Source organism: Ixodes scapularis, unplaced genomic scaffold, assembly GCF_016920785.2.
Source record: "Ixodes scapularis isolate PalLabHiFi unplaced genomic scaffold, ASM1692078v2 PGA_scaffold5__190_contigs__length_132052651, whole genome shotgun sequence".
In the NCBI taxonomy this organism is placed as follows: domain Eukaryota; kingdom Metazoa; phylum Arthropoda; class Arachnida; order Ixodida; family Ixodidae; genus Ixodes; species Ixodes scapularis.
In genome coordinates, this window is record NW_024609880.1 from 101256737 (window position 1) to 101328669 (window position 71933).

Below are 71933 nucleotides of genomic sequence, written 5' to 3' on the forward strand. Positions count from 1 at the left end.
AAGATGAAACAAAGCTTGGTACAGTGTGTCTTTCTGAGAAGTGAAAGCACGCAAACGAGCAGGTTAGGAAGCATCATAATCTAGCACCTTCAGATGGGAAAGTTGGCCTGTTGTGGTAGTCTTGATCAGGACCAACTATACGAGTTGGTCCTGGTCTTCACGGAGATTATTTTCGCAAGTGCTTGATGACGGATGCTCGTTGTCGGGAGCGTGTCTAATGTTGTAGGGATTTAACCTGTCAAGCCACGTCTGGTCAAAACTTCGGGACGTCATGTCCTGCGTTCGTAACTTTTTTTTTTTTAGATTGTTTAAATTTAGTTGTTCCTACAACTTTTAATTGTCCTTTTTTTCTTTTTTCTTCTTAGACCCATGATTTTAAGACTTTCTGTAGCTCAGCCATAGAGCAGCACCATGTACACCTTTTCGCTTCTATAGAATATTTCTCTGGAGCCGACGTCGTGCGGCGATGCTCCAATCACGAAGACAAGCCAGCTCAGTTTGAGCGAAGGTTAAAAAAAAGTAAAAGATGGAGTTTTTTTTTTTTTTTTTTTTTAATATTGACGTGCAATGTTGCTTGTTTCAGAGAAATGACTTCCGTTTCTGAAATAACAAAACTACAATGATGGCTTAGCAAATACGTTTTATTTATTCGTAAGCTGCATTTAAAGAGGCACATTTTGATATATTTTGCGACGTTTTGCATAAAGTTGTTTGTTAGTAAATAATTAGTTAAAGTGCCTCTAAAACCTGTTTTTTTACGTGTTTCATATTTTATTTTATAATTATATAATTATTTTTTTGTAAAAAATCCGAGACTGAGGTATTGACAGACGACGACAAGGAAGAGGTCACCTTCTCTTCCTTCTCGTCGCCTGTCAATACCTCAGTCTCGGGTTTTTCACTAAAATGTTTGATATACACCAGCTCACTTGCGCCTTTACGTTCTGCTCATAATATTATATTTTTTTATATATATTTGGTGTGCATGTTGTAAATTGTCTATAAAATGAAAGGCAAACATTTTAACCACGTGCCTGCTTTGGTGTGACATTGACTGCTGGGCGAGTTACCATTGCGAAATCTCGGTAGCGTCCATGCCGTGCGACGCGACCGGCGCGCCGTCGCGCGGCCGTACCGAAGGTAGGCAGTGGAAACCCCAGCGAAACGCAACCACGCCGCGTCGCATTGAAGTCGAAACGGTGCGGTTGCGCTGGGTGGACAGCAGCGGTACTTGAACAACTTAGCTGGGAAACTGCCATAGAGCCTGCTTTGAAAAGGTGGCTTCGATCCGCACTCAAGAACCGAACTAATGGTGACCGCAACGCCGCCATTTCTCCCTCAGCGGCCACACCTGGAACTGCACGTCTGCGCATCTATCGGATCAGCTCAGTTCAGGTCAACGTTACTGGATTACCTCAGTTGTGGAACTCCCGCGGAAGGGGCTATTCCCCTCACTCACCTCAGTCCGCACCCGTCGTTTGAAGGGCCATTCAGATTTTCCTTTCATAACTGTGTGCTCCATAGAGCCACTGATCTCAATGACAATTGCTGGATCGCGCTTCCCCGCTTGTTCGTTGCAGCGCGAGTGAAGCCACCGAACGGCCATCTTGCTCGGAGATGATTTTCGGTTTTACTAGTCTTTTGCTGCGGTTTGCCAGCGTGCTATAGACACGTTTTCTAATCGTTCGTCGTCATTCGCCGAAGAAGTTTTTTTAAGACTCTGTGTACCGTTGAGACTTGCCGTAGTGAACACGTGGAAAATTTTACGAAAGCGCAGTGTCGCAGGAAAAAGGCACAACTGGTCGAAAGCAAGTTTCGCCGGTCTCGCGGCGGGGTCGAAGCTCGCTTGGCACGACGAGTACTGTGTCTGTGTCTTCGCACGCTTGGATACCGACCAAGAATCGACGCCGTGTGAATGTGTTTTGCGAGTGCAATGTGCGTGAAACCATATGTGCCTCTGGATCAGCGTCTTACTTTACTCTGACGACTGTAAACTTGCGGCCCTCGCGGTCCAGAAACGAGCTTAATCCAGCGTCCACTAGCGACGGAAGAGGGGGGGAGGTACGTCTTTTTTTCGTCCTTAGACGATTTACACAATACCGTGCACAACAGCTCCTCGTCACTGATCAGTGCTGGCTTATTATCAACCTACTTAATTGCACTTGACGTTTGAGCACGGCTCGCCTAATTGTAATTGGTCAACAGATTGCACACGACCATATCGGCCGCGCTTCAAAGATTTTCATTCTCGCCGTCTTGTACTTTTGCCTTCGAAAACCCTCCTTAATTTGCTCTACAGCGTTGCTCTATTTGTGCTCCCACGTAATCCATTAAAGTAGATTTGGAACATAGCCATGGTTAATCGTACATAAAAGCACGTACAGATCACCCCCCCCCCCCTTTTTTCTTTTTTTTTTTTTTGATAGCAATTTATTGAAACAGCAGCTGGACGATCCAAAACTCCGTGGCCGATATATATATATATATATATATATATATATATATATATATATATATATATATATATATATATATGACCTACAGACATCTACGCGCAACATGCCTTCAGCACTTCGGTGCGGCGTCGATTCTTGATCGGTATCCAAGCGTGCGAAGGCACAAGGATGCAGCACCCGGCGTGCCAAGGAAGCTTTGATTACGCCGCCAGACCGGCGACACGTGCTTTCGACGAGTTGTACCTTTAAATACGGCTTCACACACATTGCACTCACAATACACATCCACACGGCGTCGATTCTTGATCGGTATCCAAGCGTGCGAAGGCAGAGAGACGCAGTACTTCGGCGTGCCAAGGAATCTTTAATCCCGCCGCGAGACCGGTGAAACTTGCTTTCGACGAGTTGTGGCTTTTTCCTGCTGCACTGCGCATTCGTAAAAATGTCCACGTGTTCACAATGGCAAGTCTCACAGTTACACAGTCTTAAGAAACTTCTTCGGCGAATGACGACGAACGAGTAGAAAACGTGTCTACAGCACGCTGGAAAACCACAGCGAAACGCTAGCAAAACCGCAAATCGTCTACGAGAAAGATGGCCGTCCGGTGGCTTCATTTGCGGGAGAGGGAAGCGCGATCCAGCAATTGTCATTGAGATCAGTGCATCTTGAACCCCGTCTAGACACTGTGCTTCGAAACGTATGTATTCCCATAGACTACACTGCAGTTACCATAGCTGCAGCCATCCGGCGCGTCGAGCGACGGGAGGAGTAGTGGTAAGTGAGGGGGGGTACAGCTTGTGCAAGCAGCGTCAATGAGCAGTTACGTAATTGAGCTAATCTGAGAACGTTCGTTCAGGTCAAGTCGCGCAAGGGCCGCTGGGACCACTGATTTATATGACAATTGCTGGATCGCGCATCTCCGCTTGGTCGCTGCAGCGCGAGTGAAGCCACCGGACGGCCATCTCGCATGCCGGAAAATCGCGTTTTTTGAGCGTTGCGGAAGCTGGCGGCACCGTGGTGAAGACACGTTTTCTACTCGTTCATCGTCATTCGCCGAATAAGCTCTTTAAAACCTTGTGTAAGCCGTGAAACTTGCCGTTGACAACACGTGGACATTTTTACGGAAGCGCAGTGCCGCAGGAAAAATGCACAACTCTTCGAAAGCAAGTTCCGCCGGTCTCGCGGCGTGATCAAAGCTTCTTTGGCACGCCGAAGCGCTGCGTCTCTGTGTCTTCGCACTCTTGGATACCGATCAAGAATCGACACCGTGTGGATGTGTTTTGCGAGTGCAATCTGCGTGAAGCCGTATGTGCCTCTGGAGCAGGGTTGCCAACCCAAGGAAAATTTCCCAGATTAAGGTAATATTCAGGTCTATGTGGTAATAAGGGAAATCTAGCTAGTTTGAGGGAAATTTTGGTCACCTTATAGATCTGGAATTTTATACGTCAATTATGATTTTTTTCCCGAGATAACATCCAATTTCAACGACTTAGGCTACATTTGGGTTATTTCCTCCAGCCGTTTGGCGGTTTGTGGTGCGACCATCTGGCAACACTGAGGAGTACTAGGCTAGGTGGCGCAAGATACTGCCCGTTATAAAGCGTACAGCCGTTAGATTCATCTATCCATCCAATATTTTTCATCTTTATCGCCCCCTGAAAACTATTGAAGAAGGTACCAGCCAAGTCGAAAATTCTGAGTGCGCCGCTGTGCCTTCTCGAAAGAACAAAAGCTTGAGTACAAGAAGAAACACTGCAATGTCTGGAGGTACAGACTTACCATGATTAACAATATTTCGTAAACTGCCGTCGTGTCCCGTGAGTTCGAGTTCGAGAACTCTCGCTTGTGTTACACTTTTTTGTTTTGGACTGACTATTATGAAAAGTGCCAATGAAGTTATTAAAGCAGTATCATGTTCTGATGACATGCATAACATGCAAGGCAGAGGTAGGGTTTTATTCGTCCGTTTGTATTTCCCGGTGACACTTCTCCTCGCCAGATTTGCTTTGAACACGGTTTTGGCCCGATAAACGAATTTATTGCAAAACGTATGCGAGGCGTAAAGGCTACGCGTAGAGCAAGACGTCTGCTTCTTGCACAGAAATTGCGGTGACGTCAGAACGACGCCGAGCTCTGATTGACTTTGGTTGAAAGGAAAGTGGGTAGACCTCATATGCTAGATGCCTTGAGGTCTACCCTCTATTTTTTTTTCAATCAGCCAATAACAGCTCGGCTTTCTGACATCATCGCAACCCTTGAGCAAAAAGGAGATGAACTTGCGCTCGCATATAATATATTTCTCGTAGTATAAATGGAAGTGATGCAGAAAACAAGGGATATTTAGTATTATATGATTATTTGGGCATATAAAAGAAATTTCGGCAAAAAATAGGGAATTTCAGGCGTCCGCTAGGGAATTTTTAACTTTCCGTGTTGGCAGCCCCGCTCTGGAGCAGCGTTTTACTTTACTCTGACGACTGTATTTGTAACTTGCGGCACTCGCGGTCCAGAAACAAGCTTGATCCAGAGTCCAGTGGCGACGGAAGAGGGAGGAGGGGGGGGGGGGGGGGGGGGAGAGAGAATATGTAAACTGTCGTTAGGCGGTTTACAGAATACCGCGCACAACAGCTTCTCATCACTGATCAGTGCTGGCTCATTATCAACCTACTTAATTGCACTTGACGTTTGAGCACAGCTCACCTAATTGTGATTGGTTAACAGGTTGCACACGACCATATGGGCCGTGCTACCAAGTTTCGTGCCTCCTTGCTCCACAGCGTTGCTCTATTTGTGCTGTCATGTGATCCATTAGAGTAGATTCTGGACATAGCCATGGTTAACAGTGCATAAGAGTAACCTTATATATCGTTTTTCCCCCTTTATTGATAACAAATCGCAGGAACCGTTGGACGATCCAGGACTCTCCGTGGTCGATATATGATACAAAGACATCTACGCGCTACAGACCTTCAAAACTTTGCCGCGGCGCCGATTCTTGAACGGTATCCAAGCGTGCGAAGACACAGAGACGCAGCGCTTCGGTGTGCCAAGAAAGGACAAAGTTTCATAGTTGTTCAACTCGCCGATGTTTTGTGGGACAGCGACAACGACAGACCTGCGCCGTACGACGCGAGAAATTTGGTCTCCCGATCGTGTCTGCGGCTGTGCCGGTACGGCTGGCATATTCTACAATGCTACGTTGCGCTCTACGTTTTGGTTTTTGTACCAGTAACGCTTACATATGTTGGTGCCGATGGGACGAACTGAAATACCATCCCACACTCGCGTGTAAGCAGTGACAATATCGTTGGAGGTACGCCCTCCAAAGACGTTTGGTTCCCATCGTACGTGTCGATGATATTTCCGGACCAGTATGGCATGCACTCTGTACTTCATGAAGATTCGGACGGTACAAAAAGTGACAAATATGAATGTAAGGAAAACTATAAAGAAACTTGAAATTATTGGACAATCGAGGTTTGAGCATGGCAGTTGTGGTGTGCTTCCTTTTTTGATCAGCCTTCTTCAGACATTGAAATCGCTTTTCTTCACATATGAGGTTGCCGGTAGGCAGTAGGTGACTGCAAAACAAAACGCCGAATTGTTTGGATCAAATCAATGCAAGATGACTGGTACATCTCAAGAAAAAAATTAAAATTGTATTTTTAAAAAGTCATGTAAATCAGTTTTGTCTTCTTAACTTTAAACCAAATATAAGTCAGGTATTCAATATATTATTTAAATTACTTTACCTTAAAAAAACTCACATTTGTTTTCACTACTCTTATTGAGCACTGTAAATGAATTCTTCAATCTGCCCAATCGCTGAAAACAGTATAATAGAAATATTCGCTGCAAATTTAGCTATATCGTAAAGTGCAGACTAATTCAAAACTTATTTTATTAATATAAACCATGTCATACTAGAACAAAAAGAGCTTGATTCGTTTGGTTATTGAGAAAGTTTTATTTGCTACTGTACTTCAGAAAAACAAAACAAGAATGTCTTAGAGTTTCTATGAAAATGCCCAGGAAACAGTTCCCGCCAGATTGTTTTCTCAGCTTCGTGCATTTGGTGCCACTGTTACCATTGCTTCCGAGGCTGGTTCCAAACAAAGTACTAAAGGTCTCTCAATCGTACCAAAAGTGACGGAAAAAATGTATATGTACAACGACGTAAAATTGACCTTTGAACTCGATCAGTTTGCGATTTGTGGGTGTATGGTAGGGTAAATGGTCCATGTTAGTTTTAACGTAATATTTCAGAGACGGGTGCATGTATTGACATCGAATGTTATGTGTTCAGAAAGAATGCCACTGGGTTTAAAATGACACCCATTTTTGTAGCTACTGGGTGATTCAAACAGCGGCCAGGCTCTTTAAATCGACCGCAAAATTCGGTTTCAATCGCGCTACGACTTTGTGCAGCGTTGCCCACAGACGATGCATTTTTTTCGTAAAATTTGCAAAGAGCAAACTTACCCGAGGAAACAGTAAAGAAAGAAAAAGGCTTAGCTCCTATGGAAACGCAGCGAAGCCACCGGTATTTAAACAACACGGCGCCGTTTCTCACGGGAGACAACAGATGGCGCAAGCGGTCGCGACGCACACTGCCGCCAACGAACGAGCATACGGCGCCGAGAGCCGGCGTCTTTAGCAGACGATCGTTTCGACTCAAAAGCGGCGCGCGTTCCGCAGGCGGCGACATTCGCAGAACCAAAGACAGACGCGGTAACAAAAAGGAACTGCAAAGCAGACGACATAAGTACCACGAAAGAAACAGTCAAAATAACCCGACAAACCATTTTTTAATCGATTATGTGTCCATTCAATATGCTTTATTAGTAAGGATGATAAAATAATGTATTGCCAACTGATATCACAAAAGCTCGCGGTGCTTTTGAGTCGAAAAGACCGTCTGCTAAAGACCCCTGCTCTCGGCGCAATATGCTCATTCGTTGACGGCAGTGTGCGTCGCGACCGCTTGCAAATTTTACTAAAAAAATGCACCATCTGAGGGCAACGCTGCACAAAGTCGTAGCACGATAGGTTAAGAAACCGAATTTTGTGGTCGATTTAAAGAGCCTGGCCGCTGCTTGAATCACCCATTAGTTGACTTACCTTCCCTGTGGCCCACTGCCGAAATTTCAGGTATGTGTAAATATTCAATGTACTACCTTTTCTCGGCAGCAACAAAGAGGAACGTGATGATATTGGGCAGTGTTATTATGAACACCCATAGATTATACCTAAGGTTCGGAGTTTTCGGTTTAAACGGATAAAAAACGATAAACGTACGCCGAATCCATTTTCGGAAATTCGGTTTTAACCGGAAAAGGTCAGTTTGAAGGTTCGGCGTTTTCAGTTTAAACTCATAAAAAACGATAAAAATACGTCTAATCCGTTTTCTAAAATTTGGTTTTAACCGAAAAAGGCCAGTTTGTTGAGGGCAGCGTCGAGTTTGGTGGGGGCGGGAGGGGAGAAAGAGAGAGGGCTTTGCAAGGTTCGACATTGTGTGACGTCTTCGTGATTGCCCTCTTCCAAGGTTCAACATACAACAAAAGAGGTCTTAGATTGGCATTTGCGGGACATCTGTGTCCTTTCTGTGATCGCGCTAAATCTGTCAAGTTCCTGGTCCAAAAAAAAAAAAAGTTTGGATGCGGGCTAGTGTAAGGTTTTTCGCTTCGTGCACTTCAGAGGACATTAAGGAAAGCCGTTGATACCTTTCTTAACACCCTCTTTCTCAAAAAAAAAATGTTTGTCATTCGGTTGCGTTTTGTACGGTTATCACCTCAGACGGTCACGTCGTCAGAATGGGAAGGAAAAAGAAGCGCGCTGAAGATTATGCCCGCGAATTCCGCTATTTTGAGGTGTCTCCTGACGGAAGTTGCAGCGAAGACCACGCATGTATATGTGCCGTTATCCTCTGAGTGATCACAAATATCACAGCTGCAAGGATCATCTAATCCGGTGTCCGATTGTGTTTCTTTCATATTCACCGAAAAAAACCGGTACACTTTTTGGGGACTAAATATACACCAAAAAAAAAACGAAAATTGAATTTTAAAATAAACACCGAAAAAAGTACGCCGAATTTTGAAAAAATAAAAACCGGAAACGCGGAACCCTAATTATACCCAGGGTTAGGATTTTTCGGTTTAAACCGATAAAAACCGATAAAGGTACGCCGAATCCATTTTCGGAAATTCGGTTTTAACCAAGAAAGGTCAGTTTTTAGGTTCGGCATTTTTGATTTAAACCCATAAAAACCGATAAAAGTACGTCCAATCCATTTTCTAAAATTGTTTTAAACGAAAAAGGTCACTTTGACCTTCCAGTCGTACCGCAGAGCCGTGGCAAAAAAGTGGAACGACAGTGTTTATCGAAACGTGTCACGGGTGGCATCACGACGTTTTGGTTCAATGTGCGCATCATCGATCGAAACGTGAAGTCCAAAATGCCTCATGACTTCGCCATATACGTGCGTGTTTTCAAACTCGTTCTTAGGAAGACTGAATTGATGCAAGCTCTGCACGTTGTGTTGTGCTTCAAAACGTCGCACCGTGTCTCTTTTGGCGCTCACAATTGGTTGATGGTCAATTTTGGCGCAGGCAGCGCTTCATCTCCTCAGACTGCCAGCGTCCAGCGTTGGCGTTGAGAGGGCATTCTCGAAGCTCAGTGTCATATAAACAGGAAAGAAAGAGCGCGGATCCACGAGGAGAACCTGGGAAAGCACAAGTGTGTGTGTACTATAATAAGATCATGTAATCCTGATATACAGAAGGTGAAGTTCCCTGATTTTGGGCATCTAAGCTTCATATCTGACTTGTTTGTACTTGTATTCTTTTTTTCTTTTACAGTTGCACGCATTTGCCAGATGAAGTGTCCATTTCTTTTTCAGTGTATCTGTGCCGTTATTCTTTGAGTAATCACAAATATCAGAGTTACAAGGATAATCTGATCCGGTGTCCGTTGGTGTTTATTTTATAGTCACCAAAAAAGCCGATAAACTTTCCTGGGCATAAATATACGCCGAAAGAAACCGAAAATTGAATTTTAAAATAAACACCGATAAAAGTACGTCGAATTTTGAAAATATAGAAACCGAAAAATCCGAACCCTAATTATATCTGAACGACAGATTTCATATCCCCCTTGGAGTTTGTGTACAAAAACAAAAGTAAAATCATTTCATGCATTCAGCCACAAGGGGAATTTTTTTCAATTATCATTTCATGTCATCAGTAACTTTTTTTTTTTCAGAAAATTTATGAGTGGTGGTAGCACATGTCTGCAAAGTTTCATTAGATTCGGATCAATGCTTTCAAATGAAAGGTGCATTGAATTTAAGAAATAAAAAAAAAAACAATTTGAGAAAGGTGAAGTTTTATGCTCGCATACTGCTTATGGATGCTCAAAATGCCCCAGGAGAATGCATTTCGCTTCTGGGTTTCTTGCTGGTGTCTCTAAAAGTTTTCTTAGTGTTCCTTTCTTTTTTCTTTTTTTTTTTTGCCGTTTTTCTTTGCTCTTGGAAAAATTGTAAAATTCTGCCCTTTTAACACGCTCGTTGTCCATCCTCTTTAGGGCAATGTCACAAAATACATCTGGAACAATTTCAAGGGCCTCCAAGACACCTTTTCGTGCAAAACTAGCGTCATTGTAGCAGGTCACAGCATCGTTAGTAACTGTCTTCAATGTGTCGGCACTGACAAATGTGGTCTTGGGGTAGCGGCACCAGATGAGTTGGTTCAGCGATTCATGGGTGTTCTGTGTTCGTCCATGAAGACATTTGGTCAGAAGACCTGAATCTGGCCACGCCTTGAACACTGGCTTGATGACTTCCATCACAGCCTCAGGAATGTAGTTTTTGTGGGAGTATGTCTCAAGGTTTCCCTCAAGCCTCAACAGTGCTGCGGTTAGACCCATACCATGAAGATGGCCCCTTTTGCCAGAGTCCTTGGTTGGGCTTGGTATCTGTTGATAACTTATGAAAGTATATCGCCCATATAGCTAGTCTCATATTCTCCAGACTGTCTGCATTTCACCGAATAGCCTTGCCATAGTAAACCTGAAGGGAGTCTGTCCTTTTCTGTGAGGCGTTCTTTCCCGGAGAGTGGCAGACCCTCTGCCAGCTTTTTCCTCTTCGTTCTTCTTTATGCTCCTTAGCCTGGTGCCCATACGCTTCTGGAGATCTCTCAACACATTCATGTTTTCCTATTACCTTTTCGTAGGGCTGTGAGTCTCTGACAGCAATGTACGCCTTGCTGTCTTCATCACCGATGTAAGTTGTGTACATTATTTGGTGTTTTTCAACGGAGCGTCCAAAGATTTTTACAGCTCCTGCAGATTACATTCCACCAGATGGCCCATCGTAGGTTATTTCACATTCACTCAAGTTGTCATCTGTGTGAAAAATGCGGGCACACATGTGCCAAAACTTGAATTCTACTTCGAAGTCGAGGACTTTTCCCATATCAGCTGATATTGCCGCTACGACGCCGTGTAGTGAGGAATAACTCCGCTTCATCCATGTGCCGTCCTCTGTGACAGCAGATTCCAGCTCCCCATCAGAGGCGGAGGCCTTTTTCTTCAGTTCTTCGGCAACTTTTGCCATTCTATTGCTCACAACCGTCGTGGTTGCGTCGAGAAGCCTCGCGTTGTACGATGCAAACTTCGTTGGCAGTGGCGGTAGATTCAGCACAGCGCATATGCGACCAGTTGTAAATCCTTTTCCGCAGATGCGAAGGGCATAAACGAACCTTTGATTTACTTCACAGACGGATGTCTCGAGCATATTGAGAGCACCGCACTCATTGCAGGTGTCAAACCGCTTCGCCTTTCAATAACTCCTTCCAAAATTATTTTTCCCCTGTCGCACTTTTTACACACAGCAACATCTTGCAAGAAGCTGCGGAGAAGATCAAAGTCGTTTAGACAAAAGCCAGTCGTACTCGTCCCGTCTACATGGAAGGATTCACCACCGATAATCTCACAAAGTTTCGTGAAGCTTGCACTTCGTCTTGCCAGTTTATCACGGCTTTTCTTGCAAGTGAACCGATTACTTTCGGAAGTTCTTTTTCTGGTCCATTTGCTGTGCGATCGTGGCATCTTCTGGCCAAGTAATACACTTGAAAAGCGAAACAGAGGTGATAAAAAGTCCTTAGGCGACCACAACAAAAATGGCGGAAGAAATCGCAGTTGGAGCAATAACAAAGATAGATGGAACTAGGGGTGTCGCGAACCGGTCGAGGTTCGAGTTTGACCAGGTTCGACTTTTTCGAAATTCTTGTGCAAAGTTTGACAAAGGTTCGACTTAAGTTCGACTGTTGTGCCCATGCGCGACAGGCTGGCCAGTTGGCTTCGGATTGGATGGTGACGGCTAAGGGATGAATTAAGGGCAGCACTGATTGGTTATTTCAGTTAATACAGTACAAAAAATTGAGTTAACTTCTTCAGTGATTAGAATTAGTTTCGTTTAATTGCAACCGTGAATAAAATTAAAATAACCCTTTGCATGAAAAAAAGATCTTCAATCTTAGACATGCTTGTATCAAGGTCTGGCCACACTGTCCACCATAGGCGTAGACTTCGGGGGGGGGGGGGGGGGGGGGGGGGGGGGGGCATCGGGGCCTGTGTCCCCCCCCCCCCCCCCCCCCCCCCGGACCCGGGCCATTATTCTTACCGAGACGATGTTTACATGCCATGTAACGAGCTTCTAGTAGTGGAATGTAAACAAAATAACGCCCACGTTGCCTTTATTGACAAAATACATGGGAAGTGGAATCCCAGCGTGCTTTCGTTAGCTTCAATCTCCAGTTCTGGCAAAAAAATAACGCGCAGCACCCCCGGAGAACTTCTCAGCCAGCACACCCCGGGAGAACGGAAAGTCTGCCCCGTTGCTGTCCACAAAGTCGAACCCGTCGAATCTCGTTAAAAGGTCGAAGGTTCGTCAAACCGGTTCGAACATATCGAACCTCGAAAGTTCGACCTAAAAATCCGGTTCGACAGAAGTTCGGGACACCCCTAGATGGAACCAGATGGAACTAGGGAGGCTCTAGAGAGGGTGGGCGTAACTGCTAGATTGGGGGTCACGGGACATGGACACTATTTAATTGCTAAATTTGGCTGGGAGTCTGCGGGGAAAAGGGTCGCTTTATTTCCTAACTCAGGTCACAAGAGCCCATTAGTGTGCTTGAATAATTTATGGAAGGTATAAATGATTACTTTTCTATAGCCACCAGTTTTGTTCCGAAAGGTTAAGTATTTGTTTAACGCGAAAAATGGTAAATTCCGCCATCTTGGGCGCTGCTGCGTGTCTGGAAGCCCTGTTGAGCGAGAAGGAAGCGAGAAAGGCTACGTCAAGGCGTTCGTTGCTTGCAATAAGAGGCGAGAGGAGGAAAGGCGCATGGGGAAACAGAGTTGCAACAGAGCGGGCGTCTACTCTCGTGCAGGCAACATTGGCGTATATTCTTTCCCAATCCTCTTCCTCAGGCGCCGCCATTAAATTGCAAACGCTCTCCAGGATTTGAGTTGCGCCCACCCTTACTACAAGAGCCTCCCTAGATGAAACAAGCTACAAGAGCACCACAAGCGGCATCTGCGATATAAATAAATACTTTGAACAATAAATGATATTTCAGTACACATCATTTACTAGTTATACATACACAAGAAGAAGAAAAAACAGTACAAAAATTAATAAAACAGCGAAAGACAAAGATAGGCAAACAGGCCTCCGATCTCCCTCCGGCATTTTAACGCCAGGGAGTGCAACACACTTCGGCGCGACATTTAAACCGCATTGAGCGGGCGCTCGAGGTCGCGCTTCCGAGGGTTTGTTTTTCGTGGTGCGGCCGATTTTTCTGTGTGCGAACTGGAAGTTCACCTTTTTGGTGGTTTACCCTACCATACCCCCTTAAGACCTTTTATTTTGGTTTTAAAGTGCGCAAAGTGGAGGTATAATTTCATGAAAAAGCAGGCAAGCTTGTTTAAGACAAAGCCTATACATACTGACCGATGTAAGATTAACCTTTTATGCACAATAGATCTGTATGTGCCCGTTTCTCTGAGTCACACCCTTTGTCGGTCTGTGTGCAGGTGCGCGCACGCATACAAGTTCTGTTTGTTTCCTTCGCATTATGATATGCTTGCATGAGATGCCACGTAATTAACGAAAGGAAAGGAAGATAGATACAAAGCTCACGTCCCCGATCAGCGCAGAAGAGCACCGTAGTTTGCTCGTGTTCAAGTGCTATACAATTTTATTTGCCTTGTTTTGTTTTATTAAAAACAATAAATTTACATGGGCGGCATCAAACTACAGACAAACAATAATAAAAACGTATTTATGGTATAAGTGTTGCCGGAAATGCTTTTTTTTTAGAAAAAATGTATTCCTGTGGAAAATGGTCGCAGTGATATTGGTGTGGCTTAAATCGCGCTTTAAATCACCTTGGTTTTTATTCTCCACCCTGAACTCAATGGATTTGTGGTAGATGAATTTCAGGATATAAATGTCTCGTTGATTATGTAACTAAGTGCAGTGGTTGCACTCTCTAAAATACGGGAAGCTTTCTCGTCGGAAGCCAGTACGCAGTGTGATTGACAGATTATGTAAATGTTGTTTTCTGGGATATGTAAGAAGCAGAAAACAGCTAGATGTCCTTCTTAGGTCTGAACCAGCCCTCATACAACGCCACCTTCAACGTATCGGCCCAAAAAGCCGAAGTTCTGACCGTGCGCGCTTCCGCCGCCACAGCTAAGCACGCGAAAAGGCGCCGCAGGCTGCTGAACGCGTCTCACTGTCGAACGCCATCACATCCGCTAGAGGCACTACGCGCGTTTTCCAAATTGATACAGTGTGCACTGCTTGTGGAGAGGAGGACGAGACGGCTGAGCACTTGATACTCTACTGTAAAGGGCTTCACCCTATGCCTACCGAAGACAACATAGATTTAATAAAGTCATTGGGTTTTAGAGACAGCGAAGGGAGAGTGGATTTCAAGACTGTAGAGATTACCAAGCAAAGATTAAGTGAATGGTGGCAGAAATCGAGAGAAAACTAGGTATTTTCTTAATCACTGATGGCAAGGGGGTTTCATAGCCTCACTTTCTTTGCACTGCGGAGTGAATATAGATTTCACATTTAAATATTCTAAGCTTAAATGGTAAAACAAAATGGCTAGGTGGCGTAAGCTACCGCCCGATCCAAAGGGCTCAGCCGTATTCATCCATCCATCCATCCATCCAGAGCGCCTCCCATAGTTCCCGCAAGGATTCTCCCAATAACATGGCTTTCACATATATATATATATATATATATACACCTATATTACACGAATATCAAAAATATGACCCGGACAGTCATTGTACGAACTGACGTGGAAACACACAGCTACATCCACACCGGATGGGACGGAGATGCGTGAATGGAGCAGCTTCTCCTCCCGACTCGGCTACGTCTGCCACCGACAAAACAACTAAAAATAAAACTTCGTTGTTATGCCCCCCCCCCCCCCTTTGTTTTCGATTTACCAAGGATGGTCACCAACAAATGTTTACAATAATTTTGAGAAATTCACTAACAAGTTGAGCAACTCACTTTTATGCTTTCCTGAAATCAACATTGCTCTGCAGACTTTGCCGTTAAAGGGATACTTCAACGAAATTTGAAATATTCCCGTCGTGTTCAAAAATAGGTTGAATGTGATCCACAATATCCGTAAATGACAATCGCACGTTTGTATTTTGAGCCTGGTGGCTGTATTTTTCGTTATAAACGGCCCACTCTGGCAAGCGCTCGGAGAAGGCCCAGCGGAGACCACGTGACATCCAACGCAATCGTGACGTAGGTCGTCTCAAGACGAGCAAAGCTACGGCGAGGCTGACGTCGAGAGGATGGCCTAGTCGCTCCAGCCACCGAAGCGGCTGCTTTTGTACAAATTTTGAGTGACGGGTTAATCTTCTATAATCTTTTAGGGGGACTATTCGCGACTCCAGCGACCTATAGGGGGCGCCACCACCAAACAAACATGGCGGCTGAGTCCAGGTCGCGTCGGCTCGGCCGGGCCGCCTGAACAGGTGGCGCGTTCAATTTAACAGATTTTCTTTTGTTTAATGCCCAATTTTATAGGTATTTGAACTGAGACAGTTAAGTGTAGCCAGTGCAGATAAACTTGCAAAGCATAGTTTTGTTTTGCCGGTGTTTTTCGTTCTTTTCATGTCAAACTTTCGTTTCGGAGATTTCGCTCAAAACCGAAACTATGAGCTCCGGAGAGACGTCAATATACTAATCAGTTTTGATCATCTAAGGAAAGCGGCGATGGCTACAGAATTGTTCCACAGAGAGTAACTTTTCAGCTAACTCGCTTGCCTCGACCATGCGACTTATCTGTCCGCGAAATCGAGCTTTTGCGCGTATCCGCGTTTAAGAAACAGCTCCAGTCGTCTGCTCGGTCAACAACACAGGCTGCACGAAAATTACGAAAATTAAGCAAGCGCTTCTTGAGCCAAGGACCATGTTAACCCGCCGGCGCCCCACTAAGCAGCTGATACTCGTATTTTAATTCAGGTTTTAGTAGCAATCGAGAAGTCATTTTGACGAGCGTGTCATGTATTATATTACGTACTATGTCCCACTAAATCGATATTAGTATACTCTTCGGGTTGAAATATGAGCTTAGTTGACTAGCTATTAGGTGAGCTGCTGAATAAAAGTATATTCGACAGACAGAGAGATACTACTTAAACTTAGCCAAATGGTTCTATAGCCGGCAGCACGGAGACAAACTGAAGCGTCTTCATCGAAGATTCACGCAGAACCTTTCTGCATTGAACTTTGCTTCGAATCCTGAACGGAGAAAATGAGTATTTTTTTTTTTTGGCCGGTCAACCTGGCCAATGTAGACTTATATTGTTGCTGGCTTCGACGTCCTCGTAATATAAATGGAGGCGCGAGAGGTCAAAATGCCGTCACAGCATCTAGACTCGTCCCCCACCTTTTGAAAACAGATAATTTCCCTCGTTCATTATTTGCAGCGAGCAGGTTTTCCTGAATCAAGTAATTGCGAAATCAGCCCAACTCCTTCAGTGTGGTCCAGAGGCTTTTTCGGCTAAAAGCAGTCAAGATGAATAGCCAACGCACCGACCGGCGTGGGTGGCTCAAACTTGAAGCTAACCGAACACAACCAAACTCAAGAAAAGCAGCTATCGAACCTTCCCATTCACTTTACTGCAACATTCGTGTTCCCTCCAGTGAAAGGCCTCGTCTGTCGTCCTCAGTCCACTGTCCTACATCCTTATAAAGAAACCACTTATCAGTTACCAAGTAGTCGTAACTTTGAATGTGATTCGAGACAGACAAGAAATCAAAACGTTTTTCCGCGATTCCTCCCCATCCAAGAAATCGAAAGCACGCGACCGTGTGTTGTCGAGTAAACGGGCTTTCAAGCACGTAATAGAAGAAAACAATCTACTGAGGCTTCACCACACTAATTATCACTCAGGCAAACTTAAGAAATATTCGGACCTTCGTCAAATTACATTGTTCGCCACCGCGCCGACAACACGTCTCCGCGAAAGCCACCAGAGACGCGGAGGGGCGCGGAGCGACCTGGACCGGCTGGTTCCCGGTTTCCCCGCTTGGTGGCGTCCGTTTTGCTGGAGCCGCGAATAGCGACTTCTGGGAGACACAAAAGGCATTCTCGGGAAGAGGGGAGTTCCTCCTACCCCTCTTCTCTCGTCGCGGCCGGAGGCGAGACAACCTCCGTCACTAGCTGCCAAGGTTGCTAGACGGGAATTACAAGCGAGGCGTTAGCGACATCCACCAGGTGCTCTTTGCTAATCGTTTAATTCGTTTTAAAATTCCTTTTCGTGACTTTTTTAACAAGATATTGGTATGTTCGATTTGATGGTGCTTTTTTGAACACATATAGACCAAAAAATGAGCGCCGAAATTTCATTGTAGTATCCCTTTAAGATATGAACTGAAAAAAAAACATTTTTAGATGTACTCTAAGAACTTCATGCACTATCATCTTGTCGAGCTAATAATCATGCCCCTCATTTGATGGTATAACCCACACAAGAGCTTTACAATCCGTTAAAAAGGACTTCAAATTTACTTACAACTAACTTGGCAGGATATTCAACTTTCAGTTATTTTATCAGCCACAGCCAAAAACGGTTCTCCCTTGGTTTTCTGAACGTTTAATTTCATCAAACATGACGCGAGCAAGCCGGCCGTGTCGCGGTGGTCGCCTATTGTTCACCGCGACCTGGCGGTAGCTAGAGCACTATATAGCTCCTTCGGAGCAGAGTAGCACTAGAGCACTATATCGCTCCTTCGTAGCAGAGTAGCGCAATCTAGAACGCCGCCTCTCCGCGACTAGCGGCGAACGCCCGGAGGTTCCAACTGCGGTCAGAAATGCATGGAGAACGTGAGACAATCGCTGTTTCTTCAGTATTGTGGGGGTGTACGGAGTGGCAATTGTTTTTGACATAATAATGGAACATTTTAGAATAATTTGCGCTAAGTTTTGTGCCCCGCAAGGACCTGACTTTTTTAAAAAAATTGCTTGAGCGGCATCATGCAGCAGACGACACGGGGACGTCACACCCTTCACGTGACCCGCTCCGGCCAACCCGAAAGGCCAATCTCCGCTGCGAGCAAAAATCGTCTGCTTCAAACGCCATTGCCTTGGAAATTGCCTTCTCAAAATTTGCACACGCATCCGTTATTATTAAAACTTTGATAAAGTGTTTAGTGCTTTACTAACTTCACGGCAGACTAGTTTTGAAAAGTGTGAACTCGCCGTTCATTTTTTAATTAGCCGTGTTGTATCGATCTCCATGTATTCTCCCATAGGGCGGGCCGCCCCCTGGAACCCTGAGTACCACGTGACTGGCGCCGAGCCGCTCTGTCGGCCATGTTGTCGGCAAAACACGAGGTTCAAAGGATTGCGCTACTCTGCTCCGTAGGAGCTATATAGTGCTCGGTAGCCGCCGCAGGAGCATCGGGCAGCAATGGCGACGAACAGCACGGCGGGCAGTGTCCCCGTCGCGATTACGACGGAATTTAAGGCAGTTACGAGTTCGGAAAGTTCCTTCGGAAGCCGGTGCCGCCGGCTCAGAATCATCGCGAAGTAAAGCGCGAGACACATGGACGGCAGAATCGTCCGATCCGACGTCCGATCCGACGTCCGATCCGACAGTCTGAACGCCGCTCCGAATCGCCGCACGCGACAGTTCGAGACACATGCTCCCGACCTTGCATGCGACACGACGATCCGTTCGGCTCCGCCCAGGAGATCCAAGCACTCCAGCAGAGGTCCGCGTTCACAGATCTCTGGTCCCAGATTGACGGTTTAGCTAGGGTGGACAGAGTTTAGCTCACACGAGCGAAGTTAGAAGCTCGTTCTCGTTAGCGCGTGCATTCTTTGCCGGGGCCATCTTTTTCGAATGGGTCAGCGGGATCCACGCGTCCGGCTTCCCGGCACCCGTCCCGTTTTCTTGTTCGTCCTGCCAGACCCAGTGCGTCATCATGACGTTCGCGCTAGCTGTGCTGTCATTGGCTGGACGCATCCGACAATCCGGCCGCCGTGCGAAAGGATCGCCGATCCGACGTAGCGACCAAATTTTTCGGATCAGGCAGTCGTACTGCCGGATCGGACGTCGGATCGGATGGATTTTTCGCGCATGTGTCTCGCGCTTTATTAATACATACAAATTTCGGGGAAAAAAAAAAAGCACTTTCATCGTCTTAATACGACAACGCAAGCTGCATTTCTTTTTAATTTAATTTTTTTTTTTTTTTTTTACGTTTTTTTACCGAACGTGAACAGATGCTGTGAAGCACGCTTGCATGATCGACAAGGAGGATAGAAGGGTAGGAGCGGGCATGACGCCAGCCGCGTAGCCTCCACAAGTTATGCACCCATGACGCCTCGCCTCTTTCTCATTTTCCTCCTCACTCTCCTCACTTACCAGGCCAACGTGACCACATCACGTGACCGTAGCTATATGTAGACAGTCTTCGTCTAACTATGGAGTACTAGAATACACCACAGTCTCGCCTTCGATCTGATAAAACCTATCGGACGGAGCGCGCGCAAGCCTGCAGGAAATCCTTCTAGAATTAACCATCCATCTCACACGTGACATGTCACGCGCACCAATTGCCAGAGAGCTCTACAGTCACGTTGGCCACAACATCGTTTAATCTTTTTATGACTAGGTTTCCCTCCTTGATGATCGAGCTGTGGTGGCGCTTTGTGATTGACGCAACCGTTACATGAGCGCGTCTTACGGGGTGCTCCATGCACTCACTCCAACTGGCCCAGAGATACACTGGTGCACCCTGCGTGAAAGCATACATATGCAGCGTGCGCGTGAACGTGGCTTTGACAACGAATGTCCATGGTTATACTCGCAGTCGCAACGCGGTACAGCTTGGTACAACGCTCTCAAACCACCAAGCGGTGCTACAGCTCACCGTGCCGTCTGCGCTCGTGATCAATAAATTCTACCGAAACCGACGGTTCACTGTTGGTGTCACCACCGCTTTAAAAGAAGTGGTATGGTGGAAAAGCTGAACGTCAGTTTAGGTTTTGTTGATTTATTTTATAGGAAATAATAAGTTTCATGGGAAGGTATAGAAGAACGATTGAGCGTATTCTCTGGTCCCTAAAAAATAGAAAAACAACCTTTTCAAAAAAAAAAGTTTGAAATTGTTTTTAATGGTTTCTTTAAAGCGTTTCTGGTTCAAACACGAGCTGGAGCTAGAGCCACTCGATATGGCAGCGTAGCTGCCAGAGTAGCGCCACGCTTTTCCTTGTGCCGCCTCTCACCGCGATTGGTCACACACGGTACCATAGCAACGAGCTGAGCTGGCTCGGTTACCGTAGCAACCGAGTGACGACTAGTCACGTGACCTCTCAAGAGCCGTGATGTCATCGGTAATATGGCAGCGCCCAGAGCTGGTGGATGCGAGTTTGTTCGGTGCCCTTAGTCGTGATGTGCCTCAGCTTGCCGACAATTTAGGGCTTCTTCGTGCTTTCTGACGTAGGTTTAACGTGAAGATCTGAAAGAATTATACTTTATACCCTTTCTGTGCAAGATCGCTCTGGATATTAGCGCCTGTGCGACAGCATCATTAATATCGCCTTAACGGTGCTCGGGTTTCCGGATGTGTTTGAGGATCGATAAGACAATTAGCATGCAATTATCACTGTCTCTTAGCTTTATTTGAACGTTGGAGTGTCTGAGAATCGATGCGATGTCTATGCGTCGCATGTTGGGCCTTGGGGAATTTGTTTTTGCCCCAGGTAACCGCATAATCACAAACTTTTGCCGAGGAAGCTCCTGCGATGTTTACGTTTTGTACTAATCAACCGGGGAACCTGGGTTCAATCCCCACCCCTGCCCGTTTCGATCTGGACGAGCATCGTACCGGCCTGCGGTTGTGTATCACTACTGCGTGGTGCACGTTAAAGACCTATAGACCCCAGGCTAGCGGTTATACTCCATTGGCTAAATTGCTCATCTACAGCGAGTGACTCGTCGCAACTTTGAAATGGTTGACCAGCTACACGCTGTATAAATGTTCACACAACTTCCAAGTATACTAATCAACGATTTTACGATATGCGCAGCGCAAGTTTGTCTGCTTCTTTTAGCAGGAGTTGGGGTGACGTCAGAACGCAGAGCTCTGATTGGTTCTGAATTAAGAATAGTGCGTAGGCCTCAAGGCAGCTTGCTTTGAGGTCTACCCACTCTCCTTCCATCGGAGCCACTCAGATCTCGGCGTTCTGACGTCACCACAACCCCTGCAAAAAGAAGCAGACGAACTAGCGCTCCACATAGCTCTTAGGATAAAATTTTCGCATTTTTCTAGCTTCCTTTGAAAGTCTGAATTTCTGAGAATCATAACGAAAGGTGTACGGCGCGTGTAGGGCCTCGGGGAAATTGTTTCAGCCCTGGGGCACGGAATAATCACAGCATTTTTCAGCGAGGAAGCTCCTGAGATCTTTAATATTTTTTACTAATCGACAATTTTACGAATTGGCAGTTCTGGAGATTTTAATATAACTTGCTTTCGTTGCAATGGCTTGCATTTGATTGCAGTGTTTTTTGGTTAGTTTTTCAAGTGAAAAACTGGCGTTTGCTCAACTGACGTATATGAAATGTCCTGCTATAGACGCTTTACAGCAGGTGTGCATGGGCGCCGCCATAACTGACCTTCAGTTTTTGTTCCCTCCTATTCCGTTCGCTTCACTTCGTCATTACCACAGCAGGACAGGTTATTGCCATTTTAGATGCTACTGTGTTCTTGTGCCCAGCATAGGCCCTTGTGAAGACCCGTCAACGCCTGGTTCAGTGGCTCGGCATCTCGGTAAGACAAGAGAAGGGCGGCTATGGCGGCTCAATCTGGCGCGTGTGTAAAGCGTCTATATAACAACGCATCAACACATACTATTAAACTTAGATGCTCAGAGGTGTGTTCGTCTTTGTAATTTACAAGTTACAAACGTATTTATTTTTACGAGCATAATATTTATTTTCTGTGGCTGGGCCCGTTTTGTGTTCCTTAATGTCAGTGTGCTATGACGTTATCATCAGGTGTGTATGGTTCTAAATATCCTTTTTACAATGCCTACAAAGGCCAAAATGACGTAAGCCGATCCCAACTGACGCATTGGACATGAAAACTGCGTCGCTCGGATGTATGCGCTCGTCAGCAATCAATTCGTCCATGGATATTTGAATTCGAGTTCCTGGCCAATGTGTGTCCTGAAAAACATCATCACTTGCGAATGCCAAGTTCTACAGTGCGCTCAAAAAGCACGGTGAAAGCTTGGGGTCATCGCACTGTTATGATCATTTGCGAATGCCAAGTTCTACGGTGCGCTTAAAAAGCACGGTGAAAGCTGGGGTCATCGCACCGGTGCCCTAGCATGTCACGACTGCGTGATTTCACAGTTCTCTTTTGAGTTGAAGATTACAGGTAAGGAAGAAGAAGTTTAAAAATAATTTCGTGGCACCTTTAACATGGATATGTGTGCTACACCAGATAAAAATATTGACTTTTTAAATGCCGGTAAACTTCCGAACAACCAGTTGGCCTGTCGGCAAGAACACCTCATATTCGGCGTCCGTCTCTTTTGATGGCGTCGACGATTCCCTAGAGACCACCATGCCGTCCCTCTTGGTTGAACCCCGTCGACGTCGCTCCTCACCAGTCGGTGAGAAAATCTCGTCTTCAAGGGATGATCGGGTCTTGAAGAAGTATGATGCTAAATATATACTCGCTCACTATGGGGCAGTCGAGCAGCAGTCATGTCCCGAGCCAATCGTCCTGTCGTGGCCGGCGTAGTCGGATTTTGTTCCATCGGAGCGAAGTCCGAAAGTACTAGGACGGTACGTTCGTCCCAGGAAGCGGCCGCCATCCCGGCGGCGCTAAAAACCTCTCGCCTTGTCCGTGCACGTACGATACCATTGCAGCTCTCGTCGCCCGACAGTCCCCGGGCTGCAAATCGTCTCACTTTCCAGAAAAAACAGGCACCGTTCCTCCAGACGTTCTTGCCGTACTGCGATGCCAAGCGTCTTATACCACTTTTCAATGAACGAATGGAGATATCAACTAGACTACAAAGGCTGCCGCCTGGCGTCGCTAGAAGCACGGTTACCATGGCAACCTCCCAGGCCCAAAATGGAGATTACTATGAGCGCATCTGACGTCGTGCATCTAGATAATTTTGCGTCGTGTCGCTACTCTGGCAGCTACGCTGCCATATAGAGTGGCTCTAGCTGGAGCTCGAGAATTAGATTCCAGTCTCTGAACTATTTGACAGATCGAGTGATAATGGGGATCCTGAAGACCGCCGTCATAGCAAAAGTGCATATGGAGTGCTATATCACCATAGAGAGGCTATCACTCAAATTGGGCTTGAGTATAATCTCGCGGTAGAGGGACAGCCTAGCCAGAGGATACCACTACAAGCCTGACCATCAACGTGAGCCCTGCAGAACTTATTTTCGTTACTTTGTTTACAATGAAACTAAACTGGAAAGGTAAATTCTCGATGTAATTTATGCATGCCTACATAACGCTCCGGACATGCGACTCATCCTGAATGTTCTTCTTGACAAACTTCGAAACAGTGGCAAAAGTACCCACTTCCTCTATGTTATATACTTCGGGTGCCTCCAGGTCATCCTTTCTCTGCTAGTCATCCTACGCACAAACGAATAAACCAAACGCCGTTTTTGACATCCATCGAATCAGTTCCAAAGGACACGGTTTATTCTTTCACTCGGTCAGTCACTATATAAGTTAAACCTACCCCGACACCTAGCGCTAGAGGTCGCTCTCGTGGACATCCGGAAAACACATCTCAACAAGCATGCTTTGTACGGAATCCGAGAGGCCGGATTCTCGCTCATTGCTGCAGACGACGGAAGATGGCGGCGTCAGTTCTTGAACCGCTGAGTCGAGGGCCATCTGAAGCAGGTCGGCGGCTTCTGGCCTGGGCTCCGGCGGCGCAGTGGGCATTCCCGCTGCCGGGGTCAGAGTGACGGAGGCCTGGTCAGACGCGTGTGTCCGAAAGGCGGAGGAAGCCAAGCTTGAAGCATCGTTCGGAAGCTCCACGGGTGGGCCTTCGCTCGAATCCGCGTAGGTTTCGCCCGTGTAGCTGTCTGCAAAGAACAGTACTCACGGTTGATTTTACCACCGTTCAATAAAAGCCGTATAGTCACAATGCCCACGCGTCCTACAGAAGACACGCTGAGCAGAGGGGGGGGGGGGGGGGGGGGGGGAGGGGGGGGGGTTGCGGTTACCGAGTGGGCTGCGTAATGCACGTTAAAGACCTCAGGCTACCGGTTGTACTGCACTGGCTAAATTTCACATCTGCAGCTGAGGGACTCGTCGCCAGTTAAGGCAGACCAGGTTCTATACTGTATAAACATACACACAACCCAATCTTTTTCCTCTGGGTTTTGCAGCGCGAGCTTTCGCTCCCCGTCTTCCGAGGTGGTGCACGCTAGCCCACTCGGCCACTGACCCCCTCATTGCGCGTTCACTGCGCTCTCTCTATGATGCCCTTTGATTGGAGTTCCTTGCCTTCCGATGCGCCAAAGACGCATTTTAGAACATTTGCTCGCCGTATTTACTTAAAATAATTGTTGTGCACTATTTTTTTTTCTTGCACTTTTGTCTTAACTAGGACCACTTTCATACGCACCGCGAAACCAGCGGATACAGTTGTTTGTTGCAGACACCACGAAAACGACATCTGCGCCGCAACAAAAAAGAGAACTAGTACATGCGCATTCTCTCTTTCGTTTAACCTCCGCTGTAGTAGTAGTACAGAAGGAGCATTGAAAATAGAAACGTATGGGAGCGATAACCGCGCCAGTAGCATACAACACCTAACAATTTTTTTTTTTTTTCGTTTATTACGCGTGCACACATTAGTGGTCGGGAGGCGCGCTTTGCTGCCTGGCGCAGATCTGACGTCACGCTGCTGCGGTGGCGCTGCTGTCGGCACAGCGCATTAGAGAGCTTGTATCTCAGAGAGCGTCCAACCACTCGACCGCGGTCACGTGGTTTATAGGCCGCGTTTGCAATACGAGCTGCGAGGAGGTGCCGAAAGCGTTGATCGTCTGCAAACGTCTCCGCCTTTACACCCGTTTTTCCTCCTCGCCACCCCACAACACAACGCATGCGCGCTTGCGATCAACCTCAGCAGGAGGAGTGAACTATTGAATTGCCAACGGTCCCCCATGATCTGAGATGAACCCTCTCTACAATCTATCTAGAGACCTTTGCAATATCGCCTTCTGCGCGCTGCCATCTTTGTGTTCTGGGCTGTGGAACGCCTTCTGAGCATGCGCTGTTGCTCTGCTGTGTAGTAGATTAGACCTTGCGCATGCGTCCACAGCTCAGTGACTCAGCATTCTTCACCCGGGCGATAGGCGATGCGAAGGTCTATAAGCTCTCTGCAGCGCATTAGTGTGCTTAGATATGAAAGTGTTTCTAACTGCTCCATTGGGGTCACGCGGTTTGATGGGTCGCGTTAGGCAATGAGGGTAGAAACCGAGGGTGAGGGGGAGACAAGAGTGCGCGGGGATGCCAGGGCTCCAAACTCCGGATGGAATGATGGGTAGAGGCAAATCTAGCTGCCCTTACCTCTACCATAGCCTCCGCTGTACTCACAAGTCCTGGCAGTTCGACGACGGAGCCATAGAGTGTTCCGTCGCAGATTTGGAGCGCGAGGATTTGGTGGCACAGGGCATTTCTCGGGGAACCTGGACGTCAGCACCCAGCTTTTTGCAGCGGCGAGTACCCGAAACATGGTTTTCAAACCTGACGAGAAAAGAAGCGGTAGCGCGAGGAACGCGAGCTGCACGAGCGGACATTCCATCGCTCGGGACAAGTGTGTTTCGGCGTCTCGCCGCAGCGGGGCTCCCGTCACGTGGCTCTCCTTTCATTCGTTGTCTGCCACTCTACGTTTTCAACTTCGGCGGCTGCTTCTCGAGGCGATCTGCCAGGCTTTGTCAGTATAGAGGAGGCTATGCCTCTACGCACTTTTCGAACGCATTCAAACACCGAACGCCGGCGGCCAGCGTCCGGCGTTGGCATTCGAACGCGTCTGTACAGTGAGTAGAGACAGCACTGCTCTGAGTAGAGACAAAGGCATCTAGCTACTAACTAATGAATCCATCTATACTTCGTCTCACCCTAGCATGGACTAACCGCGAAGGCTGTGCTAGCGCGAGCGGCCAGCCCTGACTGCCTTCAGTAGATCACTTGCTGCACGAGCGCTCGTGCAGCCGCCGCGGCTTCATTCAAAGCGACTAGCTCGCGCTTTTAGCACGCGCGGCTAACAATAGTCCATACTAAGGTGAGACGAAGTATAGACGCTTTACACACGCGCCAGAATACAGCCGCCATTACTGACCTTCTCTTGTTTTACCGAGATACCGAGCCACTGAAATTGGTGTGGACGAGCCTCCACAAAGGCCAATGCTGGGGAGCAAGACAGAATAAAATCTAAGATGTCAATAACCTGGCCTGCTATGGCAATAATGGAGTGAAGTGAACGTAATAAGGGGGAACAAAAACTGAAGGTCAGTTATGGCGGCGCCCATGCACAGCTGCTGCAAAGCGTCTATAGAGCTCGGTCCTATGGCGTCCTCGCCCGCGCTCGTCTCCTCTCCCCGCCGGTATTGTCGACGTGCGCGATCGAAAGCGTCGCTGTGATCGGTCTTCCACGATTGGCCAAATGCTGACTATGACGTCAGCAAAAAAAAATTCTTTTCGAAGGAAATAAGAGGAATGGAAGAACTTCAATTTTTGCGGTGTTGGCAACCTTGGTTTCAGAGTGCAATGATTTCAAGCTTCCACCATGCTCATCACAAACACCACCAAACTTGTTGCTCGCGAGGTAATGACGACACGAGAGGAAATCATAGGAGGCCGCCACCGACACATCTCGCCGCAAATCCCAAGTAAAATTTCGACACCCTCCTGGTTTTGTTCCGAAGCCTCTCCCTTTTTCCACCGTGCCCGCGACCATATACTTGAAATCTAGGAACACGCTTTATATGGTGTCTCCACCAATCTCAAAGAAAGCGAGGTGTCAACAACTATGCCACGCGTAGTAAACCTTGCCAGCTGACAGTCATACTTAGGAATCCCTTGAGCACGTCCATCCCAAGACTTCCTATTGCCTCCAGGGACCCGGCGTCAGCGCTGCCTTCCCCGAGAAAATTGGCTTCGGCCAGGAGACTTGAGAGTCGCTTGGCGTCGTGGCGTTCCTGCTTGCGGTGCTTGGCTCTCCGATTCTGGAACCACACCTGCCCGAGAAGGAAACGCAAAACGCCGACGAACTGAGTCTTAATCTTGAAATTGAGAGTTTAAGAAACACTTTTTTAGCGTCGGGATTCGTTCTTTTCTGTTGTTGTCGGCTACTTGAGTGATGTGATTGGTCTCAGTCATTATGGAGCAGCGCCTTTTGGATCACAAAAAGGAACGCTTGCAGCAGAAGCACACATTTAATTTTCATTCATACCGAAAACAGCGACCATGATTGGAATATCCAGCACCATTTTCCGCCGCTCTTGCTGTAAGCTTGAAATTTTATGCTATTCTGCTCAATTTGGCTACCTCAACATTTGCTTTAGTCGCAGAACCCTACAGAGCTCTTACCGGCACAACCCTGCCGCATAAACAGGGACCAACTGCGACAGCGTTGCCCCGCTTCAGTGAACCGATCTACCAGACCTTGACCTCGGACGCTGAAAGAGATACCGCCGCGACTACGAGCCACATTTCGGCAGCGGAGACGCGTCAACCACTACAAGGACTGCAATTGACGGCTAACGACCTCATCCTCAATGATGACGTTCCATGGAAGAAACAATGCGTGAATCTCTTCCCGGAACAAATGTACGAGGAGAGAACAACCAACTTATCGTTTTATAACGGCAATCTTGGAGACGAAGACGACTTCGCTCAAGTCACAGTGCGGAAAATCGTCCCGCTGGAATCCCACTGATCGTCAAGCCAAAACAAACTGGAACCTAATTTTGGAAAACCAACCGTAACAGAACAGCAAAGGAAATCGTGACGGTGTCACAAGAGAAGTTATTAGCACCACGCATAAGGAAAAATGGCACACTAACGGTAAACACGGCGACGTTGAACTCAACGAACGGACTTCTTATGATGAAATCTCTTGTTGGAACCGACCTGACAGTGACCGTGCCCGAGTCATACACACGCAATGTTTGCAAAGTCAACAACATTCCTGTCTAACACTCAGGCTACGAACTGCTAGACTACCTCAAAGACGCTGGTGGCATTGCAGTCCAGCGAAAAATTGCATATTCAAGTAAAGAAGACGGCAGCATGGGGGCTACAGCCAACAGAAAGTGTCCTGCTTCACTTTCCACGGAATCAACCGATGCGTGCACGGGTCCTACTCGCCTTCACCAGTCATCCTGTGATGGAGTACTTTGAGACCCCGGTACTGTGCTGTCGATGCCAACGACATCCATGGGCACCTCGCAAGACAATGTCACGACCAACAGAGATGCAAGGTGTGCGCTGGACCACACAGCTAGAAGGACTGCATGGACAAAACTAATCCAAAGTGTGCAAATTGTGGAGGCAATCACTGCTCTTCGTTTTCACGCTGTCCTCACAAAGGTAGCAGCTGCAGCCAGAAAGCATGCAATCCTGAACGGACCAATACAAAATAATCGTTCTTCTTTCCTAGAGGTCACCTGCCCCCCTCCCTCCCTGCCTCCTCCACCACCTTTTCCCCCACCTCCACTTCCCCCTCGTCCCTCTACATCAACATAGAAGACACAAGTATCTCAACAGCCTCAACGGTCGCAGTATTCTGACGTGCTAAAACGCCAACTAAACGCCCAGATCAAGTTCAGGACTCCATCGCACCTAAACTCTACGATTCCTAGTCAAACGAACCCAATAGACCAAACATCAAACCTCTCCGTTATACCAGCACTCCGCACACAAAAGCGTTATATGAGCCGACGCGATAATCATGAGGATTACTTTGAGACACGGAAATCGATCGACGCCACGCATTTGCTGGTATACCGATGCTTTTTCACGGCTCTAAGGGCCATACTCAGCACCGTGCCCGCGGCCAACTATCTTCCGGAGGTAACAGCACTATTCGCCATGGAAAGATTACTTAAGTCATCACAAACACCGATGAATGAAGAGTATTCTAATGCCTAATTTCTACAGTCACATAGGAGTGTTTAAGTGTTTCGATATGTTTCAATATTGATTTTGATAGTCTAATTTTCAAGGACCTGCGCTTATATTTTTGTGCGTGATTTTTTATTTTCATTTTATGTTCTACACTTGAGTGAACCTTGGTTTGTAGAAATGTGTTCAACCGTAGATGTGCAACGGTTTCACTGTATACTTTGCCTTTTCTGTATTTTATCCCCATTCTTGCTGCTGACCTGTGTCAGGGGCCCGAGGACCAGTCAAGTTGCATACTGCAGCTTTTTTTCCCTTTGGGGCCTCCATCATTAGATGGATGGAAAATAAAGTTATTATTATTATTCTATTATTGAATGCCAACGGATTACGGCAAATATCTGGTGATTTTCGTAAATTTCTTAAACAGAACACTATACCGATACTTGCATTAACCGAAGCTCGCGTGGACGATTACTTTTGCCTCTTAAACTACTTGCACTACCAATCATCTCGTCAAAAAGGTAGTTGGTAGATCTGGTATCAGTGCATCTACTCTCATCGACAAAAGAGATCTCAGAATTTGTCGCCTGCAAGGTTTGGTGTGGTAATTGCCTGCACTTACTGTTGTGAGCGTGTACATTGAACCTCAAACTCCAATAACTTCATTTGGATTCTCTGGAATATTTCGTCGCGTATATGCTGCTTTTAAAATATGTGGAGACTTCAATAGACACCACACAATGCGGGGAAGTGACCACTGCGATTGACGTGGAATTGTCATTGCCGAGTATTTGGACAAGTACAACATTTGCGTCCTTAACGACGGATCACCAACCTTTGTTCGTGGCCCTACCTATTGCAGCTGTTTAGACCTGACCCTATGTTTTCCAGACATTTCACCTCAAGTGACATGTATGCCAGGGAGGAAAGCACGATGTCGCCACCATTTTCCCATTCTCGTGCAACACCCTCTTCTTAATATTCGTGGCCGGCAACATCGAGCGCGCGTAACAAATTGCCAGATGTTCAGACATTTAAACACTTTGAATCTTGGGGATTTGAAAGAGCCCGATGAATTTGAAAACTCGATTTTGCTTAGTTACGAACGAGCAACGCGTTTTGTACCTGTCCCCGACGGACATGTTGGTGTTAATAAAATAATACGAAAAGCTACGTGCAGAAAGACGAAGAGCAGAACGCCCTAGAAGATCAGGTAAGATTGAAGACTATAACCATGCCCAACATATTCACAAGGTTATGTGTCGAGAGCTTCAAATTCTTTCAGTCCGCCGATGGAGGCAGTTTTAGCGGTAATCTGACCTTCTTCACACCGATTCCTATAGATATAAAAAATACTTCGTTTTCTTTGCACGCCTGATATGACAAAACAACTTTTCCGCGCGTTAGCTCTTCTGAATTAAGGGTACATCGAAAGCGACAACCGCGGATGAATTTTGCGCTCTGTTAGCGCAACAATGCGACTTGTTAACAACTTTCCATACACTGTTAGCAAAAATAACACGCCCAGACGTGTAAACCGTTGTCCCATAGCGGACACGTCGAAACGTGTTCGTTCTACACGAGGCCATCTGTGTTTTTCGTCTACACATGAGGTGCTGTGTAAACTTAACACGCTACACCGTGTCTGCCTTCCGCAAAACCGTTTCGAGCGTGTTCCTGAAACATGGCGGCCAGCGGCCGAGAACAGGCGAGACGAGCCCAGCGAGCCGCGCCTTTCAGCCGAATTGAAAGCACACAGGGCGCGTTAGTTCTCGTTCGATGTCTTTTATACACAGTAAAGTCTCCAAGCGGCGGACGTAGCTACTTGCAAAGGTACGTACGTGCGTTGTCGGCGGTCGGCGGCGTCAGTAGCTTCAACAAGCCGCTAAACAAAAAAAAAAAAAAAAACGAATGCCGTACTTACATAGATAAATAGCTTGAGCAAACTATTTAGAATCGGGCGGTAACTTGCGCCACCTATCGAGATTTCTAGCAGCCCGTTTTTAAAAAAAAAAAAAGACGAGTCCGTTAACACTGCGAACGACCACGACTACACAGCAACCCTACATACAACGCAGGCAACACAGCACACAGCTACACAGCACCAACATGTACACAAACACAACAACCGACACTACGCCCGACACTTCCTACTCGATACCTATTCCTCCCCGCGGCGCATATAAGCTTGACATGTGCGGGTGAGCTCTTTGGTCGCTGACCATTACAGATTTATAGAAGAATACGCAAAACACGGCGCAATGGACAGCCGTGTGTTAGTACTGTTTGCATTTAAAAAGTATGGAGGCAAAATCTATAATGTTAGTCCGTTGCAATAAATAACGATATGTTAACAATAAATCTTAAACCGGTCATGAAAAAGTTCAAATTTTTGTTATTTTCTTGCATGACCAGTGTTATGAGCAGTCCGACTAGCTTGAATCAGATAGGAAAACAAATTATTGGGATTTTGTCATTACGTAAACAATAATAAATGAAAATGATCCTTGCGCAAAGCATTTTTTATATATTTTTGTGAAGGACATCCGGACATCCGCCCAACACTTTACTTCCGCTAGTTGCAGCAGTTGCAGTACGGGAGCAGACGCCTTCACTTTTGGGGCGTTTTGATGCAGTTTGTTGTCGTATGTCGTGTCGGTGTTGAGAAGAGCGATGGGGCTCGGGAGTTTGTGACCGGTGTTATTCGTGGACACAGGTGTGGGGCGCTGATGCGTCTTTTTTTTTTTTTATACTGCCACCACCCCGAAAGTTGAAGATACACGGGCCCGTAGCAGTGCATTATGCTGAATCGCGAGCTCCTTCTCTGTTGACGTCGCGTCGCTTTCCTGGTACCACTCGTGGATACTGCAAGCGTTTAAACAGTGTGCACCGTCTCGCCTACATCCCCGGTGACGTACTCGACCTGTTGAAACTTATTGCTTCCGTCATTTTAGAGTACGCAAAGCAGTTATCTCGTTGGTCTGGTTTCGGTTATAAAAGCAAGGCAAAACGCTCGTAGTTCCCGCCCTCAGTACACGTTGGACATCTTCCACACTTTGACACCGGATAACTGAATGAACGAGGATTTACATTCACTTCCGAGGTTACTCTCGCCGCTTCCTCACCGTTGAGCAGCAGGATGAGCTGGCGACAAGCCGCGGATGAAAGGCTTGAGCATCAACAGCCCAAGCGCACTCGTGCCGATGCGGGCGACGCGGGTTTCTGTCAACCGGGAGGCCAGCACAAACCGTGACCATTCCAGCTCTTCGTCATGACACGGTGTTGCAGAGAGCAGGGTAAAATACAGCTACACGGATCATCGAAGCAAACGACTGCTATCTTAAATCTTGGCTTGTGATTGCGCCTTTGTAGTAGATCATCTTATTCGTTTTGCTGGAGAGACGCAAACGACGGGCATAACAAAATCGCTTGCATATTCCGCATATCTCACAAAAGCATTTACCCTGTCACCTTGCCAAAAGCGCGAAACACGGAGTCCGCACCGTCCTAAGCTTTCCGTTTTTTTACCTGCTTTAGAGCAGTTTGTACCTGCTAGTAGATATGCCTAATGAAACTCAAACAGGGCAGTGCCAGAGAGAAAGAGACAAAGTTGAGAAAGCTTGCTCGCTCTCCAATTTCTCAACTCTCAAGTGATTGTACCATAATAAATGCACCAACGCGTCTTGCAAAATAAAAAAAGAGCACTACGTTCACAACATAAAAAAATGGTCTCAGTACATGCATCTGTGGGCAGGTAGGAAACCTTGCCCTAATTTATTCACGCCGCATGATTGGCGCAACAAACTCGTTGCAGGACCGAATCATTTACTCGAGAGGTGTGCGTCGCTATGCAAACGCAGTCCAACACGAAGCATAAAAAACGGCAGATTTAAGACAACAATCCGGAGTCCATTATTCAATTAAAACAACGTAATTTTGTTGAAAACGCCCGCTGCTTCTTACTCACGGCATGTGTCAGGATACTTCCACAGTTTGAAACGGAACGAAGGAAGATTTACTTTTAAAAACGCTCGCTGCGTCCTCCAGGACCAGCTGGACCGGATCAGCTGACGACGACGGGACTGTACCCGTTGAACCTCCACCACGCAACAAACAATTTGCGCTCCGTGTTAAAAGCGTGGTTCAAACAGACCCGGAATACAAAGCACCGCACCACACACGACGAATGTTTCAGCTCTTTTTCGCATCGCCGGGTTGCACCAAACAGAACGAGATCGCCGAAGTTCACGCCGCGCTGTCGTGAACCTTGGCTTGTGGTTGCGAACTCGTGGATCCTGTGACTCCCTTCGCTTTCAAAGCACACACGACAATTACGAATGCTACTTTCCGTCTTCCAGGAACATCACAGGGGCACTTCTCTGGTCACGTCTTCACTGTGTGCTCGCAAACTCCGAAGCTCTATGCGAAGCTTCTCGCGTCCCGTCAAACCAAAACAGTAGCGGCGCCATGCGTACTTGCCAGATTTTCTCCGGTCCAACAAAAACAACGAAAGCCAACCCGCGCTTGCTTCCAGCGTACATCAGCGTTGCGCTTGCGCCGTGGCCAGATCGCTTGCAGTTGAAGGTTGAAGCAAAAACGAAACCAACTGCAATGTCACGTGTTCACATCGAGGACACGCTTTTTATATCGATTTTAACTGTTTGGAACGAATAATTAGACCCATAACTTTATTTGTGGTGTCTAAGAAACTGTTATCAGGACCCCTAAACTAAATACAAACATGAAGGTAAACATCTTCGACAGACGTCTGTCTGGTTGGGAAGTGATAATGGAAAAATATTTGACTCCAACCAAAAATTAAACTCGGACCCAACGTTTCAAAACCAGTTCGGTTTCTTCTTCAGGGGCGATTGATCTCGTGCGTGGGAGCAGCCTCGTCTTCTTTGGTGATACGAATATTTTCTAATCGCGCTTCCGCCTTGCCATCCAGTCTTTTTCTAATCACGTGTCGTAGTCCGCTCACATAAACAGATGGTAAGGTACCCATAGATCTGTTGATGTTTCCTGGTGTATTTTGGATGTGCCATGATTCAAGGTGATGTCTTTTTCGGAGATTGGTTTCAACATCAAGAACGGACGCGTTCGCGAAGTCTATCGGATGGTCAAAGGTGTCACAGTGCTCCGCAAGAGCACTGCGTTCTCGGTCGAATTTGCGTACATCGTTCTTGTGCTGGCGTAACCTTTGTGTGAAGTTCTTTGTTTCGCCGATATAAGATGCGGGACATTTTAAGCAGGGGATCCGGTAAACAATTCCCGGTGCTTTTTCCTTCGGGGGGCGATCTTTTGGTCTTGGCATGAACCGTCCAAGAGTGGATACCGGTTTGTGAGCCACGTGAATGCCTTCTTTTGCAAGCACCCGTGATAGTGCTTCGCTAGTACCCTGGACGTAGGGAACGCTGATGCGCGTGATGGGGCGATGCGGCGCAGCTCCCTTTGGTTGTGGGTTTTGGCGAGCGTGAACCGTACGTTTGGTGACTTGTCGGATGAATCTTGTCGGGTAGCCGTTCTTTCTCAAATCAGCGATCACACTCTTCCCCTCGCTTTTTCTGTCAGTTTCTGAAGAACAGATAACAGCCGCCCTGGACATGAGTGTTGCAACGACTGATGCCTTATGACTCGCTGGATGGTGCGACTTAAAATTAAGGTAGCGTCCGGTGTGAGTGGGCTTCCTGTACACCGAAAACTTCATCTCCTCCCCTTGCCTCTTCACCAGTACATCAAGGAATGGTAAACTGTTGTCCTTTTCCCGTTCCACGGTGAATTGGATGTCGGGCTCGATGGAGTTAAGGTGAGCCAGGAACTTGTCAACTTCTGATGTTTTCAATATACAAAAACAGTCGTCCACATAACGCATGAACACCTCAGGTTTGTTGGCAAAGGACTGTAGCGCTCGTTGTTCGATGCTTTCCATTGTCAAATTTGCAGTGGTGACAGATATGGACGCACCCATCGCAGTTCCGCTGGTTTGTTTGTAGAAGTCCCCTTTGAAGCAAAAGTAGGTGCCGCGGAGGCAAAAATCAAGAAGGCGGCACAGCTCGTCCACGCTGAGGCTGGTTCTGGTGCTGAGTTCGGAATCTGATTCGAGAACCGCTCTGGCTGTGGAGACTGCCAGGGGTACTGGAACGCTGGTAAAGAGGGACACGACATCGAACGACACCATGCTGTGTTCCCTGTTGACCTTCACTTCCGACATGCATTCAACGAAGTCACCGGCATTGCGGACAAAGGTGGAGGTTCTTCCAGTGAGAGGCGAAATTATCCGGTGTAAGTAGTTTAACAAGGCCCGGAGCGGAGAGGTGGTGAAATCTACTATGGGTCGCAGAGGAACGTTGATCTTATGAATCTTGGGCAGCCCATAGAAGCCCGGTGCAGAGCCATTCCTGCATATGAGCTGAAAGTAGAGGCCTTTTGAATCGGGGTGGTTCCTGAAAACATCTGCCAGAGTCTTGTTCAGGCCGTCTTGGACTTGGCGGGTTGGATCTTTCTTTAGCTTTTCATAAGCAGGACTGTCAAGGAGGTCTCCGACCTTACGCTCGTAAGCTTCCCGGTCTAGGACCACAGTCGCATTGCCCTTGTCCGCAGGCAGAATTACGATAGTGGTATCCGCCTGGAGCTCCCGCAGCGCTTTGCTTTCTTCTTTAGGCAGGTTATGATGTGGTTGAGAACGGAGTCTTGACAGAATACCTATTGCCTTAAGTCGAACTCCTTCACGAACGTCGGGATCCAGGTGGGAGATTCCGTCTTCTACGGCTGCGACCATTTTCGCCAGGGGGGGTCTTCCTGAGGTCATGTTGAAGTTGTGACCTTTCGCCAAAACATCCGTCTCGCAGTCAGAAAGTCGTTTAGATGAAAGATTCATTACAAAAGCGGTGGTGTCGCAGCTTTTGTTTGTCGTGCTTGCCTTTGATAGAATCGAAAGCTTCCTCTGCTGGGACGAACGTTGCTTCTTTTCGGCAGTGGCCGCGACGTTCCCAGCAAACAACTGCAGAGATGGTAGTACGTCTGGAATCTGATGTTCGAGCTTCCGACGTAGAAAAAATAGATCCAGTTCCTTTTTCTTTATGGTGGTATGGCATTCATGGATTCGGGCGTTGAGCAAACGATGTTCTGCTTGAGCCACGATCCGGTGTCCCTCTTGAGTGTGGACGAGACGCTTAAGACGTAGGCTTTGCGGAATCACGCTCATGTCTCGGCAGGTTTTTACTCAGCACCAGAACCAGCCTCAGCGTGGACGAGCTGTGCCGCCTTCTTGATTTTTGCCTCCGCGGCACCTACTTTTGCTTCAAAGGGGACTTCTACAAACAAACCAGCGGAACTGCGATGGGTGCGTCCATATCTGTCACCACTGCAAATTTGACAATGGAAAGCATCGAACAACGAGCGCTACAGTCCTTTGCCAACAAACCTGAGGTGTTCATGCGTTATGTGGACGACTGTTTTTGTATATTGAAAACATCAGAAGTTGACAAGTTCCTGGCTCACCTTAACTCCATCGAGCCCGACATCCAATTCACCGTGGAACGGGAAAAGGACAACAGTTTACCATTCCTTGATGTACTGGTGAAGAGGCAAGGGGAGGAGATGAAGTTTTCGGTGTACAGGAAGCCCACTCACACCGGACGCTACCTTAATTTTAAGTCGCACCATCCAGCGAGTCATAAGGCATCAGTCGTTGCAACACTCATGTCCAGGGCGGCTGTTATCTGTTCTTCAGAAACTGACAGAAAAAGCGAGGGGCAGAGTGTGATCGCTGATTTGAGAAAGAACGGCTACCCGACAAGATTCATCCGACAAGTCACCAAACGTACGGTTCACGCTCGCCAAAACCCACAACCAAAGGGAGCTGCGCCGCATCGCCCCATCACGCGCATCAGCGTTCCCTACGTCCAGGGTACTAGCGAAGCACTATCACGGGTGCTTGCAAAAGAAGGCATTCACGTGGCTCACAAACCGGTATCCACTCTTGGACGGTTCATGCCAAGACCAAAAGATCGCCCCCCGAAGGAAAAAGCACCGGGAATTGTTTACCGGATCCCCTGCTTAAAATGTCCCGCATCTTATATCGGCGAAACAAAGAACTTCACACAAAGGTTACGCCAGCACAAGAACGATGTACGCAAATTCGACCGAGAACGCAGTGCTCTTGCGGAGCACTGTGACACCTTTGACCATCCGATAGACTTCGCGAACGCGTCCGTTCTTGATGTTGAAACCAATCTCCGAAAAAGACATCACCTTGAATCATGGCACATCCAAAATACACCAGGAAACATCAACAGATCTATGGGTACCTTACCATCTGTTTATGTGAGCGGACTACGACACGTGATTAGAAAAAGACTGGATGGCAAGGCGGAAGCGCGATTAGAAAATATTCGTATCACCAAAGAAGACGAGGCTGCTCCCACGCACGAGATCAATCGCCCCTGAAGAAGAAACCGAACTGGTTTTGAAACGTTGGGTCCGAGTTTAATTTTTGGTTGGAGTCAAATATTTTTCCATTAAATACAAACATGCGCGACATGAGGGAAGCCGCATTGCCATCGACCAGAAGATGGCGGCGAGCACGGTAAGCGCGGGTTTCGCCAACGTCCTGCGACATGGCGCAATTGCTTTTGGTGCATATCTGTCTCCGAGACATGTTTCTTTCCGCGGCATTTGTCTCGACGGTCCTTTCTAAGTGTGTCCCCAAGCATTCCGGTGCTTCGATACCTGGCTATGCCGCGGTCGTCGCCGGGGGCAATGCGTTTTATCGAAGTCGGCTACACGGTTATGCGTGTATGACCGAACCAAAACAGGTTTTTTACAACCTCGCATGATTTCTGAACGAATTATCCGTTACTCATCGTGTAAATTTATGGTAATTTGTGTAAATAGCGTGTTTTTCACCCCAAATATTCGCCAAATACACGGGACTTGCTAACAGTGTAGAGTCCTCTATGCAACTTCCCAATACCGTTCTTCAAGGACGCAGGCTACTCGTACCCTCGCGAACGAGATACTACGAGTGCATTCAGAGCTAGATTATGAAATCAATATACGTGAAATTGATTGTGCTCTTCACAAAACCCGCAAATCTGTAGCTCTTGGTCCCGATAAGGTCACTTACGATGCACAGCAAATCTCGGCCCCGGGGCCACCAGCACTCGTCCTGAAGTAAACAGAGACGATACCGGAATCGTGGAAGCTGGCTAAAATAGTTCCACTCTTAAAACTTAGGAAATCACCACTGAGCGATTCCTTCCTTTCGGTGAGTTTAACCATGCAGTTGCGTCGGAAAGCTGCTCGAGACGATCATTTATCACCGCCTAGAGTGGTGATTGGAAACCAGTTAAGCGTTTCCCGAAGAGATTAACACTTTATTATTCCAAACGCTATGCACATCGGTAAGTAGACATTGTGTTAGCGACCGGTGCGCCTAAACCTGTGCACAGGGTGTGCGAAGGTAAACAAAAACAAATAATGACCGAATGGCCGGGGAAGTATGTTACTTATGGTTGACTATTGTCTTTGCTTGTTTTTGAGGATCTTCAGCGAGTAGCGCATACTCTAAAAGTCTTACCTCTTCCCCGTCCTAACTACACCTCCTAGATAACCCTAGGTGATGTTGTTCTCAGGGTGTTTTACAACATTTCATGCATTATAAGACTTTGAAAGTAAAGGTCGCTGCTAATTGTTTGACTGTTCAATGCCATCCTCCAGCGCGTATCACCCAGACAAAAAAATGATAAATCAATGTGCTGGGGGCTCATACGCGGCGTCTGGTATTTCCACAGGAGAGAGCTATTGCGCATGCGCAGCCTCGTTCCACAGTCCAAGGGGAAAAGATGGCAGCGCGCACAATGCAATAATTGGAAGTGAACAGGCGGCGCCTCAGTCGGCTGCTAGCCAGCGCGACCTGTGGCCAAAATACGCAACTTTAGGAAGGCCTAACAACAGAACGATTGGATAAGAGCGCTGCATCAGAGTTCGGCAGGCCACTCGGAGATTCGGGCTCGAGATCGGGGCCAATGACTGAGGGCACGCGGACCGTCTCAGTGTTGCAAAAATTGTCTATAAGGAGGCGCCCCCTTTGCCAAACCAAACATCATGGTCGACGGTCGGCGTGCAAGTTCGTCTGCTCTCTGCGTGCCTTGTGTGTTTCTTTGCACCTACGTGCTTGTTTTCTTTCACGGTCTTAACCAATAACAGCGCGCGCTTGGTAGCCTCGTCATCGCGCGTTTCCTGCGCGCCTTTTTGTTGCGTTTTGATTGGCTTGCTGCCTTTCCTTACGTTTCGATGCGCCGGAAACGCGTTCAGGAACACTTGCTCGCCGTATATAGAACGTACAGTGGAGGCTGACGCAGTGTTTACCTGAACCCTGGCTTCCGTGAGCTGTATCTTGCTTGCCAGCTCCTCTCTGGAGAAAACGTCAGGGTAGCGGCTTTGGTGGAAGGCTTTTTCCAGCTCTTCCAACTGGTATCCGGTGAAGGTGGTGCGGTAACGGCGCTGTTTCCGCCGCTCGCGCCGCTCACGCCCCCTGGGATAACCGCCGCGCGTTAGAAGAAAGAAAAATACCCCACGGCGTCCCTTTCCGTGCGGCGTTGTCAAGACTAGCCTAACTCTTTTTCCTTTTCTTTTTTCTCACAACGCTGTTAATTAAAGTAGTAGTTGTGTTTTTAAATTGAAAGGCCGTGTCACCCAAAAATAAAAGAAGCAAAGGTGGTTTATAAAAATTAAAAAAGAAAAAAAAAACACAATGGCAACCTATAAAAAAACACTGCGGAAAGGAATAAAGAGAAAAAAAAAGTATATATATAGGAACAAACTGGGAAAATACATGCATTTTTGTCTCGTTATTGGGGACAGTTCGCATTATGTACGATTTTTTGTGGAAACGAAGGTGTCCATATTAACGAGACATCACTGTATATATAGAGAAAGACAACAGTATGTTATCATCTTGTTATTTACTTAAAGTTGGTTCAAATACAGTTCTGATATACCCAACAAATGAGAAGCAGGATGGGGTCATGTGTTCACGCAGTAATGATGTAAGGTAGCCTTCACAATGTCGCGATAGAAAAGCTGACTGCCACGGAGCAGTTTCGCTCTTTTGCCAATACTTGTGAGTAAACAAACAGTTGTCATGCGTGCAAGTAAAATCTTTTTTACGAAACACAAAACGATGTGTGTATACATTAAGCGAAAAATTCGATTTTGGGTTTAATTGTGCCTTATTATTTCTGAATCTTTATATTTGACGTATAACAATGATTAGTGCCGGTTATGATCGCGAAATTAGCCAAATACGCATTTAGAGCCTCTAGCCAACCCAGAACGGCATAAATTCGAGCTTTTTTTTTTTTCTTTTTCGTGTGATTCTTTGAGTTGTGACGCCTCGCCCGCCATCACATTTACGTTTGACGAGTATAGGCCTAGCGGTCTCCTCTTCATTGCAGTCTTCTGTAGCTTTAATTTCTCACAGAAATTTATAAATAAAATATTATTTTTCGCACCGCGACAGAGATAGGTACACATCTATGTTAACATTCTAACACGTTCTTCATTTTTTTTTAATGTAATTTTGAGAAATTTTTATTGTTTATGCGCCAGGATTTCTGTCCTTCATATAGTTTTATCACTATCTGCTTCCTCATTTATTTCTTAGTAGTCGTGTATGATTAAGACACAAACTTTGCATAATGTGGAAGACAATGAAAGGTTCTACACGTGGTATTATTTTAAAAGATATACTAAACATAATCGACTAAAAAAAAAAAGAAATCCGCAATTTAGGTTACAGTTGTTCGCGGAGGCCTGTTTGGGGATTTTTACAAAGGTTGGAACGACGAATAATAAATAGTAGTCATAATGTCGTTTTCCTACATGCATATATATCACGATAAAAAAAATATAGAAGCTCTCTTTTGAATACTTTGAGATTCAGAGTGATTCAAAACGACACACACGACAATCGTCGAAACCTCGTCGTTCTTTCCTGCTTTTTTTTTATTTTTTTTCTCAGAAACTAAACATGCCAGGACATTAATATAAAAAGAATTGTTCTTCTTGGAAGATGCGCCACGTAATATAAAAAAGGTGAAGCAAAATAAAAAAAAAAAAAAAAATACGACTGCACTTCCTTACCTGAATCCAAATGAAACCGCCCATATATACTTTAGAATATATAGAAACATTTGTTTGCCCTTTGATTATGCGTTTTTGCTATTTTAATTACTTTAAAATGAAAACAAGCGTCTCACGCATTATCTTTCCGTGTTTATTACACTCAGTGATTTAAAAGGAGCAAACTAATTTATTTAGTTTGCTCCTTTGTCATGCTTTACGTGTGCACAAGGCCATGTTTTTTTCTGCATGTACATTGCATCGAGAACCTAAAAAAGAAAACGCAGGCTGTACCAAATGTAACACCAGATTTATAAAGAGAAGATTAAGCACCATAAACTGTAAACGTTCAATATCAATATAAAAAAAAAATCCCCTGGCGCATATTTTTTTTAAGAACATATATTGTACCCATTAAAATGTAATCGCACTTACGTATACAGGTCCCATGCACTGCCACCGTCAGGATGGAGAGTGAAAATCAAGATGATCTAAATCGAGATTTAGACCGCACCAGTTTAAAGGCCGACGAACAGACTCGAGATTCTGCAAGGCAGAAGATCCTCCTCACCATGGGGAAGGAGGAAACAGGCAACGGTAGACAGGGTAGAAGGGGGGAGAGGAGGAAACGAGGGAAAAGTGGAAAGCGCGAACTGGTCGTCGGTCTTTTAATATGATGATATAAATAAAATCTTCCCCGCAAAACTATCCGAAATATTTTTGTCTTTACCATTTGTCCATCATTCTGTTTTTCTATCAAAAAAGAAGGAAAATAGGCGGAAGGTGTTTCCACAAGTCTTCGCATACATAAGTTCAAAGTGGCATCTTTTTCAATTTGCTTAGGCACTACAGCATTCGAGCTTTCTCATTAACCGAAAAATCAAGCCGCGCTTGAGAAATACACATCAAGAATACAAAAAAAAAAAAAAAAAGTTCTGAGGTAAACTGTATTTTACGATGTAATTAACTTGTCAGTAAATTTTTGTTCCACTTCGCTCCCAATCATTGGGTAGATTGAAAAACAAACAGCCTGCCGGCCACGTCTAAAAATGTAGCAAAAAAAAAAGTCTTAGACAGGGTGTTTTAAATCATAATTCTGATTTAGATCAGATAACTCTGACTGAAATACTTAAAAGATTATTTATTTGATTAAACACAATCTTAATTTTTATCCACCCTTGCCTCCGCACACAAATCCCGTAGATCTCCCAAAAAGGCAATGCGTGGGATTTATATTAAAAAAAATTAATTAAGATGTCACTGATTAGACAACCATGCTTGATAACACGAAAAAATAAAAAAAAGGGTTTGCGTAATTATTATGAGCGCCTGACAAATTTTACATGGGCTTTTATTTCCTGCCTCCATTAAACTACTTGTGGTGCCACACCGTTTTATTCAATAGCATTCGTTTTATTATGTTTGTTAAATAATGGCAGAACCTCTTATGCCTTTGGGGAAGAAAAGGTTAGAGCGTACGGTGCTGTAATTCGACTACGCGCCAAAAGTTATAAGACATATGTCTAGCTTTTGTTGACAAGGTGAGCAGGTTACGTTGCACAAGGGCTTTCCTCAGGCTAGAAAAAGAAAAGGCTGGATGTTGAGGTTTTATTCTGTAGCCGCAACCTAGAAATCAGGCATTTACTTGGAAGAAAAAAATAATATCTGGGGTAAATATCGCGAGTACGCTGGGTTTATCCAGTGACTCACAAAAAAACAAATACGCTGGGTTTATCCAGTGACTTACAAAACAAAAAAAAAACCTCACAGCTCACAAAAACAAAAGGTGCGGTAAGTTACTTCCTCGTTTGTCTTTATGGTTGAATGTTCCTTGTTATTACCGCATAATAATCCAATAATTATCTAACGCAGGAGATACGAGGATTATAGCTCAGTCCAATTGGTCAAAGTGATTCCTCTATTAAAATACTTTTACTTGTGGGCAATTCACTCTTATTGCACTGCGCGACATTGTTCGCGTGAAAAAAAAAAAAAAACAATTGGCAATTTCTTCTTTCTTTTCTAGAAATTGAAAGCGCTGGTTATGTGTGGTGGAAAGTGGCCATTTTGGCCATCAACTTAAAGGGCGACCGACAGAATTGCCTTCTGCCAAGCAGAAAACCGGTTCCCCAGTTTCCCTCTTTCCGTTCTCTCTCGCCCTCTTCTCCCCTCCTCCCCCTTCAGGCGCGTGAGCTGCTCCCTGCAGAAAAGAGGAAGGTCTCCCCCTTTCTCGAGTGGAAAGGAGGAGCTGAGGGACAGTTCCCTTCTTTCTGACTGCTCGTCGGTCTTTAAAGCCCGACCTACAAAATGCTTTTCCGCAAGGTAGTGAAATCCTTTTCGCACCCTACCACCTTCCCCCTCTCCCACTGCTATCTCTACGGAGGGGGACTCCTTTTGTTGGGGATAAATGAGCCGGGCTAAGCTCCCGGCTTATCCGGCCCCAACATGCATCAACAAAAGGAGTTCCCCCGCCGTCAAGATAAGAGTGGGAGAGGGGAAAATGGGAAGGGTGGCAAGGAGGATTTTCCTATCTTGCGGACAACGATTTTGTAGATCGGCCTTTAAGCGGTAAAATATAGTACCCGCCAATAAGCTGGTTCACTCATCTGGGTTTGAGCGCGACCGAGTGAGTTTGCACCTCTTGACGCCGCTCACGGCTAGAAAATACACTGGCGCCATCTATCGATTCCGATCTGCGTATAGACCGTTTTACTGAAAGAGGGCGAGAGAGAAAAGGGGAAAGGGCTACCGGCGCTTTTCCCCTTTCTAATTGCGTAGAAAGAGTGAAAGTCCCGGATGAGAGGCTTCGCCGGTGTTGGGTGTCTGCTGTGCCCGAACTTCGTTCGCGCTTTCTTTCCTGTTTTAAACTCGCAAACTTAACTAGAGCCAGAGGCTTCGATGGCAACAGCCCCCCAGTCATCGGGACACCATTGCTGGGTCATAGGGTGCACGAGTAAAAACAGAGAGCATAGAATACTGTCCGAGGACATATGTAGCTTGCACGGAATCCGGCAAGGCGAGAGCGGCTGCAGTGTCTTTGAGCTCCATCGCTTTCCACATGACCCCTGTCTCCGGCGGCAGTGGATTGCGTCCGTAAAGCGTGTGGGCACCCTGGCGGCTCCCAAGCCAAGTTGCCCGACTGCGAGGCTCAAGCCGAACTTTTCCCGCGTGGCGGCGACGTCACGCCAGCCACGCGCACATCGGATGCGCCGCCTTGATAAGGCAGATCAGAGGCGGCGCACGGAGAGTCGCTGCCTGGACTCCGGCAGCGCCGGTAGCAATGTTAATCGTCTTGTCCATGTCCAATTAAATGTAGTTTCTTGTTGTTGAAACCGTTGGCTCCGTGTTATTCCTCCGGGTCGGGTATGCAGCAAGGCAAACCGACCACAATGGCGCCCAACCGTGGTATGCTACCCACTCGCAGGAATTTCACGGGGCTTGGTTTCTTCTTTCGGTAAGCCTTTTTCATATTCCCCGTGTTTCCTATCGTTGTTTCGTGCTTCCGTCACGTCCACGTTTGTTGTATTGGCGTGTTTGTGACCGTGTCTTTGTGAACGCGGCAATCGTTTTGCGCGCTTGTGTTGGGTTTTTGGGGGCGTTTCTTTTTTTTTTGTGCTTGCAGGAATGCTCACGCGGGAGCAGGAAGCCGCGATGGCCGCGGCAGCACAAATGAACCTGCTCACGAAGGTCACGGAGATGTGCGACTCCGTGATGCAGCGCCTGGCCCACACGCCTGGCCAGCAGGAGACCGCACCGCGAGAGCCCAGGCCACACTTGACTGTTCCGGTCTACATGGGGTACGACGACGTCAAGTCCGTGGCAGACTTCCTGGGCGAGCTGCAGACGTACCACCTTGCCTCCGGTGCCTCAGAAGCCTTCATCGTGGACCGGATTGTCCCGCTGGCGTTACAAGCCAGCGCCAGGTGCTGGTTGGGGTCACAGGCCCCCTTCGCCAGCCTGACGGACTTCCAGACAAGGCTTCGCGAAGAGTTCCTGCCTGCAGGCTACGCGACGCAGATTCTCCGAGAGCTCGAGGCAAGGACGCAGCACCCGGATGAAAGTCTGGTCCGGTACGTTCGGGTCATGCAAGAGCTCTTCAAGAGGGCGGACCCGAAGTCGCCGGAGTCGGACAGAGTAGCTCGGGTCAGAAGACAGTGTCACCCCAGGTACCACGTCTACCTGATCAACCGCACCTTTGAGACCCTTGAAGAGCTAGCCCGGGGCGCCCGCCTCATCGAGGAAGCTCTTCATGCCGAGCGGAACTACGAGCCGCCGCGCTCGTCAGCAGCCGCCGCGCTCGTCCAGCAGGCGCCGGCCGGACTTACAACGTCAGTCCGCCCAACAGCGCCATCCGCCCCCTGACGGCCACAACGTCTCCGTCATCGACATGCCGGACGAAGCTTGAGGGGGGGGGAAGTGTGGGCACCCTGGCGGCTCCCAAGCCAAGTTGCCCGACTGCGAGGCTCAAGCCGAACTTTTCCCGCGTGGCGGCGACGTCACGCCAGCCACGCGCACATCGGATGCGCCGCCTTGATAAGGCAGATCAGAGGCGGCGCACGGAGAGTCGCTGCCTGGACTCCGGCAGCGCCGGTAGCAATGTTAATCGTCTTGTCCATGTCCAATTAAATGTAGTTTCTTGTTGTTGAAACCGTTGGCTCCGTGTTATTCCTCCGGGTCGGGTATGCAGCAAGGCAAACCGACCACAAGCGAAAAGGCGCTTCCTCAAAGAAATCCTGTCGACTTCGCTCAGAACATTTCGTGAATATGGAGCGCGCACCAAGCGCTGTACCGCCGATGAACATGGGGTACGCTCGCAATGTGCGTGCGAGTTTTCTCATGATAACTGCTGTTTCAGCTTGTAAAATTTTGTAACTGAATTTATCTTGATAGTGATAATTTGCTGTGGTGACTGTCTCGATTTTATCATCTACAACACTTAGTTGAAGGCTCATTTCCGCCCCCGGGTGAGGCTGGAAATTGTTGAAAACGTAATTCTATTGTTCGTTTTTTTTGTTGTTTTTTTTAATCGCGATCTTTTGCGCGATACCAGGGAACCGGCAAAAGCGTCCTTGGAGTGCCGCTGGTGGGTTGTTTCCGTTGACTAAGGCGCTTTGAGGCGCTTGATAGTCGCTGCAGGGAACGTCTCGTGTGTTGCGATCTGCGTTTTCGAGTCCAGTGTGCATGTTTCTTTGTTTGAGTCAAGGCATGCGCCAGTGTGGCGACGGGGGGAACAGCGGCAGCGAACGTGCCAGCGATAGAAATTGGAGGTGAGTACCCAAAATATTGCATCAAATAGTAAGATAATTCGTGGCTGCTTGGAGGCTTTCTGCGGTTCGATAAAAGTACATCTGGAGCGTCTTCGTCGTTCATTCACAAGGAAATATAAGAACAGGAACACGAAGATAAAAACAGCAGAGCAAGACGATATGTAGCAGCTCCGGGCGTTTGCAAAGTTAATTGAGGTTCCCGTTTCGTGTATAACTTGTTGATTACAACTAAAAGCGGCTACGTTGAAATAGGCCCCATTGCAAGCAAAAATGTATAAATGATTCACCCTTTCCAGTCATGCGGAAAGCAATGGAGCTTAAAAACATTCCAGTCGTACTTGCCTTGCCGGATTCCATGCAAGCTACATGGGTCCTCGGACAGTATTCGACGCTTTCTGTCGTTATTCGTGCACCCTATCACCCAGCAATGGTGTCCCGATGACCGGGGGACTGTCACCATCGAAGACCATGACTCTAACTAAGTTTGGGCGTTTGAAACGTAAAGAAAAGCGCGAACGAAGTTGGGGCACTGCAGACGCCCAACACTGGCCAGGCCCCCTCATCCGGGACTTCCACTCTTCTACACAATCAGAAAGGAGGAAAGCACCGGTAGCCCTTTCCCCTTTTCTCTCTCGCTCTCAAAATGGCGCTACCCACGATAAAACGGTCTATGCTTCCTAATATTTTTAAGCATCTTTATCTTTCATCACGGGCTCGAAATAATTATGGCAACGTTATAGTCAGTTATTTTTCATAGATGGTGTATAAATGTGACATCGCAAGTAGCGATAAGGAGCGATTGCAGTACACTCGGTTACGCTCCAACGCCAATGTGTGAACAAATACTGATAAAGGACACCACACACCCGTTGAAGACTGAGCTAACTTCGTCGCTGACGTCGCACGTATTCCCATCGAAGTTCTCCGTCGCCGGGACTTTGAGCTCATCGAACGCCACATCTGCCAAGTCGGTGGACGCCACGCTGACATCGGTGTAGTCAAGATGTCCAGCTGTAAATGGGTTTATTGCACACATATCAATATCGAAAGCTTTCAAGACGTCGTCAAAGTTCCGGCTAACCAAAATAGGTAGCACCGTTTCCAAACTGAAAAAGGTGTGTGACGGTTGTCGCTTTGAAATATGACGTAGTTGAGTCGGGCAACAAAGATTACAGATTTTAAACATCGCCGGAGGAAACAAAAAAAGTATAGCCGGGATAAACAGAGATAATATAGCAAGGGTGAAGGCAAGCTGGTGAATGTTAACTATGTTGAATAAACCTGATACTGGGGCAGAAATTAACATATAAGTCGAAGGAACAGAAAACGTCGTCCCGTCCTTTTCTGTTCCTTCGACTTATATGTTCCTTTCTGCCCCAGTCTCAGGTTTATTCAACAAGGATAAACAGATTGAACTAGTTGTACGAACTCTTTAAATTCGAACGTTTCCCAAACGGCTAAGTCAAAATTTACCATAACGGCCGTAACGAAAAAAAAAAAAAAAAACTGTCTATAGTTACTGTTAGAGAAAGCGAATAAAAAAAAGAAAAGAAAACCACGGCATAGAGGTATTTTTGTTGTCCAGTGTCCAGCGTGAGCTTCGTGGACCTCAATAAAACTTTAGCATATCGTGACATTCAAGCACGCATGCGCAGCCAGGGCACGACAAACGAGAACGAGCGCGTGCGCGGGAAGGGCCTTTGAAATCATGGTTATACGAATCATGGTGATACCAAAAAAAAAAAAAAAAGGTACTGTAATATAGACTAAAACCCCGACACTATAGGGAGACCAGGGACAATACAACACGGGAGTCTCTGTTGAGACTTCCGATCATGTTCAACCATCACCATCACCCAACCAACCATTGTGCCTTCACTTTCTGTTTCTGGTATCGGGTCCTCAGAAGAAATGAAAGCCGCGTTGTTCTCGTCACAAAAATAACTACTTATCGTAGAGCGCTTACTCTTCGCCCAAATGTAGCGCTACCGCTAGCTGCACCACGCAGATGCCAAAGTTTCAGACGATATTTGGTTGAAAAGTTACCATACCGTACTGTTTCGTTTCAGCTGAAGACGAGACGCAGCGGATGCTACAGGCGCGAGCTCCGGGCTGCCAAGCTCGTGCAGTGCAACCACTGTTCAGGGCCACATCCTCGCGCTTGTAGCTTCGGTTGCGTCTGAAAACGAAGTACGCCCTTTTCGGAAATTTCGGGCTAACAAATGGCGGCGCACCAACCCCGCGGATACATGAAGATGAATGGAGTTCTCTGCAGGGAATAAGCCCCATTTTATGAATGAAAATTTCCGAAAATAGCTTATCTTTTCAATCATATAACGTGTGTTCCGAAACTTTGGCACCTGGTCCCAACCGCTAGCCCTATTTGGGCGAGAGACTGAGCGCTTGGTGATGCGAAGCTTACCATTGCAATAAGGGGAAAAAAACACACAGACGCACACACAAAACGCGCTTCTCTTTGATCTTACACACCCGTTATAAAACATTCAAGAGTGAAGGGCAATTCTACCAAGATTAGCCCATCTATAAAGAAATACGTCAATTCACTCCTACGCCGAGATGAAAACGGCTCCACAAAAGCCTTACTCTTGCGGACAATATACACTCTAAAAAAAAGTTTGTGCGTCTACTTTCACGCACAACACTCGGAGAGCCAATCACCGCAACTTACGGAGGCAACTCAGCGAAAAACGCAGTCTGAGTTGTGGCATTAAGCTGCAAAACGACACGCTTGCATTGCTTAATGTCACAACTCAGACTGCGTTTTTGCTCTGAACATATGTTTCGGCATTGTCATTCGGTGAGCTGCCTTCTGTAAGTTGCGGTGATTGGCTTTCCGAGTGTTGTACGGGAAAGCAGACGCAAAGGATTTTTTTAGAGTGATTTGAGCTGAAACACAAGATTCGTCCCTTTTATGCGCCTGTGGTTTCCACAAGCATTACTATCCATATCAATTTGTCAAGAGTTTCGAAGTATGGGACCTCAACCTTGCGCTCAATCCCTCGATCGGGCCACAGCTCTCTTTGATAGGTGGGCCAAAGAAGAATGAAGGTTAGCTTCAGATCATATTGTCCGCGATAGTACATCACAGACCAAAGATTACTGTACGCAGACAGGATGCCTTGGAGATAGCGTATTGTACTTTCTGGTTCCTTCGCGTTTGACGATTTATTAGGTCTGGTTAATGTAGAATAATGTTCGAAGCCTGTCATGTGCACATTTTGTCATATTATCTTGGTTTCATGAGGATCGTTTCATGGGCTTGTTAATAATCTTCGAGTAAAAGAAGCCTCGTCACTGGCTATACAACGTCCCCGAATCACAGTCTGGCAATAAAATAACTTGAACATGTTGTGGGAGATTTAATGAAGATGATCACTGCCCCAAGCTATTTCGCTCGTGCATTTGAACGCATGGTTTGATTAGAAGTATACTCTTACGTTTAATTTTTATATATTAGTAAAACAAAATAGGCGCACTGCAACTGCAAGTTCGCTGTATACTGCAAGACACAATAATGAGCTTTAATTGTACAACAAACAGTTTTGAACTATAATCAATTGTATTCTATTCTAAATGTGATGGAGAATCTATGTTGCACTATCCAAGCTATCATGCGCCTCCCACGCTGATAAGATTACTACCACTGCGTTTCTCTACAGAGCCGATAAGGGGGAGTTCCACCACGTTAATTCTGATCGAACGCCTTTCAGCAACGTCAAATTTATGCATGGTCAACTGGATGCGTGCCAGTGGTCCCAGCTGGCATATAAACGCTTTAAGCTTTAAACGTGAAAAAAAAGGGGTGGGGGCGTGTACACAGCTTAGAATTTAGTCTGCCTCAACGGGCGACTTGTCTCCCAGCTGTAGATGAGAAATTTAGCCAGTGCGGTACAACCGCTAGCCTGGGGTCTTTAATGTGCACCACGCAGTACTGATACGCGACTGCACGCCGGTATGCGATGCTCATCCAGATCGAAACGGGCAGAGGTGGGGATTGAGCCTATGATACCTGGATTCTGCAGCACGAGCTTTCGCTCAACGTGCTCCGCGCTGGTGTGCGTCACCGATCCCCCCCTTGAACGCAAAAGAAAACATTTCAACTCTAGTGTTTGTTCTACGCAGAATCCATTGCACATAGCAATTCCGCTTCTAAGCCGGCACGCTTAAACTACAACAACAGGGACGCTTACCTGAATACGTGTCAGGCGTCGCACCGTCGAATATTTCCTCGAACACGGAGTCCTGGATGCTCAGCGGGTTAAAACCGTCGGCCAGATCACAGCAAAAGTTCTCGGCAGTAGACGCGGGGTCCTCCATAAGGCCTATATAAAAGGCTTCCTGGTCCCCCATTGTCAACAACACTCTCTTCGGCAAACAAGCGGGACCTTGTGGGCGCAAAAAAAAAAGAAAAAAATCAAACCGCAGACACACGGTACACTTGATGCAACGAACTGAAGTCGAGCCCTGTCCTCTTCTGGAAACTCACGAGTGCATTTATAGCTTCGTGATCTGCTGTGTTCATTTTAAGAATACATTTCCGAAGGCATGTCAAAAATATATTCACCCGATTGCCGAGTGGTCCTCAGCTGCCACCCTCCGGTATTCACAAAGGATATAACTATCGTTACGTATAGCACACAGGTCTTCAGTTTATATTCATTGAAAAAGGCTTAAACAAGGATGCTGGAAGTGTTTTCTTGTCGAGTTCGCGCGTTGAAGCAAGTTTTTACACAAGGCCAAGGCCCATGGTTCTCGGGAGGACAAAGAGGGTATAGCGTGAAGACGGCATTGGCAAAATTCTAAGCGATCGCTTCGGTGTCTATAGATAGCTAGACGCTGTACTGGCCTCGCGGAGTCCAGAACCCCCACTGTGGCTACCGCTACCCGCTTGAGCCCAGCCCAGACTGCCGCTCTCAGTGACAGAAGACTGCATGAGTATGGCGGGATTCGGACATGTGGGGCTTCCGGATTTTCGCTGAGCTTTAGCCGCACCGAGTGAGGGAAGGGAGTATTAGCAAGCGTCCGGGGTTTCGGGGATTACAGAGCGGGTAGGATCCAGGGCCGTCGTATATCGGTCATCGATGAAAAAGCGAGAAAAAGAAAAACGATGGTCCCCACATGAGTGCACAAAGGGACTTGGACGTTCTGCTGCGTCCGCTTAAACAAAACGATTTTCGATGTGGCTTTACTTTTACTCGCACCACAAAAAAAAAAAAAAAAAAGCACACAGGAGGAAACACGCAAAGGTTATAGTGGCACCTGAGGCGGTTACAAAATTAAATATCGTATCAGATTGTTCGCTGTCGTTTTTGTAATATATATCCATGTGGGGCATCACCATTTCGGAACTTTCGGTATTTGGCTATCTCCGTGCAGCGGCGCAGACTTTCCATGTTCCCGAGAAAAGGGGGAGGGGGGCAGGCTGAGAAGTTCTCCGGGGAGGAGTGCTGAGCGTTACCTTTTCGCCAGAACTGGACATTGAAGCTAACGAAAGCATGCTGGGATTCTATTTCCCATGTATTTTGTCAATAAAGGCAACGTGGGCGTTATTTTGTTTACATGTCACTACTAGAAGCTCGTTACATGGCACGTAAACTCTGCCCCTCCCCCCCCCCCCTCCTTTCTTTTTTTCGGATTTTACTGGGCCGGGCACGAGCCCCGATGCCCCCTGAAGTCTACGCCTATGTCTCCATGCCATAATCTCCGCAATATTTGAAGAATAAACTAACAATGAACTCATCTGTATCGTAAAATGAAGCACTTTTTAGGCAGCAGCTGTGTGCAAAGAATATATGTATATATATATATATATAAGATGGCATCAAAAGAAAGAAAAAAAAGTGTTATCGAAAGTTGTGGTGCGGCAAGCTCATCCTTTAACCTGCGATTCCAAGGATTTAAGTTGTGCAAACAATATTAAAGCCAAACACACACACACACACACACACACACACACACACACACACACACACACACACATATATATATATATATATATATATATATATATATATATATATATATATATATTTACGTGCGCATTTCAGTTGCACAGAGCTAAAGCCCATTCAATTTCAATAAACTATGTATTTCTGTCTTTATTTTATTCTTGTACGGGTTTATAGGCCTCAAGTAGTCAAGGACTTAGAGGTGTTGTTACTGAGGAATTTCACATCAAAATCAAACTTATAGGCTAGTTCTGTGAAAGGCATATCTTCTTGCCTTACTTACATCAGATTTATGCTTTGTCGCGGCCGACGTGAGTCCCCAGGATGGACCAGGCTCGGGTGGGGTCCAGATCCGGACGGAGCTCCGGGCAGGAATCTCAGCAGGCGACGATGGTTAAAACTTTCATTTATTTACATGTCAGGGGAGCAAAGAGCTCTGGCTATACAGCAGCTAGCCGCAGCTATTAGCCTTGATCTTGGTGAGCTCTCCGAGTTAGGTGAGCTCAGTGCTTTTAAAGTATTTCGGTTGCCATGCAGTCGGGCGGAAACCAATCGCGGAGGTGCACCAGTTTCGTCACCCACGCCTTTTCGGAAAGACCCCCTGTCCAAGTTACGTCACACGTCCGCGCACACCACACCGAAGAGGTTGTCTTACTCGACGGCGCCATGCATCAACGCATCAGCCTCTTTTGAAGGCGTCGTCCTTGCAGGTGTCTTGGGGCAGGCAGGGCGAGAGCTTGACGTAATGTTCAGGTCCGAGGTCCGCTGGGTTGACCTTGCCCGGGTATTTCCCTTGGGTTTCAAGAAGAGCAGACATTCGGCCGGCTAAACGCCTCGAAGTCACGTTATTTCGGCGGTGAGTTACGTGACGACGGGCCTCGCCCGTGAGCGAAACATGAGACGACGAACCAAGGCCGCCGACGTCCATCGGCGGGCCGACGTGCCGATTTCAACAGCCATCCGCGCAGCCGTTGCCGATTGCAACAGCCCCTCCGCCGCCGGGGAAGTCGTTCCAAAGGTGAGCATCCTCCTGGTCGCCTGAAGGAACGATGTGTTTTGCTGCCGGCCACGTAGAACCCCCACTGTTCTCAAGACGTATTCAGCAACGATAGGAATTAACCCGCACAACACCGGCAACCGTAGAAAGCAGGCAGGCACCCAACCCAACCCAAAGGAACGCCAGATAACTGAGTAAGATAAATCAGACACAAAGCTTCTACCCTACTTAAAATCTCACCCCAAAATACAATGTCACACTCATCATAAATCCCACGACAGCTAAAACTGAACTTGCCGATATTAGGACCAGCAAAGCAATACAACCTCTGAATACAATTGCTCTCTACACACAAAATACTGCAAGCCTACTTGGGTAAATGGTTAAATGCACTCAGGTTCAAGTTGGCTAAACTGAGTTGGGTCATATCTTGACGAACATCAGTCCTCATGTTGAGGGCCTACTCAGGCCGTCGGCGTTGCCGTTACTCCTGCCCTTTTTGTACACGACGTCAAAATTAAACTGTTGTAGGGCAATGCTCCAGCGCAAGAGGCGTCCGTTTTTCGGAGACATATTACGTAACCACGTCAAAGGGCAGTGGTCCGTTTCAAAGGTGAATTTGTTCCCCGAGAGGTAGCACGAGAGCTTTTGAGCCGCCCAGACCAAGCATGCGCACTCTTTTTCGCTCGCACTGTACGCCTGTTCTCGAACGCTGAGCTTTCGGCTGGCGTACAAGACAGGGTGCTCAATGCCCTCATTATCCCTCTGACATAACACAACTCCCATTCCTCGGTCGCTGGCATCACACTGAACGACAAACGGCCTTTCGTAATCCGGAGCCATGAGAATGGGCTGTCTAGTAAGTGCTCCTTTCAGAGCATCAAACGCTTTTTGTTTTGGTTCGTCCCAGACGACGAGCGGTGGTTGTGTTTTTCGAAGCGCGTCTGTGAGCGGGCTAGCCAAATCCGAGTAACCGCGGATGTATCGCTGATAATACCCGGTAAGCCCGAGAAACGCTCTGATATCAGTTTTAGTTTTGGGTCGGGGATAGTTAGCTACGGCTTCAATCTTAATCTCGGACGGACGACGAGATCCTTGTCCTACAACATGGCCCAGATACGTGACCTCGGCTCTACCCAACTGGCACTTCTCTGCCTTCGCTGTCAGACCGGCCTCCCGGAGTCGGGTGAACACTGCCCGCAGGTGATCGAGGTGACCATCCCAGCTGTTAGAAAAAATAGCGATGTCATCTAAATATGGTAAGGCGAAATCGCCAAGTCCACGCAGCACCCGATCCATTAAACTGGAGAAACAAAAGGGAGCATTCTTTAACCCGAAACTCAGCATTGTTTTGACCGAGCGGGGTCCGTGGTGGTGGAGGGGCGACTCGAGCCAGGCACTGGGCTGGAGCTCAGCGGGAACAACGATGAGCCGCGATCTCTCTCGAAAAGTACACTGTTTATTTACATGATGTACAGTTGGTTCAAGACCAGAGAAGATATTTGCTTGTCAAAGTTCGTTCATTTTAAACACTTGGTTCTCCCTAGGTCCCTAGGTAGGGACCCCTGCATCGGCGGATAGTCGGCCAATCACAGAAAGGTGTCTAGTTCAAACACCGCCCCACATTCCACTATTACGCACACTGAGCCGCCGTAAACACTTCACCGTCGGTCTAGACGGCGCCGAGAGTCTCACCAAAACACCGGCTCGTTGGAATTCACGCAGCTGGTCAAAACACCGTCCGGGGCCGAGACGTGACGTGCCGACATTCGACTCTTCGTGTCTACGCGTTGAATGAAGGCGTCCTGATGATTTCATCGCCCCGGATCGTGCCCTGGTGTGAAACCTGAGATGTTGTTTTCCCTCTTCGGATGCTATATCCAGACGTGTGTACACGGCAAAGTCTGGCTATATCACGGCGCCCGTCTGGTGCGTCCGCGGGGCAGGCGTGCTTCCGAAGCGATGCTTGCACCTGGCTCGCTGAGTCAGATGACCTTGAACCCGCGGGAGGCGCTCGACGAAAACAAACGGCCAGATGTAGACATTGTGAAAATGGTCCGGGGGCCGTTCATAACAGCATCAAGGGTCGAAAGGTGCCAAACGGAGAAACAAAGGCAGAGAACCGACTGGCACGCTCTGTAAGGGGCACCTGCCAATATCCCCTAACCAAATCAAGTGTGGAGATAAATTTGGCACTGCTTACTGTCTCGATACGCTCCTCGATGTTCGGTATCGGGTAGATTTGGTCCTTGGTTATCGAGTTTAGTCGACGATAGTCGATGCAAGGACGCGGATTCACCCGGAACCTCGACCATGATCAGAGGGGACGTGTAGTCACTTTCTCCGGGTTTTATCACTCCCAGTTCAAGCATTTTATCGATTTCAGTCTTAATTAAGTTTCGCTGCCTAGGAGACACTCTGTACCCTGCTGGAAATGGCAGGCCTGTTCCAATTGAAATGCACACCCAAAACCTATGAGCATGAATGTGCAATTGGCGCCGATGAGAAAATCCGATGTTTTGCACATTGGTGCAACTGGAAATGCTGCAGAGAAGCCGCAGCACGGGGGAAGGCCAAAGATTCGGTTGAGGGAAAGTCAACTTTAGGGGGCAAGCGCCATGATGCCAATTGTGTCAATGTGCACGACACTCAGTTTGCTCATTACCGCTCATTCCAGCCAGTGGCGCTATGTGGCAGAGCCATTGTACGGGAGATAGCAAAGACCCATGCACTGCAGAGAAGTGAACTCGGTGCAGTATGGCAGTGACAATGCTCAATCGCCAAATTAGCACACCCTTGCAAAAATTTTCTATGGGACCGATAGAGATTTTTATGCGATCAATAGGATTTCATCGTACCAATGGGCATTTCTACTGGGCCGATAACAAGTTATATCGTACCAATACAGACTTCTCTTGTACCATTAGGAACTTCTGTGGGACAAGCAGGAACTTCTATGGGACAAGTAGAAACTTCTATGGGAACAACACAAATGTTTTCTGGTCCGGAATACAAGTGCCTATTGGCCCTTCAATAGGATCAATAACAAGTTGTACTGGTTAAACTGAAAGCTTCATTGGTGAAATGGAATGCATTTCGGATCGAGAACTTTTAATGGTCGACTGGGAATACAGAACATAAAATCTATTAAGTGGGCATCTATCAGGTTAAACAGTATGCTTAGTGGAGAAATTAGAGTTGTTATATACTAAAGTTTTATGTTTTGAGCACAGGAAAATAATTTTTGCCGCAAATATACCCGATGGCAGGCACGCAGCCAGGATTTTGATTCGCCCATGACAAAATACTGTATGAGGGGGAGGGGGGAAAGGAGGCCCCACCAAATGAAAGGTTTGGGAGGAGGGGAAGGGGTCCCATGGTTCCCCCCCCTCCCCCCGTGCAGATACGTGCGTGCCCGATGGGTTCCTCTCTGTCAAATAAACATTTTTTTTAGCTATATAACTTGGGTTGGGCCATGTAGACACTAATTAAATAAAACATTCAGTTAATAAAGTGAATATGAACTCTTTTTTGTCACGTGTTTTAGAATTTCCTGATTACGTACTGTCCTCCTTCGTATTATAAAACATGCGGCTGCCAGTAAAACATAAAGAAAAGACTATGGGGAACGGGAACATTGTGTGTGCATATAGTATGCACAAGATTCATGAATAATTATATATAGGCAAGCCACGAAATTCAGGTATCATCGGAACTCTGCAGTTTTAGCGGTGTACTCTGTCCTTTTGTTTTCCAGGATGTTTCAGTAACAGTAATAGCGTAAACGATTGCACCAACTGGATTATGTATTCACATTAGACTTTGCTCCGTTTTATTCAGTTTTACCTGGTTTCGGAGTGGAACGTTCTCGTTTTTGTATAAATTTCGCTCCAGAACCGAGCCAATCAGAGTAAAACCGGGTCAAAAACAGAATAACACTGACTCAAAAATCTTATTATCATCTTTCACGATTGGTCCAAAGCTCTCCGACTTCCGGCGTCGGGACTTTAAAACGTTGGCGGAGTTGGCGAAAAAATGCGATACTTCAGGCTTCCATTTTGCCATGTGAACGTATCCTGTTTGAGCCCTAGCAGAGGCTACGCGCTCGTTCTGGGGCGGCAGATCACGTGCACATTCTATCGTGGGCATGCTTTTTATTAACAGAAAAGAAAAGCCGGTAGTGTCGAATAACATCCAATAATTATTAACACCATGGAAGTCATTAAAAAAAAAGCACATAAAATGCGCACACACTCACACACACACGAAATAAGGATGACCTTCCCGAAATTATGAGTGCACCTTGTTTCACGCGCAGTAAGTGTCAGGCAGCGCTTTCCACTTCGTAGTTGAGCAAGGAAGTTCCTTTTTGAAAGGCATTTTACGCGCTTGTTGGCAGTTTGGGCCTTTAGTTTGGCTTCTGGCTTCCCAATGTTGTAGTTTTCCTTGATGCCGGGAAGAGTGTACACTCCAGCAATGAAGTTTTCGAGATTCAAAAGCCCTTCATTTTGCGTCCAATTAAAATGAAGGCCAGCCGAAACAGGGTACGTCAGACTCGTTACATTCGTCTTTGGCAGTAGCCTTTTCGGAAACTTGGACAGGAAATTGGTCTTCAAATCTCCCGTCACTTTCACGATTTTATCACTTGTGTCTTCACTAACTGGCCCAGTACTGTGACCGCTTCTGGTTTCATTGGTACTACTTTAGTTCACGGGGAGTTTTTGTCTCACCGTGTTCCGAGACAACCGAGCTTGCAGAAACTGCTGTCGGCGACGTCGGTTCTGGTCCCTGGCCTGTTGTAGCATTTTTCAGGACACAACTTCGTCTCAGGACCGTTGTCCTTGGCAAGCTGGGTATACTTAGTGGCTCCAAGTATATTTTTTTGTTTGGGTTCACGGTCGCACAGCGCGACACCCTACGTGTCTCAAATCCAAATTTGAAAATTCGCACCGACGTCGTCCCGCAGCAAATGCAATTTTCTAATTAAAATGACAAATAAATATTACTCCGTTAAAAGTTTAATATATATTCAGTATTTACATTTGACAATTAAGTAATACCATCATTTTTAGAAATGTTCATTATTTTCTTAAGTGCATCAGTCACACTTGCGGGCTTGCGGGTTACACCACGGCTGTGTTCCAAAATTTACTCGATCCGACTCCGGAGTAAAGGTTTCGTACCTTGGCGTTTCAAAATTTACTCGCGCTTACTCGATGACGTCAGAACTCGCGTTCCAGAAGCGGGTTGTTTACTCCGGAGTAATTACCCACGTTACCCTCCTCGATTGGGGGGTAACGCCGGATCAAATCGAGTAAATACATCACGTGATCTGTTCGTCGTCTGCTTCCTGCGCCGACAGCCGTCAAAGCTCGATTGCTCCGTTGGCTTTTGCGGCAGACGTTCGAAATAACAAAGAATGAGGTGCGGCCATTTATGTGTGGCTATTGCAATTTGCTGTTTTCAACGCAGGAATTTATTGCACCACATCCAGGCCGTGTACCTTCCCTCAGAAAGGTATACTTGTTATTGTCAGAGTGCGTGCGTAAACAGGAGCTTCTCCGCATCCTCGTCCTCAGCGTTGGAGGGAACTTTGTATTCTTACGTTAAAGGGTGAAAATGTTCGAACGCAGTACAGGGTGTCACAAATGAAAATTTACACGGTCTTTTTTACCGCAAAAAAAAACTAGGCATCACCGAACGCTCATTTTCCGCCCAAAGGTAGAGCTAGAGGTCACAACCAGATGCCGAAGTTTCAGCCCGATCCGATAACTTAATCAAAAGTTATAAGTGATTTTCTGAAAATTTCAATGGGAAAATGGACCCCATTTTTGCTCGTTTTCGGTTTCTGGTGCCATAGAGCCCCATGTGTTTGAAAACTCCGTCGGCCGCCATTTTCCCATTGAAATTTTCAGAAAATCATTTATATCTTTTGATTAAGTTATCGGATCGGGTTGAAACTTTGGCATCTGGTTGTGACCTCCAGCTCTACATTTGGGCGGGGAATGAGAGTTCGGCGATGCCTAGTTTATTTTTGCGGTAAAAAAGACCTTGTAAATTTTCTTTTGTGACACCCTGTAGATTATGTTGAAATTTCGGGGGGGGGGGGGGGGGGGGGTTCTCCCCAGAGTGTGTGTAATGACAGGATTACGCTCGTAAAGCAGTGAAGGCATCGACGATTTTATGTATACGTTCAGTCAACAACCCCACCAAATTTCCCTCCCTAAAGAATTGTCTATGCGGTTTCGAAGTGCTCTCTGTGAGTTTATAATCATATTCGCGTCAAAGCGAACGTAAGTTACATATCACTGTTGAGAAAGCCCCATGCGCTCTACCGCTACACCGTGTGGGAGCATTATTCGCAAAACGTAATCGGTGCTAATTACGATGAGTTGATGCTGTTTATGGCGCCTAGACAAGACTTACAGCGATCGCGCAAATTAATCAAAACAAAAATGTTGATGTCTAACTGAAAGGAATGAATAATTTTTATTTCAATATACGGCCCAAAAGGAAGGTGAGCAAAAGGAGCTGGTGGAGCCATTATCGTCTCTATCGGAGCGGTTAACATGATAGTCTCTATCTGGTTTCTCCGTGATCAAAAGATATCGTCTGCTATAGACCCTTTCAGGCAACATTTCATGGGCGCCGCCATCTTGACCTCACGTGACCCTGCCGCCATAGCCGCCCTTCAGTTTCTCGCCGTTCCTCCGCGTTGTGTGCTGCACCAGCCACTACCGGAGCGTTGTTTTCGCGTTCTTTTACGTTCCGCGTTGAAATAGTGTGTTTTCTTTAGGTCTTTTCGATATTTCTGGCTTTCATTTAATTATCTGGTATTGATATTTCAACGTAGCTCTTGTATTTTCTTATTTATGAAATGGAATCGGACGGCGAATGGATCGACGATACAAGATTATGGCTTCAGAGACCATGTAAGTTCATTCCATTCTAACGTTTTTCTCGCTAATATATGGCAGTCAACACCATTGTGACATATGCAAATGTCAACTGACCCAGTAGGGCTAGCTATCCAGTCGTGCTTCTCGCTGCATGTGCGCGCTCGTTTCTGTAAAGCCGACCCGCATGCAAGCGATTTAGCGTGCGACGAGACGAGCGACGGCGACAACGACGAGAGTCAGCGACGAACATTTCTCACTGTCGCCTGTTATATCGCTCGGTTTTTCAGGGTTTCTAGAAAACGTCGCTCACCGTCTTCGTCGCTTGCTCCCGTCGCTTCCATGCGGTTTGCCTCGTTGCGTGACTGCCCGAGCGACAGCGAAGCGGGTCACCGTCGCTTGTTTCGTTGCTCGCCGAATCGCTTGCATGCGATTTATTCTTAATATCGAGGCGCCAATGGTTCAATGGTGTGTGCATGGAAAATAATCGAGCATAAACCGCATGTAAGCGATTTGCGTATGGCCCTTGAGCGACGTTTTCTAGAAATCCCAAAACCGAGCGATGCGACGGGCGACAGTGAGAAATCTCGGTCGCTCGTCTCGTCGCACGCTAAACGCTTAAATGCGGGTCGGCTTTACGGAAACAAGCACGCACATGCAGTGAGAAGCAAGACTGTGATAGCCTTACTGCGTCAGTTGCAATTTAAATACGTCGCAATAGTGTTGATTGCCCTTTATTAGCGACAAAAACGTAAGAATGGGATGAATTTACATGTTCATTGAAGCCTCATAATCTTGTATCGTCGACCCATTCGCTGTCCCATTCCATTCCATAAATAAGAAAATACAAGAGCTATGTCGAAATATAAATATCAAATGACTAAATTAAAGTCCTAAATATCGAAAAGACCTAAAGAAAATACAAGATTTAAACGCGCAACGTATAAAAATACGAAAACGAAGCTCCGGTAGTGGCCTGTGCAGCACGCAACGCGGAGCACCGGCGAGAGAACTGAAGGTCGGCTATGGCGGCCCGGAAAGCGCGCGAAGGGCGCGCCGACTGGTGGCAGTTCGAGCAACTGACTCGCTGAAAGCGTCTATTTTCCGCCATCGCCGCTATGTTTTATTTTTGCCGTAGCCCAAGACGAAGCCAATCCGCGTAGTATCCAGGTCATTATTCCGGCCGTTCCAAAATCGAGTCGCGGATCGTTTAGTCGCGATGTCACGTGGTATTACCCGCTGACGTAGAAAGCAGGTTACTCGGGTAAGATTTGGAACATAGCCCACGTGACAATATAGAGTGAGCTGGAGTCAATAGAGTGAACAGTGGGGTCACCCGCATGCAAAGCCCGCATCGCCCGCATGACATATAAAACCAAAATAAGTTTTCAAAGTGCAATTTATGCAAATTGTTTGCTAAATTAAGGTCAATAAGTAAATTTTTTAAGTATTCGTTTACTTCAGCAAACAAAAACAAGAGTTAAAATACGAAGTATTATAGTCACGTGATACATCCCCTGCGTCAGGAAGTGGCCCGACGTGATAAACCGAACCACAGAACCGAACGGTCCGGCCGGAGGACTAGGAGTAGGAAGCGTGGAAGAAGGAAGAACTGCCGAAGCTGCCGAAGCAACGTTCGCGGGAAGTCTAACCGCCTGAAGCACGTTGCAGAGTCGAGACCAGTTGAGCGGCCGGAATTTTACGAACGATTATGCAAGCGTACGTCTTGAGGACGACCATGAGCCACATATCATCTCAAATTTCTGCCCGTCAAGCCTTGTGACGAAACGGAATCGGACTTCTTCAAGGCGCGGATCCTAAAGTTGTTTGGTAAGTTCTAGTCTCCACACGCTTTGTGCCCAGTCTAGTGACCATCTCCTTTAAGTTAAAAATTGCAGCTTTAAGCACAATATGTGGGAGTAACTCTCGGCGCCGGTTGTTTCAGGATCGCAGAGTGACGCGGAAACCCAGTGACAGTAAGCGGGTGCTAGTACCTCCGACGAGATGAGTGACTGCCCGGGAGGGTTGGAGGAAGCTTGTGTGAGACAGGTAATTGTAATTTCATTTTCGCGCTTGCGAAGCAATTCATAAGACGTATTTTAAATTTGAGATTTTCTTTAGTTATGCCGTCACAAGTACAAGGAATTTCATTGATAGGGGTGCCGTGGGTTTGTTTTCATATGCCCAGAAACTAGATAAAGGTTATGTGTTTTAACCATTTCGTCGTTTACTCTGAGACTGGGGGGTTTTTGAAGAGCAGAAGTAACAGAAAAAACATACAGGTCTCAAGACCTGTCTGTTTTTTCTGTTACTTCTGCTCTTCAAAAACCCCTCAGTCTCAGGGTAAACGACGAAATGGTTGACTTCCACCAGCTAGCCTGTACTTTGACTCTTTTCTCGTTAATGTGTTTTAACATTTTTTCTGTGCTGATAGGCTTAAGGTTAGAATGAATTATATCTGTCAAGGCGTGGCGCAGTCTGTGTCTATTTGGAGAAGAGGTATCTGTGTGCATGCGTGCGTGCATGTTTGTTTGTTTGTTAGTTTGTTGGGGGAGAGAGAGGAGATGAAGAAGAGGAGGAGGGTGAGGGATCACGTCGAATCATTCAAATCGTTAACTCTGACAGTAATCAGGTAAGAAGGATACTTGCTAGTTACACCGGTTCGGTTTTGTGCCAAACTCAAATTGCGTTTTGCCGCGTAAATATTGCTACAATTTTTTTTTTCATCAACAAAATTAATTTTGAAACATGCCATTGACAAATAGGACCCCTGTTTTCAATCCCAGTCCAGGTTATTCGCGACTCCAGCGAACTATAGATGGCGCGCTGCTCAGGCAAAATTCGGACGAAAGAAGGTCGTTTTCATTGTTCAGCATGCGGACCATCACAAATTCCTGCACTGCAGCGTAAAATCAGTGTTACATTTGAATGCAAAGCGATTTTTCGACCCTAGAAACGTTTGTCTACTCAGTGCGTAGGAAGGACCCGGTGGAATCATTAAAATAATTGCTGCAAACAATGTTTGTTTCTATGCTGCCTACGAGAACCAAGCAGCGATAGCGGACGACAGAGTCGGGACAACCTCCTCTCCTGAGCTTCTCGGCGCTGCCGCTACGCGGCGTCGATTTTGCTGGAGTCACGAATATTGCGCTGGTAAATTTCCTGTACATAGTGCTGCTTCAAAGATGAACTGAAGTTTATGTCTTCTATGTGTGCATTGGCAATGGCATGTGGCTCAACAAGACTTCACACACAAAGTTCTCAAATAAAAGAGGGAATCAATGTTCATCCGGTAAGGTTCGGTAATTATCTCCGCCACAGATGGCCTCCTTGGCGAATTGTAACCGGCAGACCTTCAAACCGCACAAAGGCTAAGCAAAGCCACAACTGGATGCAGCAAGACTAAAAGCTTTATAATATACTGTAAGGACTATGGCTTTATAGCCTTTTATAGCAAAACATACTGATCTGAAAAGCGTTGTTTGTGGTTATTTTAAAGTGGTATACGGAAACTTCGTCGTATTGTATTAATTCTGGTTCACTGCACAGTTGAAAGAATTGTCTTTGTTTGCTGCCAGAGAAATATAGCTTGCGATGAACTAAATCAAAGTTATGACTGCTGGTGTCATGTACATATTCAGAACTTTTTTTTTTATTAAAATAATTGTAATCAAGTGTTTTTATGGGTTTTAGCACTGTGATTAAGATACGTCAATGTGTTTTCTAAGAAAGACTACTAATTTGCAGTTTGTATCTTCTCCTAAAATATTTTGTAGATCTGAACATGTATTCATACCTGAATATGTGCCAGGCATTCCCCAGTATGTGTATAATTGTTTACTAGGCCTGTAAGCTTCCCCACTACATCATTGCCGCTATGTTAACGCTTCCCAGCTATTATTCGAGAGAGATAAGTGTTTCTCATGATCAATTAGGTTGAGATTGTTTAGCGTTAATGCTTTTGAGTCCCCCATTTTTAATTCCTGACAGAGCGCTTCAATGTCGGTTTATTTTTGATTTGCCGCTATTTATCACCACAAGCAAAAACATCACGCCACTGGGATTAACCCGAAGCTCACCTCATGATTAACGACGCTGCCGTCCACTGTCTTAAGGTGGGCCCACGTTCATGGGTACTTGTCTAGTGGTTCTGGAGTTGATGTTGCTGAGATAACCGAGACGCCGATTTCTACGATGGCCTCTGTCAGTATCATGGTCAATTACAGCTGGCCCGAACCAGGCCAATCAACCCGCTGGCCCGAGCCCGGCCCGGGCCCACAGTCAAAAGTCCGAGCCCATCCCAGGCCTGGGCTTTCGGGTAAGCCCAACCCCGTGCCCAGTGGTATGTTCTTTAATCCAATCGCCATATTGAGATAAAGACGTCAAAATTCCTCAGTTTAAATGTCGGAAGTGCCTCAATAAGAGCAGGTATAAATATTAGTAGCAAATTTAATGATAAATAAACTGCGCCGACTTTACTCAACAAGATTAACAGTTTAATCAAGCGTTTCGTCTCCCATGCGGGGAACATCATCAGTGAAACCTTCAAGCAGGAATGAGCGAAAAAACTTCAACAATCTTATGGTGAATTCGTGTGGTCGCCTCTCTCCTCTGACCTCGATTCAGCAGTGCGCCCCCTCCTCGCCGCCCGAGCTACTCGGGATCCTTTTCAGCCGATCACAACTGCTGGCTTCAGAGCTCTCCGAGATTCTTAGACCAGTCACGGAATTAAAACTTCCGGACATTGGTAATGCATTAAAAACAACACGATCTTACAGCGTACGCAACGTGATGAAGTGACGGTTGTGACGTAAGTTGTTTTACGCATCGGAATGTAAAAAAAAAAATAAAACAGTGTGCGAATTGATTTTTGCAGAACGGAACGAAAGCCAACGCTTGGAAACAGTTGTCAATTCATCGCGTTTTCGACAGTGAACGCGCTGCGATAGCGGTCATGCGTACGACTGAGCAGTTAATAAACCGCATTTTTCTCACGGCGGAATATCGTGCGAGCATCGCAATGTGACATAAATCACAGTGCATTATATTCGGCTCTCCCTTTATTTTACAACACAAACCTTTGAACGCGCTTTTTCCAAACGTCAAACATATCTTGAAGCGACTGCAAAATCCGGTAAAACAGCGGCGAGCTCTGCGAGCTGTTTCGTCGTCGGTTAGGCTTAGCGGATTCACCGCCGTGAGATGAACGATCTTGTGAAGGCAGTGGGAACTGTTCACACGTCGGCTTTTCCTGTTACGGTCGCAAACGAATGTCGTCCCGTCCGTTGTAAACCTCGCACTTTCGAATTCACAAGCACTTTGTAGAACCACACATCAATCACCGTCATGCCGGACCCCGCACACCACCACAGACCACTGCCGGTCATCGTCAACAAAACCTCGTGATTACAATCCAGCTTCCACGTGACGGCTGCGCCGCTCCGCACTCCGACGGCTACAGGCGGAGTGCCAGAGAGCGCTCTGAGAGGGAGAGGCGCCCTCGGAATGAACCACCCGATCAGGCCACAGCACTCTCTTTCAACCACTCGATTTCGCGCGCTCCGGAAAGAGCGCGCAGAACGAACCACGCGAATTCGCCATTATTTAAGCAAGTCCGCATAAACATCGGGGGAGGGGGCCGCGGTTGGAGTTGCAAGCTGATGAGTCACTTCAGATGAACCATGATTCCACCAACCTTCGTGGACCCCACCTTTGTTCACACGCCAGAGTGGACGCATAAAGACGAAACTGTGACCCGTATTCCAACAATGGTCTACGAGTTCCGTCTTCGCTGTGTTTGTTTAGGCGAGTGCAGCGCTTCCAGCCTGTCTCCCCAATGTAGGATGTGTCACAGTCTAGACAGTTCACTTTATACACAACGCCGCACTGGGACTCTGGGGGGGCGTAATCTTTAGGTTTAGAAATGAAGTCACATAGTTTATGGTGGGGTTTGAAAGCTGTGCGGATCTTCAAAGGGGCGAGGGCCCTGCGAATGGACTCAAAAGCACCTCTCAAATAGGGTATTGTTGCCTGCCCTGTCCTAAGTTGTCCATTATCCTGACTTCTTTGTCCCATCTGTTTGTGCGTGTTATCAATAAAATGTTTCGGATAATTCCGCTTCATCAGCAGGTCAACAATAACAGCATCCTCAGAAGCGCGCAAGCCGCCTCGGTGGCTCCGAGGCGAGAGCGCTGGCCTACGGATCCCCATGTGGCAGAGGCTTATTGCGGAGCAGGCACCGTGTAACCGAGCTTTTGGTTGCACGTCAAAAGATCCCCAGGTAGTCCAAATTAATCCTCAGTCCTCCGCTGGGGCGTGCCAGATGCCCGTCGTTGGTTTAGCACGTAAATCCCCCAAATTTGACTTTTTTCTCAGAAGCGCGCAATTGAGGATTAGAAGAAATGCGTTCGGACCGGTGTAGTAGGTTTTTTACGACAGCCCTTTTATGTTCGACAGAATGATGCGAGTTAAAGCTTAAGAGGTTGCCTGTATCACAGCTTTGCGGTACACTGTTGTATATAAGCGACCGGTACTATTTCGGAACACATTAACATACAGAAAAGGCTTTGCACCGTTCTGTTCAACTTCATGTGTGAATTGGATTGATGATTCAATGCTGTTTAAAGCTAAATGAAAGTCACAAAAGGGACATGGCAAAGGCCACGCATGCGACAAGAGCGAAGACGGAACTCGTAGACCATTGTTGGAATACGGGACACAGTTTCGACTTTGAGAATGCGTCCACTCTGGCGCGTGAACAAAGGTGGGGTCCAAGCAGGTTCGTAGAATCATGGTTCATCCGAAATGACTCATCAGCTTGTAACTCCAGCTGTGGCCCCCTCCTCAATGTGTATGCGGACTTGCTTAAATAGGACTGTTGAAGTTTCTTTCGCTCATTCCTGCTTCAAGATTTCACCGACGATGTTTCCCACATGGGAGACAAAACGTTTGATTAAATTGTTAATCTTCTTGAGTAAGTCGGTGCAGTTTTTTTTATCATTATGATTCCCGGCTTTTGGAATATTTTTGCAGCACATTTAATGAAGAAATTGATGCCGATAAACACCTGCCAAGGTTGACTAAAAATAAACAGAAACATACAATCAATAGTTATGATTGCACTAAGCGGTTGCTATGTGGATGTTTTTTATGTTCGACAGCTCAGCAAAGTCTGTGGATCTGGTTATGCTTCCTGTACGAGACAGATCACGAAGCGGTTGCTGACTGACCAGTTGGGGCGAAAATTTTTGTGGGAAGGACGCAAGAGAAAGTTGACATTCAGGAACCTTCACCTTGCTGAGTGCATCATAAGTAAGTAATCTCTGGAACAGTAGTGCAGATCGCTTCACATGGAACCAGATTTATGGAATTGTGGGTGTCATACTTCTGTTGCTTTCTTTTATCAGATGCAGTGCAGAGCTGCCATAAATGTGAAGACTTCAAGGTAGAAACCATGGTCACGGATTAACTTCGCCACGCACCTGCCTGACATCAGTCATCTCAAATGGTAAGCTGGTCTTATTAAGCTGATGTTAGCACAAAAATCAAACTTTTCTAGAACAGTAAGTATGGTGTGCAATTTCTTCAAAGCATAATTTCTATATGAGAGTATTTGAATGCTTTAAATACACCTTTTTTGGTTTAATTTGAGAGCAAATACTACAGGTGTGAACAGTATTGAATAATTTTAAATAAAAAAAAATTTTGTTTGGAGTGTTTCTCTAAGAGGAAAAATTTCATTATTTAATAGTACCTTATTATGGATTAAAGAGAATGCATAGACAACGAATTTTAAGAACACTGATATTTGATGTAAATCTAACAAACAAAAGTTGGCAATACAGTACACACATCCAGCATGAATGTGCTTTAAAAACAAGGCATAAAATACTTGTGATTTATTTACATCAGTTCCAATTCTTGCATATTTGAGTCACTTCACTTTGAACTTCACTGTTTTATTAGTTTTGTTTCAAAGAATGGTAAACCACTGCTCACATATCTTTAACGTAACATTTTTTCGTTGCTTTTCAGGAACATTCTGCACCACAGGAGATAGAGATGTGAACTGCCTTAAGTGGGCCTTGAATGTGCTGAGCTTTTTATTATGTTTATCAGACATTTTTTTTAAGCAAAGTATCCTGCATTGTTTAGTAAGTATACTTTATTTTGAAAACCTCATGCTGTCTATGCAGCATTGTTCAAAAATTATACTTTATTTTAAAAGCATCAAGCACTGCTCGTCTGTCTAACAGTAACAATAAAGAGTTAATGGTGATTTGTTTGGCACTGCAACTTTTTCTACAGAATGGATGTGCATGCCTGACAGGCTGGGCAGGAATTTAGTGCGCTACTCACGTTCAGAGTTACGCTGCAAGACTGCAGCGGCATCTTTTGCCATGCAGTCGGTGCTACAGCTCTCATAAAATTCTGGTGTCCTCGTCACTAGAGCATATGACTACTGAAGCCTTAGACTTCAGTAGTCAATTCCTCAAGGCCGTTCGTCATAGCTTATGACAATGTTTGTGTCCCGTATTTCAGTTCTCTCGCATGTGGCGAGGTCCACCTCACTAAAACGAGTCAGCATCAGTAGTGTCGCCTTCCTTGTCAGTGTCGTCCGCATTGATCCTGTGGTAAAGCTTCTGAGCTTGATGGTGAAAAAAAAACTTCAATATAAAGAATGTCTGCTGCGGGCCTGATTGCTACATTATACATCTGTAATGCGCCATTTAGGTATACATTGAGAGCATGCACGGGCCATACAGCAAATCTGCCCTCTGAGCTCTTGTTTTGTAAAGAATTGGACTCTTATCCGTTTAAATTTTTCTGTAGGACAGTTTACACGCTATATGCTAGCATAAAATGAAGGCTGCTTAGGCACTTCCTTGCCCTCCTGGCATAGGGCTGGTCCCTATACCAGGAAAGGTAATATCTCTGAGGTATGTACATGGTACATCCACAGGATCAGGCTGAACATCCTACAATGGTCCTGAATGTCCAGCTGCATCAACCAGATTGTGTTAGTGGTACGTTTTCTGGGGAACCATTTTGCACTGCACAGTAGATACTTTCAATGTTGGATGAATCGTAGCAGATATCCACTGGATATGTTAAATGTCCGAACAACACATCTCTCGGATGTTTAATAGACGGTTGCTGGTTGACTGGGTACCATCAAACCAATGTGCTCCGGGGCACCTGTTGTCAATTACCGCTCATTGGTTTTCGCCCCCTAAATGCCATCAACCCAATGTGCACAGGGGTGCCTGTCGTCAATTGCCGCTTATTGGTTTTCGCCCCATAAATACCATCAATCCAATGTGCACAGGGGGGCCTGTTGCCAATAGCCGCTCATTAGTTTTTGCCCCATAAATACCATCAACCCAATGTGCACAGGAGCACCTGTTGCCAATTGCTGCTCATTGGTTTTTGCCCCATAAATACCCTCAATGCAATGTGCACTGGGGTACCTGTTGCCAATTGCTGCTCATTGGTTTTTGTTTCATAAATGCAATCAGCCCAATGTGAATTCCCTAAAGGATTACCAATTCAGCCCAATGTGAATTCCCTAAAGGATTACCAATTGGTGCACATAGGTTTTTCTTTCATAAATGCATATTGCTCAATGTGTCTGGACCTACAGTTGCACATTGGTTCAATGTGAATTTTGGCCTCATTTCACATCGCCCATTTCCAGCAGGGTAGGGCTTTGCCCTGGCGGGCTGGTCAGATATAAGCTCGATATCATGAGTGACCCATGTGGTCTTACCCGGTCGGTCTGAAAAGACGTCCTGGAACTCGGTCAAAAGCTGTTTTAGACCTTCAATCTGCGCAGGTTTCAGCTCTTCCGTATTTACCGCCTTCCGCATAACGTCGTCCACCGTCTCGGTACCAGAAGCCTCACTTAAAGACGGGATTTGCAGCGTTTCTTCTTCCGGCGCATTCAGGGTCACGAAAGCAATTTCTTCGCGTTCGAAAAATGGCTTCATTAGATTTGCGTGATAAATTTTGACTTCCTTTCGCTTCCCCTTCATTTTGACAGCATAATTCGTATCGGATAGTTTCTGGACAACCTCTGCCGGACCTTCCCAGTGCACTTCGAGCTTATTTTGTCTTGAACTCCTTAGAAGCATTACCTTGTCGTTCACCTTGAACGTTCTTTTACGGGCCGTTTTGTCATAGCATGTTTTCGCCCTGAGCTGCGCTGCCGACATGTTGTCCTCGGCAATTTTTCTAGCAACATGCAAGCGTTCAAGTAATTCGAGGACGTACTCTACAACTGTCGTGTCTTCTCCACTTCCTTCCCAACACTCGCGTAACATACGCATCGGAGAACGCAGCGCTCTACCGTACACCAACTCTGCGGGACTGAAACCCGTAGATTCATGCTGTGCCGAACGCAAGGCGAACATCGCTGCGGGCAAACAGCGCTCCCAATCCCGCTTGTGCTCATGAGTCAGTGCTCGGAGGACCCGTTTCAGTGTTGCATGCCACCGTTCCACACTGTTTGATTGCGGGTGGTGGACGGAACTATGAATGATCTTAATACCGCACCGCTCAAGGAAGGTCGTCGTCAAAGCACTCGTAAAAACGCTACCCTGATCGCTCTGGAGCTCCGCAGGGAAACCTACTCTGGCAAATACGGTCAGGAAAGCGTCGACCACTTCCGTTGAGCTCAAGCTTTTCAGAGGCACCGCCTCCGGAAACTTAGTGGCAGGACAAATCATTGTAAGAAGGTACTTGTACCCTGACTCAGTGACAGGCAAGGGCCCTACCGTGTCCACTACCAGGCGCTTGAAAGGCTCAGAGATCAACGGGACCAGTTTTAGAGGAGCCTTCCACTTGTCGTTCGCCTTCCCGACGACCTGGCACACGCTACATGTCTTCACGTGTAGCTTAACATCTCGAAAACACCCTGGCCAATAATACTCTTGAAGTAATCGCTCTTTGGTTTTCTTTATACCGAGATGCCCTGACCAAGGGTTTTCATGCGCCACATGCAGGAGGTCGGAGCGGTACTTGGAAGGCACCACGAGTTGATCATAAACCCTTCCTCGCCTGTCCTCGTATTTCCGGTGAAGGAGACCCCCTTTCTCGTAAAACGTAATGTTTTTCCGGGCTACCCCTTCCCTCTCTGTATCAGAGAGTATCTTGAGGCTGGGGTCACTCTTCTGTTCCGATTGCAAACTCGCCGTCCCCACTCTCAGTAGACTTTGCAACCTAGAAGTGACTGGAGGAACAACGCGCCCCTCAACCATTTCCAAAACGTCACAATTTGAGGACTCATCTGAGCCTGGAGAGTCCTCCCCTTCGTCGTCGGGTTCGGACCGCGTCTCGCTTGCCTGCCCAGCGTCCCCAGTCAACACCATGTTCTCGGAGGTTTCGGGTTGCTCATTGTATCTAAGCTGGCTAGCAAGCTCCCGCGCTTTCGACCGAGTTAGTGCCATCACTACCCCGTCAACAAACGCTTTCCCA

General features: G+C 46.6%; 2 protein-coding genes and 1 long non-coding RNA gene across 4 annotated transcripts in view; 1 reads left to right on the forward strand and 2 right to left on the reverse strand.

The window, feature by feature from the left end:
- Positions 1-23736: 23736 nt before the first annotated feature.
- Positions 23737-50978, reverse strand: LOC115316212 (homeobox protein ARX). 2 transcript variants are annotated; one of them, XM_029975568.4, is made up of 5 exons: positions 50808-50978; positions 47463-47607; positions 39575-39740; positions 27144-27312; positions 23737-24150 (listed from the first exon to the last, which is right to left on the reverse strand). In XM_029975568.4, the coding sequence occupies exons 1-5, from the start codon at positions 50965-50967 to the stop codon at positions 23813-23815; spliced, it is 978 nt and encodes a 325-aa protein (XP_029831428.3). In that variant the 5' UTR covers positions 50968-50978; the 3' UTR covers positions 23737-23812. The 2 variants fall into 2 exon arrangements, with proteins under 2 accessions (XP_029831428.3, XP_042149946.1); XM_042294012.1 differs by lacking the exon at positions 50808-50978 and having other exon boundaries at positions 47463-47816.
- An 11069-nt stretch (positions 50979-62047) lies between these two features.
- Positions 62048-68734, forward strand: LOC120842749. The gene is made up of 6 exons (XR_005716002.3): positions 62048-62288; positions 62404-62507; positions 64685-64776; positions 67619-67769; positions 67865-67965; positions 68493-68734. It is a non-coding gene; the product is annotated as an uncharacterized LOC120842749 (long non-coding RNA).
- A 3173-nt stretch (positions 68735-71907) lies between these two features.
- The window catches only part of LOC120842727, a 1248-nt gene continuing 1222 nt past the window's right edge, over positions 71908-71933 (reverse strand). The window contains exon 1 of the mRNA XM_040213899.1: positions 71908-71933. This exon is cut by the window's right edge and continues 1222 nt beyond it. Within this exon, the coding sequence (XP_040069833.1) occupies positions 71908-71933 (26 nt within the window).

What these genes read in the sequence shown, in the direction of transcription:
- LOC115316212 (XM_042294012.1), bottom strand. Translation starts at nt 47,782, where the DNA reads ATGTTTAAAATCTGTAATCTTTGTTGCCCGACTCAACTACGTCATATT. An exon ending in GTTAGCTCAGTCTTCAACGG is followed by an intron (nt 39,741 to 47,462) that starts GTGTGTGGTGTC and finishes CGGTTATCCCAG; the next exon opens with GGGGCGTGAGCGGCGCGAGC. An exon ending in CGTGCTCAAGGGATTCCTAA is followed by an intron (nt 24,151 to 27,143) that starts GTATGACTGTCA and finishes TGTTCTTTGCAG; the next exon opens with ACAGCTACACGGGCGAAACC.